We start from the raw sequence: 69,125 nt of genomic DNA on the forward strand, positions 1-69,125 counted from the left end.
CATTTAGATATAACCAATCGCCGGCCCATGTGCCTACTCGCACCCCCTTCCCTGGCCATTTGTTTGCGGGGCGCATTTATTTGTGCATTACACAGCGTAAGCGTACTTAAGTTGCTTTTAAGCCCTGGCGCCGCTCCAATTGCGAAAAGGAAACGGGCCACAGCAACACACACTCGAACTCACACACACACGCGCAAAGCCAACAGCCAAATGGCGCCATATCTTGATGACTTGATGATTGTCCATTTTCCATTCTCAAATATATTCTGTGGAAATGTGTCGACTGCACAGGTAAAGCTGATCGCGAAGAAAATATTTATTGGCATTGCAAACTAGCCAATGGCACTAGTGGCGCCATCTATTGAACGTTTCTTTCGCGCACACATTCGTAGATCTTAGCATGTGGTTTATGTCTTAGCTAAGCCCATTTGTGCACCGTAAGGAAACTGTACCAAGCGGCAGAGATATTTGGTACATTCCCTTGCAACAATTATTAGATTACATATCCAAAAAGATGAAACAACAATAAACCATGATCATTTTGGAAAAAAACATTCATTAACCGAATATTATCAATCAATTTGGTTAATATTTAGTCTCCGTAGTTCCCATTTCCTGTACCGCTGCTTAAGAGCTTAGATAAAGTAAAAACATTTAATATTTTTTCAAATCAATATATGTTTTTCTTTTTATTAAAAATAAATGTACATATTACACATAGGGGTTCACTGAGTTTTATGTTTATACAACGTTTATACGATTACATATTCCACAGAGGTCAAAGAGTTATTTGCTAATTTAGCATATCCTTACTTAAGCTTCAACTTAAACTTAATATTTACAAGTTAAATACTTTGGATCAGTCACAGTTCTGCTCAATGGCGTGGCGTGATCTTTACTCTAAGCCCATCCTTGGGACGCAGAATCAGTTCGCCCAGCAACGTCAGATCTTCGCGGCGATCAACAGCCTCGATCTTGTATTTGCGCAACACTGTTGAGATGACCGCCTTCTCCTCCAAAATGGCAAACTTCTGCCCAATGCAGTTACGTGGCCCGGCACTGAAGGGTATATAGGCAAAGGGATGACGTCCAGCGCAATTCTCGGGCAAGAAGTTATCCGGATTAAACTGCTCGGGCTTCGGAAAGACGCGCGGATTGCGATGCAGCGCATAGGTCATGATTATTGCCTGAGTGCCGGCGGGCACCAGCTTGCCACCTAAGCGAATTATAACGTTAGCAGACATTGAACATCTTTAGTTTTATGGAGTACTTACCGATAGTCACATCCTCGCCCACCATACGTGCCATCATGGGCACGCTGGGAAACAATCTGAGAGCATCCTTGATGCAGCACTCCAAATAACGCATATCCAGCAGATTTTTCATTGTGGCGGGCGTCTCGGTGTCATCGCCAAATATGGACTCCAGTTCCTCCACAACACGCTCCTGATACTCCGGATTGGCACCCAGCAGGAACAATGTCCATGAAATGGCGGCAGAAGTTGTGTCATGGCCCTCAAACATAAATGTATCTACCTCCTCACGGATATCCTCCTGCAAATCAAATCAAAGCATTTTTAATGTTTTCGTTCATATATCAAAGTTTTCCTCTATTTAATCCGTACATTGGACAGGACGGTGCCCTCTTTGGAGGCATCGATCAGCAGGTCGAGGAATGCCAAGCGCTTCTTCTTGCCCAGATCATCGTAAGCATCTGGCGTTTCGTTGTTGTTGTTGTTGTTATTATTGTTGTTGTTAGCCAGCTCACTCTTGCGCTCTCGTATCACCATATTGGAGAAGCCATGGAGCGTATTAATGTACCTCTGATGCGTCTTGTAATCCTCGGTGAGGCGGAAAAGCAAATCGCTCTGCAGCCAGATCTTTGCCTGACGACTCTGAACAATGGAGCCAATGCTGTTAGCATGAGGGTGTCAAAAACATGGAGGGAGTGGAAAAGTGTTGCATTAAATTGAAAATTAGTCAAGTGTTTGCTGTCGGTTTGACTGTCTGCCAGTCGGTCTGTCTGTCTGTTGAAGCATCTGTGTGCTTTATGAGGCATGTTATCAGCAGCAGCAGCAGCAGCAGCAGGAGCAGCAGCAGCAGCATTGCCATTGACATCTTAATCTCGCATATTTTGCGCTTGAGTAGAGAGCACCCCAAACACGTACACACACATATACTCACACGCACACACACGCAGTCATAATGCGATTTGGGCGTGTGTGAGAAAGTGTTTTGCCCGCTGACATTTGCACTGACAGCTCTCAATATTACACAGCTGCCCACTACCCCATATCAAATGCTCACTACTCTATTCTAGTTCTTGTTCTTGAAATTGTATTTGATTATTTTGCAGTATTTTTTTAGTATTTTCTTCACTTACCCGTAGACCGCCTTCACGTACTCCGACTCGCTGTTGCTCTGTGCATAGATTTTTCGACCCATGGCAGTTTCTGTGACGCAATTACCAACCAGTTATTTGATATGATATATATACATATATAAATATATGCCATAAGTATATAGCATTGACACTCACCGCACACAATGTCCAAGGTGCAGAGTGTGACGTAGGGGAAGATGTTGAACGCCTCGGTGCCCAGCTCCACGGCCAGTTTGCGGGCCAAGACGGCGCTTTGCTCGTTGAAAACATCAATAAAATCATCCAATATTTTAAAATGAAAGGCGGGTGTCAAAATCTGCAAAAGCCAATTAGATATATATAGTACGAATAGTGACTATAATTCGTTCAATTGAGCTCCTGGCTTACCTTTCTGCGGGAATGCCACTTACGATCCGTGCTGGTGAGCAGGCCTGTGCCCAGCCAGGGATGCAGATAGTCATAGTCATGGCTCTTGTTCACAAACTTCTGACTGTTCAGTATGGGCTGCAATTAGTTGGGTAAAGTGTTAAGAAACACTCTCTCAGTAAAAGTTGCTGCACTTACCTCCACAGTTTCCGGCTCGAAGAGCAGCACGCGCGGGGATGTGCCCTGCCAGACGCGATTGATGCCGATCCGTGTGCCCCAAAGTTTTTGCATGCCTATAACACGATTAAAAAGCTCTGCAAAAAGAAAAATGAAACACATAAACGTTTAAGAATACACAAATAGAAAAAAAACCAGTTACTAATTTGTCTAAGGCTGACTGACGGACACTTAGCAAGCGTTTAAGTGCAGATAAATAATAAATAAATGACACAAAATAAATTTTGTTGTGACATTTGCGGTCATTGTTTAGACTACCAGATGTCTCTACCAGTCTAATTTCTATACCCTGTACCCCGCAAATGGGTCAAAGCAGGGCTATGCATATGGCAGCAGGTTTCCAAGACTGACTGTGTGGCTGTCCATGTACCTGTGTAAGCTCGTCAAACTCTGGAACTTTAAGAGCACAAGACTTTTAAAGTGATATATAGATGCTCGTTAAGCATACGTAACTTGAATTTACTTAACATTTGTAATTACTCTCACATGCTGCTATATATTGGATAATTACGAATAATTTGCCATCAAATTTGTCTACTAGAAAGACAGAAATATGAAACCGGACACGGATCATCTACTAGTCTAGCACTCTCTGCTAGAGCATTTCTGCTCACTATATATACCCTGAACCCATTAAAAATGGGCAATAGTGATAAAGGAGGTGTGTGCAAATGTGACAGAGAGATGAAAGCATTTCCGACCCCATAAAGAATATATTTTCTTGGGCAACATCAAGAGCCGAGTCGATCTTGCCATGCCCGTATGTCTGTCGTTTCTCAGAGCGTATAAGAGCTAGAGACTTAGAAATATAAACGAAAGTCCAGTACGAGTCTATTTCTGATCATCGACAGCTTGCCCCGTTTCCAAGCAATCGATAAAAATCTATATTGATATCTTGTTTTCGTCTCGAATTTGATAGTAGAATAGAATATACAGATCAAGTATCTTTTATTTTATAACAAGCGTGAGCTGCAGTCGGCTCAGGGTATCCCCTATTCGGGCACTCCCTACTAGTGCATTCCGATTTGTTTGCAGTTGCATTTTCAAATGTTGGGGCGGCAATTCGATTCGGGTTGCCAGTTCACGTGTGAAAATTGTTTGCGACACCAATTAAAGAAAAAACTTACAAATCTTTGTGTGTGTGTGCTCACATGTGAGAAACAATCAAGGCCGTGTAATCATGTAAAAACGTTGTGTTAATTTTAATATGTTACACTTGTTCATCACGTAGGTAAACATATATAGTGACATATCCATAGTCGCACCCACCCTTTAACATAACTTAGCACATAAGCATAAGCACAATTATAAACATTTCTAATATTGTAAACAAAGAGCCTGGTGATAACATCGACATTGGTCAAGATCAAACTGTCCCCCTTTTGGTAGACATAAACAATTCACCCTAAATATCACGCCACTGTCAATGTTCCCATCAGAGTACTATCCCACGCATAATTGCTGACGCAGCTCAAACTTCACTCAATTTTGACTCAAACTCTCTCAAAGCGAAGTTTGCTAAGCGACCGCAACAGTTAGATAAATCAGTTCTTATTCGGGAAGCAAATCTGAATGTACTCAACAAAAGTAGCCGTTAAGTGAAAATAATAAATTGAAATATATTTTTTTATAGTAACCTAACGTGTAAAACTTAATTGGCGCAGCCGGTAGGATACGTCGGGAAAAATTAAAGATCGCTAAAGGATAATTAATTCCCAGATCTAACGCACAATCGCGACCGAAAGTGTTGTCGGAGTGTAATAAAAATTTTCTCGAATACGTATCCGCACAAGAACCTTCGGGTCATTAGTAGCTTAATAATATTGACCCTTTGGGCAATAAAGCTACTACAGTTAATAACGACTGGCTTTGCATATCGTTTGATCCCTGCAATACGTTATTACTGAGTCTTTTTAAGACACACACACAAAAAAAAAAAAAACATTTGCACAATAATCCATCACAAACTTTAACTTAAAATAAAAGTGCAAAATCAAAGAACAATAAAGTTCAAACCTACAAACTCAAAACTATTCAAAAAAAAGTGTATTACACCAAGATGACAATGGAATTATCAGAACAACACCTCAACCAGGCCCTTTCACAACTTAGACAGGTGCCAAGCTTTGACGGATCAACGGATCAACTAAACGCCTTCATTAAAAGGATAGATTACATCCTACACCTGTATCCAACCCGAGATGTTAGACAACATAGCATCTTATACGGAGCCATCGAATTGCAAGTCACAGGAGATGCTCAGAGAATATCACAAAGGACAGCAGCCAACACTTGGCAGGAGCTGAGAAACGCATTGATTGAAGAATACAAAGTGCAGACACCATTTGAAGAACTCCTTCGACGCTTATACAACACGAATTACCAAGGAAACGTCCGTAAGTTCATCGAGGAGCTCGAGAATAAATCTTTTGTTATTTTAAATAAGTTAGCACTAGAAAATATACCTAGCAATACAACCCTTTATACAAATGCTATGAATAACACAATCAAAGATGTTATTACAAAAAAATTACCAGATAGGCTTTTCATGATGTTAGCCAGACACGACATTACGTCGACACAAAAACTAAAGCAAGTAGCTCAAAGAGAGGGATTATATGAAAATAGCGTTACTGAAAAACCTAAAAATAATAATGTTCAGGGAAATCCAAATAACAATCGTAGGAACATGGGAAATTATCAGCAAAATGCTAACCCAACCACCATTTCAAGTGGCTATTCCAACACGAATCAGAGTTATCACGCACAAAATAAACAGCATAATAAGTCCGAAGACAATCAGAAAGCTCACCACGAGTTCCAACAGAAATTAAGTCAAGGTAGATACCAAAATCCCTTAAACTACCAAAATCAGTCCCATTCACGCTTGAATGCACCAAACCCTCCGACTAAACGTCAAAGAGATAGTAACAGTGGGCAGATGAAAATGGATACATCCGAAAATTTTCATCAGCAAGCCTCGGAACAAACAGAAGAAATCCATTCATAAAATTGATTATGAATGACGAAGTTCTAAAATGTGTCATCGACACAGGTTCAACCATAAATCTAATGAAAACAAACCGCTTAAATTTTCCAGTTTACAACGAAACATTAAAGGTTCACACCATAAATGGTGTTATTGAATTAAAACAAAGTATACGATTAGGAGCAAGCAAAATTTGTCCGAGCAAACAAAAATTCTATATTCACGACTTCTCAGAGCATTATGATGTTCTGATTGGGAGAGAATACCTTGAGGCATGTCAAGCAAAAATAGACTATGCACAAGGATCCGTAACCTTAGGAGAATTTAACTTTTGTTTTAGATATAACGACGAAGAGGTCGAAGAGGACATGACCGCACAAGAGTGCCTTGATCCACCCTCAACAGAGGACAGACCATTTAACTTCGCTATTAATAATGAATTAATAGAAAACAATGAGTTTAGGCTAGAGCACCTAAACTCAGAAGAAAAAGAAAAAATAAAAAAAGTTTTACATGAATTTCGTGATATCCAGTACCATGAAGGTGACAATTTGACTTTCACTAGTACAATTAAACACAAAATTCTAACAAAACATGAGGACCCAATTTACAAGCGTCCATACAAATATCCTCAAATATACGATGAGGAAGTAAATAAACAAATAAGCGATATGATAAAACAAAATATCATACGTAAATCCAAATCCCCTTACTGCTCACCAGTAATAATCGTTCCAAAGAAAAACGATGCATCTGGAAAGCAAAAGTTCCGGTTAGTCATAGATTACCGCAATCTCAATGAACTAACTATTAATGATAAATACCCTATCCCGATCATGGATGAAATATTAGACAAACTTGGAAAATGTCAATATTTCACAACCATTGATCTAGCCAAAGGCTTCCACCAAATCCAAATGGATCCTGGTTCAATACCCAAGACCGCATTTTCGACTAAACATGGCCATTACGAGTACACTCGCATGCCATTTGGTCTTAAGAATGCACCTGCAACGTTCCAACGTTGTATGAACAATCTCTTAGAAGATTTAATTTTTAAAGATTGTCTGGTCTACTTAGACGACATTATTATTTTTTCCACTTCATTGGAGGAACACATTTTGTCGCTACAAAAGGTATTTAAGAAGCTTAGAGAAGCTAACTTAAAACTACAGTTGGATAAATGCGAGTTTATGAGAAAAGAAACTGAATTTCTCGGTCACATCATCACAACTGAGGGTATAAAACCAAATCCCAACAAGATACAAGCAATTGTCAAATTCCCAATTCCAAAAACCCCAAAAGAAATTAAATCATTTCTAGGATTATGTGGTTTCTATAGGAAATTTATACCAAATTTCGCTAATATAGTAAAACCATTAACACTTAAATTAAAAAAGGGAGCAAAAATCAATATAAAAGACAGAGACTACGAACTAGCGTTTGAAAAGCTAAAAGTACTCATAACATCCGACCCAATTTTAATATACCCTAACTTCGAAAAACCATTTTCATTAACTACAGACGCAAGTAATATGGCAATAGGGGCCGTCCTTTCGCAAGAGCATAAGCCTATATGCTATGCAAGTAGAACTCTCAACGAGCATGAGTTAAATTATTCAACGATTGAAAAAGAATTATTAGCAATCGTTTGGGCCACTAAATACTTTAGGTCCTATCTTTTTGGTCGACAATTTCAAATCCTTAGTGATCACAGACCACTCGTCTGGTTAAATAATATGAAAGAACCTAACATGAAATTACAAAGGTGGAAGATCAAGCTAAATGAGTTTGATTTCCAAATTAAATACGTCCCAGGAAAAGAAAATTATGTGGCAGATGCTCTGTCCAGAATTCAATTAAACGAAAACTTCTTAGGCGAAGATACAATTAGCACAAGAGCAACAATACATAGTGCTCAAGAAGACAACAGTAACCATTTACAAATCACAGAAAGACCACTTAATTATTATAATCGACAAATAGAATTTGAAAAAGGAACCGAGAACGAAACAAAAGTTACGAATTACTTTCACAAAACCAACATAAAAATTACGTACAAAGACATGACTAATACGCATGCCAAAGAATTAATAAAAGAATACTTATGCACAAAGAAAAGTGTGCTATACTTCCACAACGAAGCAGATTTTCCAATTTTTCAAGAAGCCTACTTAGAAATAATAAGTCCGAATAATTCAACAAAGGCAATGAAAACTAGTACAAAATTAATAGACCTTCAAACATACGCAGAATTCAAAGAATTAATATTAAAAAAGCACAAAGAATTATTACACCCAGGAATTGAAAAAACTATCAATTGGTTCAAAGAAACCCACTATTTCCCAGATTATCAAAATTTAATTCAAAATCTAATAAATGAATGTGAGATTTGCAACATCGCAAAAACAGAACACAGAGATACAAAATTAACTTTCGAAATAACTCCGGAAATCGCTAATATCCGAGAAAAATATGTAATGGATTTTTACATAGTAGGAGATAAACAATTTTTATCTTGCATTGATATCTATTCAAAATTTGCATCATTAATAGAAATAAAAAGTAGAGACTGGCTAGAAACCAAACGAGCTATATTACAAGTGTTCAACCAAATGGGTAAACCCATCGAAATAAAGGCAGACAAAGACTCAGCTTTTATGTGTACAGCTTTACAATTATGGCTAAAATCAGAAGCAGTAAATATTAATATAACCACTAGTAAAAATGGTATATCCGACGTAGAACGATTTCATAAGACAGTTAACGAAAAACTAAGAATCATTAACAGCGACTCAGACGTCGAAAATAAACTTACAAAATTTGAAACTATACTCTACACGTACAATCATAAAACAAAGCACAAAACGACTAACAGAACACCAGCGGACATATTCATATATGCAGGTACACCAGAGTATGACACTCAAGCTAATAAAGAAAAACTAATAAATAACCTCAACAAAAAACGAACAAATTATGAAATTGACACTAGATACAAACACTCACCGTTAGTTAAATCAAAGACGACAACCCCGTTCAAGAAAACAGAACTAAGACAAATCGACGACAAACATTTTGAGGAAACTAACAGAGGCAGGAAAATAACACATTACAAAACCAAATTCAAAAAGAAAAAGAAGACTAATCAAAGCAAATATAACAATTACAGGTCAACAACAGACAGCGATCAAAACATACAAGCACCAGCTTAAATTAATTATTATAATATTACTATCAATAACTGTAAACCATATAAATGCACAGAGTATTGAAATTAATCCTATCAAAGCCCATAACGGATATCTCATATTTAAAACAGGAACCATAGACATTCCGACAGATTACGAATTCCACTGTTTAACGGTTAATATAACAAAAACCGAAGAAACTTTTAACAATTTAATTGAACAAAGTAAAGAATAATCAATAACCTTATACAAATCGAATACCTAGTAGAGAAATTAAACAGAGAAATAAACGGCTTAAAAATAGCCAAACGTAGCAAAAGAGGTTTAGTTAACATAGTAGGAACAGCATATAAATACTTATTTGGAACATTAAATCAAGAAGACAAAGCAGAAATTGAACAAAAAATAAGCAACTTAGCAGAAAACAGCGTTCAGGTTAACGAATTAAATTACATAATAGAAGCTATAAACAAAGGAATAGAAATCATGAACGAACTAGATCAAGAGAAACAAAAAGGAAAGAAATTAGATATCCTTATATTTAACTTACAACACTTTACAGAATATATAGAAGACATTGAGATGGGAATGCAGCTCACAAGATTAGGAATTTTTAACCCAAAATTACTAAAACATGACTATTTGTTGCATGTTAATTCTGAGAAATTGTTGAATACAAAAACTTCCACTTGGTTTAAATCAGATACAAACGAAATACTGATAATATCCCATATTCCTCGAGAAATAATAAAAAGCCCGGTATTCGAAATAATTCCATACCCGGATGAAAATAATAATATTTTGACAGAAATAGCTCATGAAAAATATTTTACCCAAGATAAAAAAGTTTATAGCAGAGAAACAAAAAAATTAATTAATAATGAATGTTTAACAGGAATTTTAAACCAAATAACATCAGAATGTAGTTATACTAAAATTTTGCAAAATTTTCAAATCAACTACATAGAACCAAATATAATTTTAACTTGGAATTTACCAAAAACTATATTAAACCATAATTGTATAAATAACGAAATAACAATAGAAGGAAACAATATAATAAAAATCTTTAATTGTTCATTGCAAATTAATGAAATTTCAATTTCAAACAATATGTTAGATTATACTCAAAGCATTTACGTAAGCAATGATGTTATAAAATTAGAACCACTTTCGTTTGTACAAACGAAACAAATTATAAATGCACATACAAAATTTAACAATGTATTCCAGATAATTACAATAACCATATTTGTAATCATATTAATAAGTTTAACACTGTATTTGACATATAAGTTCAAAAGCATACCTAAGAAATTAATTATAAAATATAAAAAACCCAAAGTAGAAGAAACACCTACAATAATAGGAGATATACCAATTGTAAAAGAAGAAAATGTTACACTATATCCAAACTTAAACACCTGAGGACAGGCACTTTTCTAATGGTTGGGGGAGTGACATATCCATAGTCGCACCCACCCTTTAACATAACTTAGCACATAAGCATAAGCACAATTATAAACATTTCTAATATTGTAAACAAAGAGCCTGGTGATAACATCGACATTGGTCAAGATCAAACTGTCCCCCTTTTGGTAGACATAAACAATTCACCCTAAATATCACGCCACTGTCAATGTTCCCATCAGAGTACTATCCCACGCATAATTGCTGACGCAGCTCAAACTTCACTCAATTTTGACTCAAACTCTCTCAAAGCGAAGTTTGCTAAGCGACCGCAACAGTTAGATAAATCAGTTCTTATTCGGGAAGCAAATCTGAATGTACTCAACAAAAGTAGCCGTTAAGTGAAAATAATAAATTGAAATATATTTTTTTATAGTAACCTAACGTGTAAAACTTAATTATATATATGTAAGCTGCTCTGTCTAGGCTTCTTGGGTTTTTTTAGTTTGTTTGTTTTTGTTTTATTTTTTTTTTATTGCTGTCAGAAACCTGCGCCGGCTCACGTTGCTCATGCAGCCCGCTTTACTGGTCATTTGTTGCATTAATTAAAAAGATGACACACAGACACAGACAAACACACACGCACACACACCGTCACTTTCAGAGATGTCTAATAATGATTTTATGTAACCCAAAACTCAACCGTCAACACGAATTGTTATAAAAAAATAAACGCAACACCCAAAAGACAAGCGGCTATTGCGGCCCTCTCTTTGGTCCACCGGGTGCCGGCATGTGGTGCTCGGCATGCTGCTGCCCCTTTTGGGCTGCTGTTGGCCATCTCGTTCGTCGGAAGTTTGCATGTTAAACGCTGACAATCAAATTTCCTACGTGCAAAAAATAATATAAAAAACGCCAAATGCGAAGCAAAACAAAATGAAACGAAACAAAACAAAACGCATTTCAAATCTTTTTACAGGCTCTCAGAGTATTCATTATGATTTTCGCTTTGAAATTGGCTTGTGGGTTGCTGTTGTTGTTGCTGTTGCTGCTGACCAGCTTGTTGACAAACTTGACATAAAACAGCAACTCTTTTTTTTTTTTTGGTTGCTTTAAATTGCGTTTACAATTTGAAATAATTTATGTGCCGCTTTATAACTTGCAACAATTTGTCATTGGGCCAAATTGTGGCACATTAACTAGATGAGAAGTAAAGTCGCTTTTCAAGTTGCCGACGATCTAATACTCTGCCAGCAGTTGCAAAGAGCTTTCCTTACCAAAGCAGATCGCGCTGCAAAGTAGTACGATTTTAATAAACAGTATTATTTTATATATCGACTTTATGACGGCTCCATCAATGCGTTACGCTTTATATCCTCTATAAAGGGTGTTATAAAAATCATTAACGCATTGCCGCAACAGTTGTTGTTAATGTGGCTGTTAATGTTGATGTCAAGCTAGCTTTCAATGCCAGACCGCAAGCACCCACGACCACAGAGAGACTCGGTCTCAGTCTCAGTCTCAGTCCCAGCGTCAGAATCGGAGTCAGAGTCAGAATCGGAGCCGGGCTGCGGATAGCCGAGACCCAGACAAGTTGGCACTGACTGCCAAATAATGTTCTTAACATAAGAGCTCGAATTCCAAGCACCCGTCGCCGGCCTTGGTATCTAAACACTTCAAATGCTGCTAGTCTTAAGCAGCTTTTGGATAATTATGAATTAAAATCTCTGGCACTTGGGGCACCAAGGTGACCTTGGGCCGTTCATTTGTTGCAACATCATTTGTGGATGCTACTGTTTGGTCGCTTGATAACTTCTTGAGTCATACTTGAATTATATAGAAAAACGCTTGAGTTAATTCAAGTTGTTGTTGTTGCTGTTGCCGTTGTTGTTGCTGTTGCAGGGGCAGGGGCAGCCCCAATCGACACATAGAATCCATAAGCTGCAGCAACAGGTTGCTAGATTGCCTTGAACTGAACTGCAGATACATCTGCGACCGGCAAAAAGCGAAAGCCATAATTAATTTTTTTCATCAACGTTTTTTTTTATTTGTTTGCATATATGCAAATTTGTTAGCTAAGAATTTGAAATTTACTTAAATTGCAGAAAGACACTTGTTAATGGCCCAATTGAAATACATTTTATGATGACCGGCTTTGGGCTTGGCTTTTAATAACTTAGCACAATATCATAGTACTCTATTAGCTCCATCAAGAGTCAAGCCAAACTGTTATAATGATGGCTTGGTTCACGATTCAAGCCAAGGCCTTGCCTTAACATTGGGTTCATTAAGCTAGTTTCCCCATCTCTCAGGCTTGGATTCAAAATTTGTTGCGTCAAACTTATTTAATTTTTCAAAAGAACTTTTCAAGTTGGCATAACTTAAATTAATTACATCAAATACATCTTCATTTCTCTTGAAATAGCTATTTATTCCTAAGTTTTCTACAAGTAACAAAATAACTTTTTGAACCATCCGATTAAGATTTAGGTTCGGTCTATCTTTATGCAACTCATTTAGCTATAGGTATCTTTCATGGCAATTCAAAATGGTTCGGTAAACAAATCACCTCATTTCAGGTCTATTAATTGGCATCAATCTCTACCTTAACATTAAGACTTATTAGCGCGAATGAAAGCGCAATTTAAATGCAAACGCCAGAATAGGGAGGGGTTTAAACCGGCTGCCAAAAACTGACAGTGGAGCCCGCTAGCAGCCGACTTCCGACAATTCCAACTGCTCGAGAACATTGAAGTGAGGCCAAAAGCTGAGCTACCAAAAAACTCATCTAGCCAGAAAAACCACTTCACTCCACTTCGCAACAGTCGCTACTAACTTTGTAGACAAAGAACAAAGAACCAGACGGATAAGAAACGCACCTCGAGACCAGACAAAAGCATAATAACACAACATAAGCATCAAATGGAAATTTTTCAAATATTTTCAATACCCTCAAAAATATTTCCTACACGATTAGCATCTCGAATTGAACTTGGCCGACTGAAGAAGCTGCAGCCCAAATAGCATGTGCTTGAATTTAGATACACGCATGTATCTTTCTGTGTTGCTTGCTGCGTTTCCGCATTTAGAGATACTTTTATGTGTGCGTGTGTGTATGTTAATTGATCTGTGTTTTGATTTTTTTGTTGCGTTCGAACTTGCTGCGGAACTATTAGATTAGCTTGTGAATTAATCATTCCAAAATTTATTGAACGCTCAAGTTTGGTGCTTTTCCAAACGACTCTCCATTTATTAGCTGCAAAAGCTGCATAGATTGTCTGCGGCTGACTTTGAATGTCAAGTCCAAGATCAAGATCAAGATCAAGTTCAATTTAAGCGCACGTCCGCCTCAGACCCAGGGCTTATATTAAGCCTTTCTTGAGAAGTTTACGATCGTTTTTTGTTTTTACAACTTCTCAAGTGTTTTGTTTGGCTTGTTATTTAACCATTTATGAGGCAGCTACTGTTTTTCTTTGTGCTTCAGTTCTTGACACGCATGCACAATATTGTTTTTTTTTTTTTTATTATGTTAATTGCATTTCATTCATCAAATGTCGCATTTCCGCAATTTGCCAAAAAAAAGAGCCCTTTTATTATGAGTGTTATGATTTGTTTGTGTTGAAGGTGAAAGTTGTTGCCGCTTGCCTCACATCAAGTTCAAATTTGGCACTAGCGCGAAAAAGAAGAAAATTAAAATAATTATGTGATTCACACTAACTATGGGTATTTATGTTTATTCAATTTTGCGGCTGAGTTGAAGGTCTCGTTACAGCTTTATATATATTACGATATAATTAAGTGAGATTTGTTTATTTTTGTTTATTTGAAAATAAATCGAAATGCATGGTGATTAAATATTTGATTGAAAAACTACGCATTTTGATCAAATATAAACATAAATAAAAGCAAATTTAAGTAAGCTGAGAACAAATTCAAAAGACAAAATTATTGTTTAATTTTTTAAATTGTTATTAAAAACTCTAACACAAATTTGAGTACTCGTATTATATTAGTTTAAGCAGTTAACAATTAAAAGTGTATTTATGCAATTGGCTTCTCAAAGTACTATGCAGCATTTATTATTATTTAAAATTTATAATTATATTTTCATAATTTCAGTTCACCTTTGGCGGCTGCCTTTTTATTGTTAGCAAAAGCTAATACAGTTTATTTTGCTAATAAAATAAATTGTTTAACACAAACACACAAGTTTAATAAAAATTAAAACAATTTAGAGGCAGATATAAATTAATATATTTTACTCAAATAATGCTAAACATTTGCTCTGTTCTATTAGATCATCAAAGTGTCAATTAGCACATTTTCGAATTATATTCTTTTCGCTCTCGACATTTATTTGATCACGTATTACTGTTTCTATAAAGATCTTTTTCTGTGAAATTGAAAGCAAGGAAAGCGAAACTGAAAGTGATATAAAAAAGTTCATTAACATTTGGGGAAAACTAATGCCAAATGCGGAGAGCACTGTGTAATCACAAATAAATCGCGAGCATCATTGGCTGGCTGTTTGATCGTTAATTTATCCGTTAATTAGCACCTAATGCCGAGTGTGCTTTATTTCTATGCTTTATTTAGTACAAGTTCTATTGGCTTATTCAATCAGATCAATCTCTTACGTGCAGTCAGTCGAGTTCGACTAGTTCGATTCAGGGTCAAGATAGTGCACAATTATGGGCGTGGCCAGGAACTCACCATCGTGATCCACATTCATTTCGATGGCATTGCCCAGAAAGGGCAGTGCGGCAGGTCCGGGTATCTTTTCGATATATTTAACCCAACGGGCGCGCCTCTTGTTGTAGACCACCAGGAAAATGCTGATTGTGGCCAGCAGAAATATAGTTATGGGCGAATAGCCCGATATTATCTGTGCGGCTTTCGAGAGCAATATGCTCTCGGCCATCAATGAACTAAATACTTTTGAGGACATTTCGCAAACAGTTTTACACTTGGCCAATCGCCTTTGGCATATCCTTCAAACACACAAGCACACGCGCACAGAAGTCGAGTTTATGTTTTTGTTTGTGATCAATTTTAATCCGGACCCGGTTCGATCACAATTTGAATTCTCTGCTCGACACTAACGCTGCGAACTCCGACACACAACTAACAAAAAGTTTGAGTTTGCATAAAAATTTAAAAAGAAGTGCTAAATTTTCGGCTTGGTGTTTCGGGTTTTCGGTCTCGTCGCTCAGCTCGGCCGGCGTGTGTGTGGCTGAGTGTGTGTGTGAGCCGGAGATGAAGCCGATCGCACAGACGCTGTAAAAAGGCAGCAGAAAATCTACTGCTACTCGGTCCACACACTCATGTGTGTGCGATAGTAGTAGTAGTAACCGAATGGTATTGTCATATTTTATATTCAACATGAGTTGGCGTTTTGCGGCTGCTGTTGCTGCTGCTTGTGGCAATACGGCATACGGCATAATATGGCCACAATTTGTGCATTTGTGATGGTGTTTTATACTCTACTCATCAAGCAAAACGAGTATATTAGCCTTTTGGTGGAATGTCCATCTTCTAGCCCTTCCTGTTGAATCTAAGGACCTACAACTTGGCGAATATACTATTCAATTTGTCGAACCGCGCCCACCAGAAGGCGTACAAGCCACAAATTCTTAAATATTTACACTTTAGTCTATGTCTCCCAAAGAAGTCAGGTGGACAAGAACTCCTTGTGGCCCCGCACACGCCCCGCAAACTGTAAGAACTGTTATACGAACGCACAGTTTAAGCATCACTGCCAGGTGCTTACAGTTTTAGAGTCACCAAGCTCATAAGTAGCCAGACTTCTTCTCTACACATTGAATCACTGAAGAGAGTATTGCGCAGTCGGTTGCCGCCGTACCCACTCGTTTGTTTGGCTTTGATGTCTGCCCTTGTATTTGTATCTTAAAACTCATATGCAGTTAATTGTGCCGACAATTGCTTGACAGTTCTGTTGGGCCAACTCGGCTGTCGGTTGGGTTTGCTCCCGTTTAATGGCGCTCATTTGTTGCCGGGCGTTGTTGAGCGCAATTAGCAAGAGTTTTGTGTCTTGTGTTTTGGGATGAAATCGCTCGATTCTATTAAAACTGTCCGTCAGGCAGACAGGTATTCAGATAGACAGGTAGTCAAGTGTAGGTACACATTTCATTATATGAGTGCAATTAAAACAACTTTACTGTGTCATGTCCGCCACTGAAAGTGGAGCGTTTAATTTGAGTGGTCAGAATTTCATAACTCGCATCTAGGCGACGGTTACTCTTCGCTGCCTTCTGCTCCGAACATATTTTCCACCAGATCGGACCGATTCTCGGCCAATTCGTAATTTGCATTTAGAATAGAGTTTGGGGAATTAGCGTGTTAAACAAATATTCTTTGTTTGTTGTCCCAAGGTCGTTAGCAACTCTTCAACTTCCCAACATTTTGCCAGCTGATCTATATAAAGGGAATAATTTTCATGGTCAGGGCTGCCAGCATTAAAATCATTATATAACTGGTTCCGCATGGTATTCTCTAATAATAAAATCAATTTCATATCAACGCAACATCGCGCTTACCTGCGCAGCAAATCAAGTTATGTTGATGACTTACTCGTATTCTTAGCCTAAGAATTAAGTATTATTCAATGGGACTTAAGTTTGTGGTTTCGTTATCATACCCTGCAAATGTTAGGTGTCAGACGAATAGCATAACCTTCTGCTTCAACCCAAGTTTAATCTATATAATTATTTTTTAGGTAAGCCCATTTGGGGTCTTTTATATCCTGTAGATTAATTGGAAAACATAACCTTAATATTACAAAATATTATCTTGCGATAAAGTTGCTATCCAAATAATCAAATTTATGTTTATAATTCCGAATCGTTATAGAACTGGGCAAGAGTTATTTTCTAGTCGACTCGCTCGTGTTTCTTGTATATGTCATTCAATAAAACCTGTTCAGCCCAGCGCAAATTGATGATAGAACCTTTAAAAAAAAACCTTTCTTTTATATTTTTGTCGATTGTTGAAACGAATCAACGAAATATTCCGAAATAATATTGCCTATTAATTATGCAACTTGGGTTCAACAGAACCTGTGGCATTATCGCAAAGAAACTGGTAATAAATAATACATGGACAACTTTGAATAAACAAATTAAACAAGTTTCTTGTATAAATTGTAAATAACTTTCTAGTTGGATTTGATGAGAGACAAAGATACGAAGCAATATCAGACAAGAATACGACAATAGTATACGCATCTTTCGTCTCTAGCTTCATATGTTAGGAAATCATGGCTCAGATACATTTTGATATGCCCTTGCAGATCATCTCAACTCGTACCAGCGCATATCTAGATATTTATTAATATCGTCTCAGTCTATAAACTGTTTTATGCGCACTTCCTAAACACGTAATTATTCTATCACGTCGCAGCCACAAAGTCTTTGTCTACGTTTGTCTAGGAAGTAACAACTGGCCAGTGAATCGTTCTTTAATTAGACACAAATTAACAGCTTCTCTAATAAAAAGCAGCTCTTCGAAATAAGTGCAAGTCACTGTGCGTTCAACAGTTCCACTTAAGACAGTAATCCTTTACCATATTTTTATACAATTCTGCGTTTTCGTCTTCATGAACACATTTATGATTCTCGTCAAATGAATAAGCCGATTGCCTTCGTCGTATTATTATGATGGGTATGCTCAAAATAGAAGCCGGAATGATTCGGGGCTTTCCCGGATTGAAAAGTATCTTCTAGATGCAAAAAAATAAACCAGCAATTCTTTATACTAACGTTCGAGACGTGAAGGTTTGTAAGACAAACTGGTTTAGGGTCCCATCTTAGTTTGTTTGTCTTATTCAAACGAAATTGAGATAGTCACGTACCCCCTTTTATCTAAACTTTATATGTATTTATAAATTCGGGACGGCGCGAACGCTCTTCCCGGCTACCAAAAATTACACGCACGAGTTATTCACATTAGGAATAATCGCAGAGGTCAACTCAGCCGAATGTGCAATGACCAAGCCTCGCTCCGGAGGAACCGCCTTCGTGATCACGGTTAACCTCTACGCCAGGTAAGTATGCTTTTCTCTGCTCTGGAACAGGCACTCCAATCCAGGCGCGTCAGAACTGTTTGAGAATTCTAAAGGGAACATTTCAATTCAGGCGAGGGTAGCAAAGTCAACTAGATTGTATAATATGCAGGAGCAGTTATTTCCTTGGGGTTGCAATGTATAATATGGGCTGATGATAGTTGTATACCCTTTGATGCTGCAAGCAATGGTTGTTTTATTAGCTGAGTTTATCAGTTAAATTTATCATTTCCATACTCACTAAAATATATAGATCGTATAAAGTGTCTATAATTAAATTAGTGCTTATCTATAATTAATTTGGCAAATATAAGCATTTAAATGGGCCTTCAAGTCGGGTGTTCAGAGTTCTCTGATAGTACAGAAATAAAAAGTGTTTTGTATATAACATTTATAGCTGATTGTTAGAATTATCTAAGGAATAAGTTGAATTCATCTGAGAACAAATTACAAAAATAAATTATAATTGCTGATAAATAATCAAACTACATACAGAAAATATAACAAAAAAAATTGTTGCTTATCAAAAGTCCAACGGTCAAGTGATAATAAAATTAGCACTCTCCAAATAATAGAATCTTACAATTTTACATAATTTTTATGTTTAAAATGCGTAGATTATATATTATAAATGTTCATATTCACAGAAACATTCACATATTATTGTTCCCCCAAATGATTCGCTGCTTCAGCGGTCTGCACACCCGTCATCCCTGCTTTCGGTGCAGAGAAATATTTGCCTGCTGTTGGCAGCACGTACAAGTACCTAGCTGTTGGCATAGCATACTTTGCCAGTTGTGCCTGCTGTAGGAAATTTTACATGTGCGCGTCTTATAATTCTCAAACGGTTCTGACTCGGCTGGCATGGTCTGCCTGTTCCAGAGCGGATGAAAGCATACTTACCTGGCGTAGAGGTTAACCGTGATCATGAAGGCGGTTCCTCCGGAGCGAGGCTTGGTCATTGCACATTCGGCTGAGTTGACCTCTGCGATTATTCCTAATGTGAATAACTCGTGCGTGTAATTTTTGGTAGCCGGGAATGGCGTTCGCGCCGTCCCGAAATTATTAATAAATACAAAGTTGTAGGTTGCCTCTAAATGCCGTCACTGGGTCAAAGTGGTTGGCTAGTTGTTATAGCGGTCATTGTGTTGGGCTCCAATGCGATTCTAGTTTAGCTTCTATGAAATAAAAACAAGCTATCTTGAACTTGATCTTCTTGCATAGCGTTGCGGAAGAAGCCTTCGTCTGCGTATTTATGATAAAAGAGCGTCTGTTGAAACTGTTATGTGCTTGGGTTCCTCCTTCTGGCCTTTGTTATTGGTGGCGCGGTGGTTCCGTTGGTTTATCATTAGCAGCGAATTTGACTCACAAATATCGACAAATCCGAGGCGTTGTTGTTGCTGCTCTGCTGTATTTTTTAACTCGAGTTTTGTTTTACGGCATTCGCACAACCGCTAAAGCAACAGCAGTCAGTCGGCAGCAACAGTTGCTGTGGGGCTGGCAGCGATAAGGTCAAGTTCATTTCCGCATGACTCCGATCTTGGTCTCAGGGCAGCAGTCAAAGAATGATTGGTAATGACTGCCATTTGCGCCAACTTGGACCTTAACCGTCTATAAGTTGCAGAGCCCCTCCCCCTTGCGCTTTGCGGGTCTTATGGCGTCAAGGAAATTGCACAAGTTTTACAACCTGACACAGACGAGTGGCAATAAAACAATTTACCATTAGATGAAGTGTATGTGACGCACTTTGAGGTTTCTCCGGCTCGCAGCGCGTTGCCCCCTTTGCCCTTTGGTTGCAGCCACTCGTAATTACGCACGTAATTAGGGTTACAAGCGCACAATCTCTCGCTGTTCGTCTCCAACTAAGTATGTCACGCAACGAACCATCTAAAACTGAAACCGAATCCCCCCCAAACCCCAACTGTGCGAGTACTCTTTGGCAATGGTCTCTTTACCGTGTGAACAACGAGCCCCCTCGTGCAGGTAACTATGCGTTTTTAATTTGTGCCTAGTGAAAATAATAATTCGTTAGAAAAATGAACTTGAATTGTCGCTGAACTTGGGGGACGCCCAAAAAAGTAAGATTCTTAAAACCTGCCCAGTTTAGTGGACATATAATTCATTGTCAATGGTCAAGTGTATTTATAATTTGGCAGCACTGCAATTAAATCTGGTAAAGAACCAAATACCACGGCTCACAGCTGGCCACCTTGGCCACGCCAAGTCGAGTTTCAAGTTTCCTTCGGCGGCTTGACACAGTTTGCCGCAATATTGGTTGGATTGGCGTCGACGGCTGCATTTGGCATTTCGCTTGCCCAGTCAATCACCAGCAGCCACTAGCTGACCTCGACTTTCGGCTGAGGCTCAATAGCAGCAGCAGCAGCTGCAGGTGAGAATGCCCCAAACGTTCTCGACTGGCTCGAGCTCCCACACAAAATGTGTATTCAGAATTATTAGAAAAAAACTGCAATTTGATAGACAACATCATAGCAAAGATTTGTTTATATTCATTGTGTGAACAATTCAGCTAATTAAAATGCATTTTCCCAAGATATAACCTTACAAGAACAAACAGCGTTGCTGCACGGGCGCCCCAGTGACTGGGCCCCACAGATCTAGCTGAGATCATTTTGCACGCTGAGTAACATCAATCAATTATTAGAATTCTGTTTGGCTATAATTACAATTGAATTTCTATGCATGCTTGAGCGCAGCTGGATTATAACTGAGTGTTTGGTTAAACACTTACGAGAGCTAAACACTTGAGCAACAGTTCAAGAACATTTGCCGATGGTTATTGCCACAGTTTAGTCAGTCATTTAATAACAATAAAAAAAGAATTCACACGTTAAACAATTAAACGAACGGCATAAGTGACAACAATATTTACATCAAAGGCTGAATTCAATAGGCAAACTAAAGTAATAAATCGTAAGTAAATCTAGATTCGGCTAATTTGTAGTATTTCTTCAGTATTTAGCACATAATTTATGAAAATGTTTGAAAAAAAAGCAATGTAAATAAAGGAACGTTTTATTTAAAATATTTTTATTTTCTTGGTCATGTCGAGATTCGAACTCGGGTCTTCATGCGTGCTTTGCAAAGTAATGTGTTACCTTATTTATACGTGTGGCAACGCCAACGCCAATTTCGGTTGCTAAATGGCAACCTTGTGTATAAAGACTTGTGCTGTTTAATATAAAGTTAAATTTCTTGATCTTAACTAATATTACATTCACTCTTCAGTTTACATATAAAAATTATACAAAATAAATAGTTACACCTATTATACCTGTTCAAATTGCAATTTTATACCGAAAATATATCGAATTTAAAATATACTGTGCGGTTTCAATTGGAGATGAGCGAGCTCGTGAGTTTGCATAAAAATGACATCTGCGATAATACCATTAGAATTTATTGTTTGTGATATTATGTAGAATAAATAAATAATAACAGACCAAAACATAAATATATTGGCACTGCAACAGAGTGAAAAACTTATCGGTAGTTTGGCAATTGGCATGTCGATAGAAATCATTTCTAGTCAGAGACTCTGGTCACACTGTAAAATAACAAAACCAAAGCAAACGCAATTCGTTTTCGCATTAATCATCAAATATTCATTCAGTGCAGTTGCTGTTGCAGCTGGAGTGTAAAAAGAGCAAGAAAAAGTAAAACTTGGCTAATTATATATAAAAGTGAAGTCTAGCTAAGAGCACACACCCATAACAACAAAATGCGTAACGCGGGCCTTTTGGCCATTTTGGCTGTGTTTGTTTGCGGTAAGTTGTGACGTCGGAAGTGAATATTGCGTATTGGTTTTGCACTAATTAAATAGATTTAAAATATATATATATGCATATATTTGTATTAAAATTGCCATTGTGTATTTTGTTGTTTTAGGCGTTTGTGTTTCATCAACGCCCATCGCTGAGCAGCCGCTGCTTGGTGCCAGTAAATGCACCTGGGGCCCCTCCTACTGGTGCGATAATCTCAGGTGAGTCTAGAACAAATTGGAAAAGCGCTTTGTCATCGGCAAAAAAATCAAAATCAAAGTCGGTGCAACGCCCCCGCCACTGCGCGCGCTTGTACAAAATAATGTATGTATATAAAACAATGGCCACTACGCAGTTATTTACCCGTTGCGCGTTTACCGTTTCTTTCTTGAACTGTTTTCATTGTTCGTCGGCAGAAGAACTGTTTGATAAGGCAATCAGCAGAGTCGGACGTCCAAGGCGGAGCCGCCATTCTGTTTGGCTCATCGATAACCTTTGTTAGGCGTTTACAGTTGCTCTATTTTATTTGAGCGTTATTTTGCTCTACTTTTTATTCCCGTTTGCACACTTGTTAGCTGTACGTGCTAGCTTTGGCTATACTTTGCACTCTCTCTCTCTCTCCGTCTCTCCCTCTCACTTGTCGTCTATCAGTCTCTTTTTATGCAACACAACGTATTTTGTTTTGCCGTTTCAATTCCGCTTTAAATTCAATTAACAAATGACATCCCGTCAAGCCAACTCATTATTACATATGTATATATTTATATGTATATTTTTACTTATGTGTGTATATGCAAACTGTATAATCAGCCGCAAATTCCGATGACTAATCAGTTTGAGCAAAGCCTGGGCTCGTCTTAGGGCTACTCTTTGTCCGCTTTCGCTTAAAGTTGATATTTCAAACGCTTTGACTCAAATAACTGAGTATTCGTCATAAAAGAGACGTTATGGAGAATATTCAGCAGCTGGCAGTTTCTTATCAATAAAACGCCATCGATCTCTGAGTAATCCAAATAATAGCAATCTATATTTGCCCTCGGCTTATATATATATAACTGACAGTAAACATGTCAAATGAATAATTGCAATCAAATAGTTGCATTTACTAGCAACTGGTTATATAAGCAGCTCTCTGCCAGCTCCAGTTACAATTTTTATACAATTTGAACAATATTTTTGCAATAGCATCAAATTACTAAGTGATTTTCCATAAACATTTCATTCTTTGTTTGTTTATTAACTTATTTACGAGCACGAAATCGCTCAAGTCTTTGTTTGCCAAGATTGTGGACATAAAAGAACGTCGCAAATTTTGTGCAAAGAGAAGTCGTAGATATACACATATATACTATATATTTATATGCCATGTCCGTGCTTATCTGTAGTATATATAGATTTGTTTGTTTTGTACAAATTACCGCTTTGCTGTGCCCCCCGCGCACAGAAATAACATTAATTTTTCCAAAAATTAAATTCGAAATGTTGTATTCACAACAATATCCGATTAATATCTTAAATCGTAGGGGAGTTAAACATAGTACCCCCACTGTCCATTAAAAGATGATATATGTATGTGTATGATTGCGTATATTTATTTACCGCGGGTGCATTCAACTAGCGCATGTTGCGAGGGTTCGTTCAATGCTTTGGACTCTGGTCTTTGCTGACTTGGTGTAACACGATTATGAATGCGGGTCATTTGAGGCGTTTTTATTGTGCAAAACTGCGGATGCTGCAGTTTTTTTATTTTGCTTACTTATTAATTGATAAATTTTGGGTGGCTTATTAAACGATGTCTTCTGTTTCGGTCCGGCAGCAATGCAAAGGACTGCAGAGCGACACGCCACTGCATTCAGACCGTGTGGGAAAAGCGAGTGGTGCCTGTGGACACTGATTCCATTTGTCAGATATGCAAGGATATGGTAACACAGGCGCGCGATCAGCTGCGCAGCAATGAGACCGAGGAGGAGCTTAAGGAGGTGTTCGAGGGCTCCTGCAAGCTAATACCCGTCAAGCTAGTGCAAAAGGAGTGTATCACGTTGGCCGACAACTTTATACCCGAGCTGGTGGAGGCGTTGTCCTCCCAAATGAATCCCGACGTGAGTAGCTTTTAAAAAAAAATCACATTCTCTTTACATTCATCTACAAATTACAATTGCAGCAAGTTTGCTCCGTGGCTGGTTTGTGCAACAGCGCTAGGATTGATGAGCTTATGAAGCAAGCCTATCAGGGAGCGTTGGATGGCACACTCAAAGAAGACGAAGTGGTTATTAAGAAAGAATCCGAGCAGTTGGAGAAGAAGGAGACTGGCCCGACACAGCTGTCCTGTGGCAACTGCAACCTACTCTCGCGCAAGATGCAGAGCAAGTTCGAGTCGACGAATCGCGACAACATGGTTGAACAGCTGCTGCATTGGTGTGGCACCATGTCCAGCTTCTCTGATGCCTGCGCCAACTTGGTGCTTACCTATTTCAATGATATGTATGAGCATGTGCAGCAGCATTTGCAAATGGATGGCCTGTGTCATTTGTCTGGCGTGTGTGCGGCCCGTTACCATCAGCACGAGGATGATGTTAAGGAACCGGAAGCACTTACAACTTTGGAGGGCGTCGGCGATGACATTCCCTGTGCGCTGTGCGAGCAGCTAGTGAAACATTTGCGTGATGTTCTGGTGGCCAACACAACAGAAACGGAATTCAAGCAAGTGCTTGAGGGCTTCTGCAAGCAGTCGCGTGGCTTCAAAGACGAGTGCATCAGCATCGTGGATCAGTACTATCATGTCATATACAGCACGCTAGTCAATAATCTGGATGCCAATGGCACTTGTTTCCTCATTGGCGTTTGCCCCAAGGGCTTGGATCTTGGTTACGATGCGCCCATTATGCCGTTGCTGCCCGCCATTGCGCCCGCCGAAGTGCATGTTACTATTAAAAAGCTGGGTGCCAACGAACCTAAATTTAGCCAGAAACAAATTATGGAAATGCAGCTGCCTATCGATCATTTGATGGGCGCCGCCAATCCCGGCCAGTTGGTGAAGGGCGGTGAACTGTGCACCATTTGCGAGTACCTACTACATTTCATACAGGAAACGCTGGCCACGCCCGCTACCGATGATGAGATTAAGCGTACCGTTGAGGGCATTTGCACCAAATTGCCACAAGGCGTAGCTACTCAATGCCGCAATTTTGTGGAAATGTACGGCGATGCGGTCATTGCGCTGCTCATTCAGGGCCTGAATCCGCGCAGCGTTTGTCCCATGATGCAAATGTGTCCGCGTAACATTGAGAAGCAAGAGGACATCGAGGTGTTCCACCCAGAAACGGTGTCTAGCGATCAACAGGATAAGCCCACATGTCCGCTCTGTTTGTTTGCCGTGGAACAGGCTCAGATCAAAATACGCGACAACAAGTCTAAGGAGAATATCAAGAAGGTTCTCGACGGTCTCTGCTCGCATCTGCCCAGTAAGCTGCGTTCCGAGTGCGTAGACTTTGTGGAGACATACTCCAATGAGTTAATTGACATGCTCATCACAGACTTTAAGCCGGAAGAGATTTGCGTGCAGCTCAAGCTGTGCCCTAAGTCCAAGGATTATCTGGATGAAATGGGAATCAGCCTCTTAGATAGCGCGGAGAACGATAAGTCAGACAGCAGCAGCGAGGACTTTGCGGCCAATGAAATTAACTCCAGCGATGAGCTGCCTATTCAGATCACCTTTGACAAGGACTTTAGCTTGGGACCCAATTGCTTGATCTGCGAAGAGGTGGTCAAAACCGTAGAAAAGAAGATCGGTAAGCACGCGACAAAGTCAGACATCAAGAACGCCCTTGAGCACTCCTGCGACAAGTTAAAAAAACCGTTGGCCAATAAGTGCCACGTATTCATTGACAAACACGGAGATCAGATTGCCGATCTGCTGCTGAAGGAGATGGATCCCAAACTCATATGCCTGGAACTTGGCATATGCCTGGGCGGCGAGCAAGAGGATCGTAAGTGCAAGGTATACCCTTAAAATTGTAATATATTAGAAGTTTGATCTCAATTGACAGTTGACATCGATGAGGCCCTGAAGTACGATGTAATTGTTTTGCCCAAGCGCCAAGACGAGAAACTGGCACGCCTAGAGTCAACAAAAGTCGACGAGCCACCTACCTGTGTGCTGTGCGAGTTTATCATGACCAAACTGGAGACGGAACTGCAGAACAAGACCGAGCAGGATGAGATCAAGAGAGCCATACGCGTTGTCTGCGATCGCCTCCCATCGACCATACGCAAGCAATGCGACAGCTTTGTCGACGGTTACGCCACGGCCATTATTAGTCTTTTAAGCAAAGTGCCGCCCAAGGAGGTGTGCCAGAAGCTGCAGCTATGCTTTAGCCAGGCTGTCAACGATGAGGTCATTGAGTGTGGCGTTTGTCATGGCGTGTCGCAGTCCTTGCTGCCCTTTTTCCGCTCACAAAAGGATTACGACAAGTTGGGCGTACAGGACATGATCTCAGAGGCCTGTGAGAACTTGCCAGCCAAGTACTATAATATTGTAAGCCAAGAACAAGACATCTCAATTTCATTTTGTATCTTACTAATTTGAAATGGGTTTGATTTAAGTGCTCCGAGATGATCTCCATTTATGGCTTCAGCATTATGCATCTGTCTGAGCGTCCCTATATTGACCAGTCGCACGTCTGCTCCGAGATTGGCAAATGCTTCGATAGTGAGAAGTCCGCGCTGGCCTTTGCCAGAATTTCAGGTGTGTGACAGATTCTACTAAACTCATATGTAAAGTGTTTCAATTTATTTTAACCTTTAATTACAGCTTAAGATGTTGCGTGTTGCGAACTAAACGCAATCGCCAAATGATGTGTCGCAAAGGGGCGTCACGATATATATATATATAAATTATATCTTTACTTTTGTTTACATTCTGTACTTGATTGGGACTGTAAATGATCGAAAATTGACTTATTGTTTTGCACGTTTTATATGTTTATTTCCTTTTCTTACTTACTTTATATTGCGCTTAATTTGAGAAAGAAATTGTGGGTGATAGTTAAAATACGGATGCAACTGAAACTGATTGATTTTTGTAAGCGTATGCGAAAAGGGCTTAAATTAAACATAAATTGTAATAGTAGACACGCTCATTCCGGTCATGTACTTTTTAAAAACCACTTAAAACTTGAAACCACTTTAAACTGGTTTTAAAACCCGGAACAGGCTGAGAGAAATCAACCAAATTCCCCGAACTAAATAATAAACAAAGTGTGTGTGTAGCATAAGACGCCAAGTGTAAAACATGAGAACGAGAATCAAATCTGATAAATAAATCTTTTAAAAGTAAACAGCGCGCATATAACAAATTTTTGGAAACAGTTTTTGAGTGTACACTATAATATATTTTTTCTATTAAGGATGTTTGAGGATACTCTGCTTATTATCAAGCCGGACTATATGCATAAGCGGCGCCCGGTGCTGTTGAAGCTATTATCCTGTGGATTTCAGATACAGGGCAATCGCAAGTTGAACTTTTCGCCGGAGCTGGCTGCCGAGTTTTATGCAGACTTTGCAGACGAGAAGGGCTTTATGCTGGAGGTTATCCTGTTGTCTAAGGGCATCTCTGAGGCCTTCATACTAACCAAAGAGAACGGAGTACAGGAGCTACTAAATATTATGATATGTTACTTGTAAGTGGCAGCTGACAGAAAATATTTTTATGCTAATAGCTGACCCACAGCGGGTCAGCCTCGGAGCTGGAGCGTAACATCCATGTGACCAAGCATTACTCTAGCGTGGCCCGCGAGATAACCTTTATATTTCCCAATTGTAAGTCTGGCGGCCTTTATTTGAAAGTTTTAAATAATCATTTTTGTAATGTGTCCAGATATACACGAACCTATTGAGCTCTTTGATAAAAATCGGTTTTGTAATCGTCCCATGCTGAAGCCGCTGATTGCGGAAGTTTACGCTATTATGCAGAACGTTGACTGTAGCCAGGATGATTGGAAGACGCGTGTGTCCGACTACTTGATACGCAGTAATCCAGTCGTGCCACAGATCACCAATCAGTGCCAGCTAGTACCCGATCTGGGTATGCAAGAGAGATCGCAACAGACGACCATCACTTACAAATCACCAGACAAGGGCGCCAAGCCCAAAGAGAAGACTTCGAGCACCACCTCAGTGCTTTCCAGCAGCTCACCGCACTCCTCCATGCTGTTAACCACATCTTCCTGTGTGACTTGTGGTGGTTTCGATCACACCGAGCCATGCGTGTCTGAGATAGATCTGAACAAGCGAGTGGAGCCGCAAAGCGATGAGCCCGTGTGCGTCGATGAGGAGATTGTTTGGAAGGAGATCATTGTATATGAAGAGGTTGTGCCAGAGGAAGAAGCGGAGCCGAAGGAATTCGATGATATGTTTGGCGAGGAGGAACATCTGGAGGTAGAAAAGGGCAGTTCGCTGTCCGAGTGTATAGACCCACCCCCGCTGATTGAAGAAAATGACCTGGATCAAAACGATGCAGCCAATCGAGCTCCATTATTAGAAGTTTCTCCAGCAGACGATGCAGGTCAGGCTCCGCCAGCCGAAGAAGCGCCCCCAGCACCTGAAGAGGCGCCACCAGCACCTGAAGAGGCGCCACCAGCACCTGAAGAGGCACCACCAGCTGCTGAAGAGGCACCACCAGCTGCTGAAGAGGCACCACCTGCTGCTGAAGAGGCGCCGCCTGCTGCTGAAGAGCCACCAGCGGAAGCAGCGGATTAATTAACACCTGTTGCCCACGCTGTTTATATGATTTGCCAAACACTTTGTTCTCATTGCTTCTCTAAAAAGAAAACAAAATCGGTGGTGTACAGAAAAAAGGACAAACAACCCAAGCTACACGAATAACCCAACCATATGCAATGCCCCACATTCGCCCAATTTGGCTGGACGCCACCCACAGGTACTGCACTGCGCACTCGCCGTGGCCAGGCTGCAGGCAACACGGCCTGCACTTTTCACTCACCAACGTTTTACTCACACTCGCAAGGGCAACGGCAGCTGTGGCAGTGGCAAAGTGGCAGTGCAACAGGAAGAGCAGCAACGGCAGCAGCAGCAGTAGCAACACTTCGTTCGCGCCATCATTTTTTCCGTAAGTTTTTTTCTCGTCCTGCCCACATTTAAAGTGTTCAATAAAAGACAAATACAAAAACAAAATGCATATGTTTTTATATGTTCCGCATGTGCCGTTATGTGTGTGTGTGTAAGTGTGCATTTGTGTGTCTGTGCATTTTGAATGTGTGTCAATTATAAGGGATTATATTTTTGCTTATTTGGTAAATCGAAAATCGAAACGTTAATTGGCAACAACATTGATTGACAGCAATTGTTGCTGTTATGAAAATTAAACAGCAATTGCATCGATTTTTCCCACATCAAATCGTTAGGGGGGCTTGGTCAGATAGGTATACAAATTATGAGTACTTGTGTATGTGTATGCAACTAGGCAGAACTAGAACTACAACAACAACAACAACTCATTGCAGCAACATGTAGATACAGCAGCAACTGAACAGCAGCAGCAGTAGCATAAACCAGCAACAATTTGACGGGTATCAAATCGCAAAAAGCGCGCGAAATACGTTATGTTGAGCATCAGCAATCGACAGTCGCACATACAACACACAGCAGCAACACAGCAGCAACAGCAGCAGCAGCAGCAACAACATCAGCAACACATGCTGGAGAATGCAGGCGCAACACATGGCAGCCACATCTACGAGGTGGAAGAGGAGGAGGAAGAGGACGAGGCGCAGCAGCATGATGTGGATCTAAATTTTAGCAACTTTGCTGAGCTGTGCCGGCTGTGTGGCATACACCAGGGACCCAGCAAGCTGCACATCTTTGACCCGCAGGCGGAGCAGCGCCAACTGCTCTACAAGCTGCGCACGCTGCTGCAGGCGAATGTGAGTAGGTGTGCGTAAGTGCACGGGTGTGCTGTGTTTATTGGCCTGTCCAATTACTTGACAGATAACCAAGGACGACTATCTGCCCAAGCACATATGCGAGCTGTGCCTCGAGCGTCTGGAGCACTTGTACGATTGGCGGCAGCTTTGCATGCGCAACGAGCATATGCTGCGTAACTATGCCGCGTCCATGCATACGGTCCGAGCAACCATAGACTTTCAGGTGAGTGAACTGAGCAATTGCAGATAAGCGGCCGCGGTGACTGCCATTGTCAAAGTTACGCTGTCCCGTTGCCAAGTTGTTCCTCGCGGCAACCACCACCGACCTGACTGAGAGTGAGAGAGAAAGCTCTCCGCCAGTGCGCCGAGTGGTATGCAATACTTTTTTTTAGCCACACTTCCGCCTTCTGTGCTCAAGTTCAGTCGCTTTGGTATCTGTCTGCCTCTGGCTCTGTCTCTGAATCCGTGAGTTAACATCGTCGTGGTCGTTGTCGTCATCGTCGCATGCTCCGTTCCTGTTTCTCGTTCAAGAATAACAAATAATTACTCAAATTGTGCTCGTTGTTGCCACGACTGCGACGGCGACGGCGACTGCGACCGCGACTGCGACGACGACTGCGACGGCGACTGAGCGAGTCGACTCCAAATCAGATTCGCAATACATACACAAACAAAAGGCGCTGGGCACTGGCTCGAGGAAGTAAACGGCGACGGCAGCAGCAGCTAAAAATACAGCTCGTATAGCACCAGCGCATAACATTCAAAAAAATCTTCCAAACTGTGAGCTGCAACAGAAAAAGATTAGAAAAGCCCATAGAAATTCGCGTACAACATTTAACGCTCAGCGCGGCGGCCGTTTTTTATTGATTTTCAATTGTGGTAAGCAAGATTGCAAAAAAAGAAAAAAAGGATGAACAAAAAAATAATATCAAATAGAAAAGCAGGCAATGAAAGGCTACAAAACAGAGCCAGTGAAAATGTCAATACTGTGCGCGGTGTGGGGCGGGAAGAGCGCGTATCTTATGCTGCGGCGTTAACCAAATGCGAAAAGCGTGCAATAAACATTTAAGCCCAAGTGTGTGAACAGCCCAAAATTTGGACATGCAAAATTTTAGCTTGACTTTCAGTGGCGCGCTTTAAATACATTTTTGACAGACACGGAAAAGCCTCAAACCAAGAAAGGCCGCCAAAGCAGGGAGCACGGCCGGCATACACACACGCACGGCTTCAGGCTGTCGTTGGCTGGCAACGGGGGGAGACGGCACCACCACCAGAAGTCCAGAGCCCAGCACCAGCAGCAGCAGCAGCATTGAAAATTCAGCGCGAGCAAAAGCTCAAGTCGCAAATTTTTGCGCAAGGGCAGGCAGTTTTGAGCACATTCAATTGGGGGTGGCGGCTGGTGAAATTTCGCAACACTTGCGCGCCATTTAGGGGTGGCAGTGCGGTACGGCACGGCTCGGAACGAAACGGAATGTGAGCGAAACACTCGACTCAATGTTTCATAGCCATTTGGTTCATTCACAGGACGGCACCGTTAACATGGACAAGATGACGGTGGCCCAGAAAAACGCATACCTGGAGGCGCATATGGCCGTGCAGCAGCAGATGGCACAGGCGGCCATACAATTCAAGCAACAGCAGCAGAGCTCCGTGCAGCAGAGCTCCCCAACAGCCAATAACAACAATAACAACCAGAACAATGGCAACATGCAGCAGCAGCAACAGCAGCAGCAGCAGCAACAACAGCAACAGCAGCAACAACAACAGCAACAGCAGCAACAGCAGCAGCAGCAACATTATGCGGCCACCATCAAGGTCCCACAGATTAGTTCCTCCAGTTCGGCGGGCGGCGCTGCCGGCGCAGCGGGCGACAGCACCTTTACAGTGCCCGACGACGGCATGGGATTTGAGGGCGGCGTGCGTGTGCTGCAGAGCCTGGGAACCTGGTCAGCGGCGGAACAGCTCACCTACAATATACCAAAGCCGAATCTGATACCCTTCACCGAACCATATGTGGAGGGTGGATCAATGCATCCGGCCAGTCGTCTGAAGGCGCTGCAACAAGTGCAGCAGGCCTCCTCTGGAGTGCGCAAAACAAATCCCTCAAAGAGTGAGTAACTTGATCGAACTGCAAGTGGCCAACTAGCCATTCACTCCAACTGCTGCTTACAGCCACCAATAAGGCATTCGAGTGCACCGTCTGCGGCAAGGGGCTGGCGCGCAAGGATAAGCTGACCATACACATGCGCATCCATACCGGCGAGAAGCCCTATATTTGTGAAGTATAAGCAGCCCTTGAATCGGCGGCTCAATGCCCCAGCGCTTGCTGACAGCCACTAATCTGTTGCAATCTCCATCCATTTCAGGTGTGTAACAAGGCATTCGCACGCCGGGACAAGCTCGTCATCCACATGAACAAGTTCAAGCACGTGACGCCCACAAATATTGCGCCGCTCGGCAAGCGGCTAAACAATATGGTCAAGAAGAAGGAGCAACCAGATCCGCCGCCAGAGGACAATAAGCAGAGCCTGGAACTGCAGCTACAGCAGCAGGCCGTACAGGTGGCCGCCCAAAACATTATAGTGCAGTCGGCGCAGGGGGCGCCGACGGCAATTCCGGGAATCATCATACCACATCACCAGCAGCAATTGTCCTGGACGTGTGAGCTGTGTGGGCGCATGTTCTCGAGCCGGGACGAGTGGTCCATTCATGCCAAGAGTCATCTGGAGGTGAGCAAATGTCGGTTGAGCCTACCGGCCAGCGGGGCCTAAGGCGGTATACGCACTAGTATCGGGGCGGCTCTAAACTGGCCTTCTCTGATCCTTGCAGTATTGACAACAGGAACGGTTAGTCGTAGAGTCCACAAAAACAGCAGCCGCCATCGCTAAGAGCAACAGCAACAACAGCAGCACTAGCGGCAGTGGCAACAACAATAGCAGCAGCAACAACCATAATCGCGGCTATCAAATTGATGCAAACCGAAACCAAATACTCAACAACAGCCCGCAATTGGAGGCACATGCACGCACCCAGAAGATAATCATACAAAATCAGATGATCCTCAATGCCAGCCATCAGCAGCAGCAGCAGCAGCAGCAGCAGCAGCAGTCGCAGCAGCATCAACATGTTGCTGGCGGCAAGAAAGCGGCCAGAAAGCACCACCAACAACATCAGCAGCAGCAACAGCAGCAGCAACAACAAGCACAGACCAGCGCGCCTATGTACAATAATAACACCAACAGCAATAACAACAACAGTAACAACAACAGCAATAACAACAGCAATAACAACATCAGCAATACCAGCAACAACACCAGCAACAACGGCAATAATCAGGGACATGAAGTAACTAACTATTATCAACAACAACAACAACAACAACAACAACAAACAACAATAACTATAACAACAGTTATCTAAACACCATTTAACAACAAAAACACGCAACATAACACGCCATCAGCATGAAATTTTCTGTCACTTTCACTCAATTTGTATCTATGTATCTTTGTATCTGTATCCCTTCATCCCTCTTCCCGACCAGGTGTCAGTGCCCGTCTCGCACATAATTGCCAACTCACCAACAGCAGCCACTTACATGCAGGCCCAGCTGACTGGCCTGCACACCGGCAACACCATCGGCGTCGGCGTTGGCGTTGGCGATGCTGGCGGCAACATGAACATGCCCATCGTCACCTACAATGGGAATCAGTATTGCGTTATAACCCGTGCACCAGAGTCGGATGCGATTGCCATGCAGAAGCAGTCGCTGCCCCTGGACTATGGCCAGGCCACCACAGCCAATATTATTGTAATGTCGCCAATGCTGCCCCCGCAACAACAACAACAACAACAGCAGCAGCAACAACAACAGCAGCAGCAGCAGCAGCAGCAATAAACGAAGCTCGTCATGATTTGCAAATTAAGTACTGAGAAAATGAGGCGGAAAATTTAAGCTGGCATCGGTGCATGACCCGAGGCGTTGGTGGCGTTGCCTCATTAGCCAAGCCCCTGAATTTTGATATTGGATATCGAATATCGGCAGTAAATGGCGGGACAGTAAATGGCATTTGACGATGGGGAGAAAGGCAGCCGCATTGCTCGCCAAGTAAACGGATAAGAAAGTGCGCAGCCTCAGGATCCGTCTTCAAGTTTGCAATTAGCCTCAGCTCGCAAGCAGCTATAAATACAAACTGTAAATAAAGTTTTTAAAAAACAACAACAAAATTAAATTAAAAGAAAAAAAAACTATGAAACCAAAAAATGATTTTAAGAACACCTAAGTATATGTTTAATTCTAAGAGGTAACCCATACAATATGCCGGCCGAGAGATGTTTTCAAATACTTTTCGCATGAAATGCTTCTTAAATTCAAACACAAAATCGTTTTTCAAATGGTTCGTTTTAAAAGCCCATAACTAAGCAAATACAAATATGAATAATGTTTATGTGAATTGAAAACAAAAAGGAAAAACAAATGTAAACAACATTAACTATGTAGTATAAGTCATTTTACATATCCATTGAAAATCTCAAAAAAAAACCAGCATACAAATCATACCCATACAGCCATAAAACTGAGATATTATTTGCTTATTTTTGAACATTCCAAGTTTTTGTTAAACACATCTTCAGTTCAGCATTTAAAGTATCTATGAAAATGGGCTACCAAATCGATGTGCATCAATGTATTTGTATAATAGTTCGCGTTTAAATCAATTGTTTATAATTATGCTAACGGCAATACAATATCTATGTCTTAAAAAGGAAAAACAAAAAATACCTATGTAATAATGTAAGTAGTTCAGTAGTGTCCGTCAATGATACTCACATTCAGAATTACTACAGCAACAGTGTGGAAAACGATGGTAAATATATTAAATACAATAAAATCTAACAAATTTTGATTAGATTTGTGTACTTTAAGCTTTTAAGCAAGAGCTAAGAAGCGTAACTCAATTTAGTTCTTCATATAAAATATTAATTCTAATTCTCATAAAGCATCAAATACTAGATATCAACTGAGAGAAGTGCTGAGAAAGTGTTGAAAAACAGTGTTCTGTTTTCATTTCCCCCCTCAAATTCTCGCATATATATTTAAGCCGCTTATAATTTAGACAAATCTTAACAATTTGATACTATTTTGGCTATGGCTTAAATATATATATGATATATTTTTTAATATTTTGTCATGTACCTTTCCTGAGTTGTAAGAATGTGTGATACCAAAGTTTTTAATCGATTTATAGTGTTCTATTATAAATAGCTTTCTGCAAAACAGATTCTGAGATGGTTCAGCCCAGTATTACTTAATATTTCCCAAATGTATCTTCTCGTTGCCTAACATTTGAGAGTTGTGCTTAAGCCCGGAACATTAAGTGATGTTTTTATATATGGTTTCATCTCATTTTAAAGAACTCATTTGAAACGTACAATACACATGCACAATTACAATGTGTAGTCGTTTAGCAAGCTTGATATCTGACAATTTATGTTGTGTATACGACGAGTTGTCCACATTTAACTGCTGCTGACACACAAACATTTATTGTCAGACGCACGCAATGCCATATTCAAACCTTACACCCATTCTGAGCTGACAATAATTGGCAGCTGTTCTCGGCCAGAATTGCGCAGACTTGAGCCACTTATTCGCTGATTTTTCTGTTTTTGCTGCTCAATCGAAGTTTGGCTTGGCTTAATTGCCAAGACAAGTTGGCGGCACACTGTGAGAAGCTCAAATTCGAGACTCCAATTTTTATTTGGTCAACGCGGCGCACGAAAAACAACTTTTCGTTGGCTTGAAAAATGCGGCAAGTTGACCTTAAACGGAAACTCGTCGTTGCAGTCGACGTTGGCGTCGCGTCAGCCGCGCAGTCGCTAATAAATTGAATACTTCATATGTTGTTTTTTCAGTTGTTGTATTTTTAATGTTGTTTTTCGCAAGAATTGCAAATTAGTTAAACTGACAGCGACACGAACGCCGCGTCGCAGCAAACTTGAACACCTACACGAAGATGAAGGCGACGTCGACGTCGACGACAGCAGCGGCAGCAGCAGCAGCAGCTGCTGCCAAGTGTCGTTTGACTGTTTTTGTTCTTAGCATCAGTTTTAGTTGGAATTCGCTGTTGAACGGACACGGCTGCCAAATGCTGAACGGCAAATTCTATACAGGTCTGCCGCCCAAAATGGAGGGGCGGCAATGCGGCGTTGGACGCAATCGCCAGGAATCGCATTTCTTCTGGCCCGATGATACGCGCGTGGATAGCGCTGTGGAGACGCGCGTCAAGCGACGCAATAGCCTGCAGCTGGACTCTGGCGCAGAACGGCCGCGTTTGACAGCAGGCAGGCGGCTGAGCTCTGTGCAGGACGAGGCAACGCCAGATGTGGACACACGCCAAATGTTTCACAAGGAGTTCGCGAAGTCATCCATACAGTTCTACGACAATCTGCAGCCCAGCAATAGCAATAACAACAACAATAACAACAGATCCCGTTTGCTGAGCCGAACACGTCGCGAGGTGACGCCCAAGCTGACGGATGTCGAGCCGCTGCCAGCAGTGGACGCTGCGCCTGAGATAGACCCGAGCGCAGCCAGACGCCAGCAAGCCTACAGCTCCAAGATACAGTTCTACGATTACGTCAACGCCAACGATGCGGACGCCATGCAGAACAATGTACGTCGGCCCAAAATGGACATGAATAACAAGCGAGATATGGAGCTCAACTCTAAGAACAGCCCCAAGCTGCAGGTGAAGCACAATGTGCGTCACCTCAGCGTAGAGCGTGACCAGCTGACAGCACCACCAACATTGCGAATGGTCACCAAAAAACCACTCAACGATGGCCAGCCCTGGCAGCAGGAGCAATATGAAACAGTGCGCCAACCGCCCATGCTGCTGCCCAAAAAAATACTCAAGCAGCAGCAGGAGCAGCAGCCTTGGATTGAGGAATTTGACGAGTCCATGGTGAACTATGTGGACAATGGTGTGCGCCAGCTGCGGCTGCTCAGTCCCGCGCCCGCAAAGAAGCATGTCACCTACAACGAGGAGGCAGCGGAATATGCCTACTATGATGACAGGTTGGACCCAGCTGTGGGTCGCCAGCTTAGGCAGTCGCAGCCAAATATGCGCACAGGAAGTGGCCAACAGCAACAGCAACAGCAAAAACAACAACAACTCCAGCCAAGTCCATATGTGGAAGCTGGTCGCGATACAAAATCATTAAATAACTATAGCAAAAAAAGTCATAATAATTATAACGAATACAGCAGCAACAACAACAGCGGCGGCGGCTTACGCTCACGGAAAATCTTGCCCAAATTGCCAGAGCTGACAACAACAACAACATCAACAGCAACAACAACAATGCAAAGCCGACGCTTTGATGACACACGAGCAACATCAGCGAACACAGCAGCAACAGTTGCTGCTGCTGCTGCGGAGGCGACGTCTCCCTCTGACCCACGCAAACACCTGCGCAGCAGCCTCTGCTTCAACGGCGACGCTTTGGTCGTGGACGTGGGTGCTGCGCCGCAGTCGACGTCAGCTGTTGCGCTTGCGCGCCGCAGCTCAGCCGGGCAGCGCGTCAGCGTCGGTCTGCCAGACTGAGGCAGCCAGCATATATATACACACTTTATACATATATATATATATATATATATATAGATACACTCAATATATTTGATGTGTTTATTGAATGCAACTCAACGTTGGCGTCGTGTCATGTTAATTGAATGCAACAACGTGGCCGCCGCGACTGCGACGCTGGCAGCGACAATTTTATGGCTTGATTTTTTGTTGTTGTCTGTCGTTGACTTCACCCACAACGCACCAAATTAAACACCCCGCCAGCAACTTTGAATATAAATCATACATAGTGCTAATGATCTTGCCTAAAAAGCGAACAACAAATCTCTTATAATTGCTTTATATATTATATACTATTGTTGTTGTTAGTTGCCGTTGGGCAGTCAAAATGTATTAATTTAGTTTCTTAAGCGAGCAAAACACAAAAGAATAATAAAAATGCTAATCAAACTCGGTGGTAACATTATTAGAACGCTTTAATTTGATTTAATACAATCGATGGTTGAGTAGATGTTTAAATAAATGTTTAAATCGAAGAACTTATTAACATGAAGTAGGCAAGGAAAGGAATCTGTTTTTATTTTTATAACCGACTATATCTTATAATCAATTCAAGTCAAGCAAACTTAGATCAATTCCGGTTTTCAAAAAAATTTGAGCGTAAGTTTCATTCTAGCATTCCGCTAAGGAATTAAATGCAATGTGTAAGAGATTAACTTATGCAGAAATATAGCTGTATATTATAGTATTAAAATTATTAAAATCGATTAGATCATGGGAGTTCTATTGAGATTGTATTAAAGTACTTCTGATTCGGTTTAACCTAGAAAAAATGTATATGTGGGCAATGTGATTACTAAAAACAAAAACAAATCAGTTTTAGTGCTGATTTTATTATTAAACTTTCGTAATAAATGCAATATACATGTCTAGATCTACTCCAGTTTTGACATTTACGATATCAAAACCTCCAAAAATTAAAGCGAAAGTTACTTTCCAGAATTCCGTTTAGTGAGCTGGAAAATTGATAGTATAAATATGAAAATAGGCAAGATCGAGTTAGTTCTACTAAGATGCTATTAAGGTAGATAATTAAAGAGTCGATAATGACATAAAATAGGTTTTAGCGTGCATTAATATAATTTTAGATTTGAAAAATTGCGCTATAATGTCGTTGCTACCCAAGGCGGTCAGCGATTGCCAATGCCTGCTCTGGCAGCTGAAGCACCTTTCACAAAATGTTCATTTCACCAAAAAAAAAAAAATAATAACGTTAGCCGAACTTGTATTGTTAACGGAATTTAAAACCAGCTCAGGCTCAGCTGTGCCACATGTTTTTCACAAGGAAAACGGAAATTATGACAGTCGCTGGCTGCGCCTTTCTTTGTAACTATCATGCGTCTTGAACTTGAGCTTGACCTTGCTGGAAAATGGGGGAAAATGCTGTATTAAGCCAACGTTAATTGGATAATTATGCATGCAATAGCAAATACATCAATCAAAGTGGCATTAAGCAACTATTTCATTAGGGGAATGCATTTAATTGTTTCAAAATAGTTGAATAAATAAAACAACAACGAAACAGGATAAGCGTAACGGAAAAGATTGGCCGACGGTTGTGCAAATGGCGCGTGATGAAATGTTATGCAATTGTACGCTGGCCAATTCGATTTCCACTTCCAACTACCAAACAGTCAAGACATGGCCAAAGCAACAGCCACGATTGAAAAATAGAAAAAAAAATACAAAAAAAATGCAATAGCAACAGCTTCCGCATTGTGCCTATGCCGTATCCTGTCTGCCTAGAAAGTAGTCCAAGCATGCGCGCCAAAAGGCCAAGACATGTATGTGCCGGCATTTCCTGCCCCAGCTGAACCTGAACTTCAGGCCAAAAACTAACTGCCAAAAAAGTGCAACTGGCACCGACTTTTATTGGATAACACTTACCACAGCGACAACTAGGCACATCTTCCAAACCTGTTAGCAAAAAAGAAAAAAAAAAACAGATCTAAGAGTCGGATAGAGCCCAGCTGCATGTGGCCGGCTAGACCGGAGCCTCCCTCTATTTCGTTTGCCAGCTAATAAGAGACGGTCAAAACAATACCCCCCTTCCTCGCTCATTACCGCACATAACAAGTAACAAATGGTTATCGTTATTTGCAATTACGCTCATAAAAAACATTTTATTTATGCCGCGTGCTCTCATTTCCTACTGGATATGCAAATGATGCTGCCCCAGCTCGAGTCGCTGTGCTTGGGGCCGCAGCTTCCTCCCAGTGTCTACGCGTGAAACGTGAGCGGTTCACCATGCACAGATTTCAATCTCTTGGCGCGCTCTTCGCTGTCGTCTTCGGGCAGGTTGCAAAACATGTTGCGCCAGCGCGTTTGCCCCGTTGAAGTAGTAGGAAGGAAGTTGGCATAAAACCGTTGTGTCCAATGCCAAGACTTTCAGTTTCGTTTAAGCCACGCGGCCGCTCAAGACGTGCAGCAGACTTGAAAGTAAATTTTGTAAATTTGTTATCTTGACTGCGAGTCCGCGCTTGAGGTCTAGTGAATCGCTTCGAGTGAAGTTCAAGTGTTAGCTCCCAAACCCCACACAAAATGCGACTTTGCTGGAATGTAAGCGAAGGCATCTGTGAGTGGAAAAGTGGTCCTCTAATCAGTTATTTATTCACCTTCAGCTGCTGTCAGCTGCGCTGCTGCTGGGATCGCTTGCGTCTGGCCTGAAACCGCCCAGATCCTTCTATCGACGCAGCTACTACAGTGCGGTGGGACCGCCGGGACCCGTGCATCTGTTATCTGGCTCCAATGGTCCTCCTGGCTATCGCGCTGATCTGCAGACCAACGAGAGCAAGCGTCGCGATGTGGCCAAGAAGTATCCGAAGAAGACACAGTACAGGCCCTACGCTTCGGTCAGTCGCAAACGCAGGATAAGGCCCCTTCAACCCCATCTAATTTATTATTACCGTTTCAGGAAGAGGATGACTATTCCAGCGAGCGATATTCGGGCGAGTATTCGGGTGAGGCGCTGCAGGACAGTCGCGAGTATACTATAGGCACACAAATACGAGTTCAACATCCCATTACGGTGCCCAAAAAGATCAGCCCAACATCACCGTATTCCAAGCAACACAAATATGTTTCTGCGCCGCCCTACAAGAGCAGCGGGCGACAAGTTTATGCGGCGGATGTCAATTCTGGCGAGGAACACGCAGTGGAGCCGCCGTCGAAGCGCACAAAGTGGACGCCGGCGCATTATGAAACGGAACCAGATCCATTCCATTTGGTGCCACCGCCCAAGGCAACGTCTGCCTCCAGTCATTCCTATAGAGTTTTCGAATCGGATCACGATGACTATGATGTCCCCACGCGACCGAAGAACCACGATCGCTATAAGAGCCCTGCGTCCAAAAAACAGATTGATGCTTTTCTAGAAGATCAGCAGAAGCTGCTTGACGAGGCCATCAAGCTGCAGCTGCTCAACAATCCTAAGCTGCAAAAGTTCTTAAAATCCCATTCACATGAGCCACGACCCGAATTGGAACTCGAGGACTTTGAAACCTTTCCGCCAAACTTCTCTGGTCCCGGTCCGCTGCACAACAACAACTTCAGCGGTGAGCTTCCGCAACTGTCCCCTCCCAAGGGCAGCCGACCACACAGGCGCCCGCCCGTCGTCGAGCTGAAGCCCTCACCGAAATTGAAGCACATTATCAAGCCAAAAAGAAAGTACAGATCGGCGCTGGTTATCAATGTGTGATGCGGGATTCGAGGCGAGGCTTAGTCTTTAAGACGTACTTATTTAAATATATATTTTAATATGTTTATTTTAAAATGTATAGACTTGTTTTATGTAAATTATGTAAATATAGCAAACCATTTACTTTAGATTTCGCCGCAACAATCAACGGGCATTCAACTTCTCTTTCAAAGGCAGTTTCTAGAACTATTAAGTATATCAACTGGAAAACTGTGGAAATATGAAACTATCAGCGCCATTCCTATTTTTTATTCAAAATGAATGAAATGGGTCCTTCAAGAATGAACATTTTTCATCTGAATAGAATTTGCATTGGGTACTATTAGATCTTCGTTGTTAATATATATATATATAGTTATGTTATTTAAACGCTTCGATCTCTCGCGTGTAAGTCCACTCAAACACTTAAGCTGCGCGGGCATTTGGTATTTCGATTTAGTTTTATGAAATTGTTAAAATATAAAACTATTGTGGTTGCTGTCTCTGCTATTGCAGAACAACACTAGGTTTACAGCGCCATCTGCTGGTTTGCCCGTTTTCTCTCAAATGCCTTTTGGCTACCGTACACTAGATGGCGCCAGTTAGTAAGCTGTCTGATTCAAATTCATATTTTTGTGTCTTGAAGCGATCCTGGTGTTAAGGGAGTTCGAAATGTCAGCTGATTTCCGGCGATTTACTTATTATAAGCTTTATTATACAGGCCATTTGGCTTATAAATCTTACAGCCGAAATGATATAACTACTATATATAGCCTGGTTCGGGTAAACAAAAAAACAAAAAAAAAACAATATACCTGTTTGAATACGGGATACTCAATCACAGCTTATCCCAAAAGTGGCCACAGCGAATTCTTGGCTTTTACCTCTTTCGCAAATGTGATCGAAAATCCGCAATTGAGTAAGCCACACGATTGCCACAGTTATAACATAAACAACAAACACAAAAGTGGATGCAAAAAAAAAAAAATAAATAACATTACAAAAACAAAATCCAAAATGATTTTCTTAATTGACTGAACAATTTCAACAGCCCCATAATCGTAGTACCGGAGTCCGAGGCGGAGCCACAACAAAACTGACCTTGAAAGCAAATCCGAGTGCGCGAGCCACGAGGTGGTGCTAAGAATGCGCGCAACAGAAGTGAAAAGTTAACTTGGCTACAGTGAACACCTGTTGAGGTGAACCGAGCGGGGGGCCGATCAATGGGGCATATAATTGAGCAAACAGCTCTAATATTAGCTCATAGTTAATGAATTACAATAAAGCAACTGAAGCGTTACCAACCGAATGGCATATAATGTTGATGACAGGGTATTACAATATCTTAAATTACAACTGGCTAACTAAAAAATTATGAACAGGCACTTTAAGGAGCATTGATTTAAATTGCTGATATTAATACACTACACTATGCTAGAATAACTATGGCAAGAATTAAGAAAATAATATACATACACGATATATAAGTAAGGTATATACATTGCTTCAAATTTGTAATAATACATCATCATAAACAAAATATTTTAAGTTTAACCATAGACAACTTTAGTAATGGTATTGTAGTAAATTTCACAATCATTCATATATTTAGATTTTGGCCAAATCATGCATAGATTAGAATTCTCAAGGTATTTACTAATAGCAGACATTTTTCAATTATGGTAGAGTATCACAGCTATATATAGCTCTCCGGCTCAGGCTCAGGTACCAGTTGTTACACTGTCGGTTCTTTGGACTCTTTGCTCTTGGACGCGGGTGTGGGAGGTACTTGTTTTCATTTTCATTGGAATTCAACAGGTCTCTAATTTATTTATTTATTTGTATTTTTATTTATTTTTTTGCCACAATTTTGCCACGATTTTAGCCAACAAGTAACCAGTTTCGTGTCTTTCCTTGTTTGTTGCATAGAATCAAACTGAGCCGCAGCACCAAAACTTGTTTACCAGTGTATAAAGGTGTGTGTGCTTGTATTATGTATAAAAAGTGTTGGTTGTGCAATGTGCAATGTGCATGGGGGAGTTTACCGGGCAAGGTGTTTAGATAAATCTGTTAAAAATTAAATTACTCGTAAACGCCACACGCCCAAAATATAAAGAAAACTTGTTTTGAGTAGAAAAGACAATCAATTGCTGGCGGTACGTATTAAATATCGTGTATTGCTTAAAACTCTATACAAATTTTGTTTATGATACAATATGCATATATTGCTTATACGTCCCATGGCCCGTGCTGGGTATTACGATCTAGCATTGAAAGATTTTTGGAATTCATTTGATCAACGTCTTCATCGACCGCAAACACACTTACAAATTTATTGGTTTCGCTTTACATTAGGAGAGTAGAATTGGATTTAACAGCATTGAGGAGTATTTATAAATTACAAACAAAAAACTGCTAGACATACTACATACAAGATCGTAGATAGGAGATACGACATATATAGATATATATATGTATATGTATATATATAAAGGTTTAAATGGTGCAGAATTTTTGCAGCACTTTCACTTTCATTCTCAAACATATCACAAAAGAGTTTTGATGAAGGTAAGAACTGGAACAGCAGTAAGTGGTTGAGAGTTGGGAAAAGAAAACGGAAGAATGAAACAGAATTTGATAGAGACATGGAGAAAGAGAGGGTTAGAGATAGACATGGGAGTGTTTCGTGTTGGGTGAGAATAAATGATAGATTACGTAACATTACGATAGAAACAAGGTCAATCTATGTGGTTCTCTCTCCGTCGCTTAGACCTTGTTGAAGGAGTAGGTGAAACCGTCGGGCGTGCGGTTCAGCGACAGCTTGCCGGGCGGTGAGAAGCGGTGAGGATTGGGCGTGGTCGTCGGGTAGTAGGCAGCCTGCTGCTGTGGCTGATGGTACTGTGGCTGCGGGGCGGGCTGCTGATAGGCGGGTTGTGGAGCCGGATTGTAAGCTGGCTGCACTGGCGCCGGAGCGGGACGATACTGCGGCTGAGGCGCGGGCTGCTGGTAAGACTGCTGCTGCTGGCCAAAAGAGGGATCATTGTAGCGAGGATCATAGGAGCCATCATCATAGTCATTGCTGCGGAAGGAGGGCTGTTGTGCTGGTGCCTGGTACTGCTGCGGCTGGTACTGTGACTGTGGCTGGTAGCCGGCGGTGGGCACGGGCTGTGGTGGTGCGGGTGGTGCCACTGGCAAATGATCACCAGACGCTTGGAAGCTGTCAAAATAAGCGGAAATTATAGCAATCGATTAGCTGTTCCGCTGCTCGGGCTAATTACCCATTCTTGCCCGCGGTGTAGGAGATGGTGCGACGCTGTCCAGAAGGATCCACATAGCTGTAGCTGCCATGACGTGTGCCATCGGCGTCTGTCTCCTCTTTAAAGTTGATGCCGTCTTCCTGTGTGTAGGCGGCACCGAATTTACCATCGCCGGACAAATAACGCTGCTCACTGATGATGGCCGCCGTCTTGGGATCCTGGTGATAGTTCTGGCCCATTGCCAGGGTCACGAGTGTGGTCAATGCGAGCTGCAGCGGCGAAAGATCAAAAGTAAACATATAACAATTAGCCAAGCACACACACACACACACACACACACACAAGCACAACAACTCACAAAGCGAAACATTTTTGTTTGGGTTATCCTTGAAAAGCTACTACGTAAACTGCGCGCTCTGAGAATCGGTATCGATATCACACGCGATTTGGCGCCTATACGTTATATAGTCCGTTAACAAGGAGCTTCAAATATATCCAGAGCGACGCCAGTTGAGTGCCAGACCGACGGCAATGGATTTTGTAAGTGAACTGCCTTCCGCAATGGTGCCGCCCAAGCTTTTATAGCGCCAGCGAGCTGGGAAAACCTTGGAATGGCGGCAACGGCTACGGCTACGGCTTGGGCTTGGGCTAAACTCATGGCTCGCCCAGGCGGTAGCTGATCGACATGTTGTTGTTGTTGTTGTCATCGTTGTTGTTGTTGTAACTGGGGCTGCTTGTGCTGGTATTATTAACAGTAACAATAACAAGAATTGAGCTAAGTGCTCCAATAAGTCAACTCTCGTTGTTGTTGCTGCGGCGGCTGCTGCTGCTGCTGCGGCAAGCTGTTTTACCAGTTTTGCGCTCTTTCGCTTTCAGCGTCTACTTTTGCTTTCTATGCTGGAGCGAAACTATTTTTTAATTATTTTTACATTTAAGTTAAAGTGGCATTAAAAAAAATAACCAAACTGAGCTGTGCCAATTGATATCCCTGTGCGATGTTCTGCCCACTGCATGATGCAATTTTGTGGCAATCATTTCATTTGGCCAATAAAATTGGCTCCCCAAACCAATTGGATTGCACATGACCAACCCAAAAAACAATACTGCAAGCAATCAAACAAATCTGAGAAAATTTATATCTTTGAATATGTTGAAGTGTGAATGCACTCTCAACCAATTATTATTCACATTTTATTAGAGATTATATTTTTTTATATTTTTGATAGAACTTAGCTTATGTACATAATGATAAAAGTCGAAGCAGTTTCTTGGCGCGTCAGTGTTCTTTAAGCAAAACCATAATTTAGGGATCTTTTCCAAAATCTGGGACAGGCTGAAATAAGGTAAGTTGAGGTCAAACTAAAAAATGATTATTTACTTGGCGACCATTTTGACATCAACTTTTATCATAAAAAAAACATTTCTATACAAATGCGATTAATTAAAATTACCAATAGTTTTCAGTGAATTTCTGTTGATTTCTATGTGACCCACATAAAGACAGATATTTTATATTTTCATAGGCATATTAAAACTATTATTTATATTTACAACAAACTTGATGAAAAATTCACATTGATTTATAGGGTATTAAAAGTGCAGAGCAGAACCGTTTGAATATTTGACGAACGCTGCCGCCGCCATAAGTCGGATTAAGATTAAGAAATTTGCGATTACATGCAATAAGCGCGGGTGTTGCTCAGTGCTTGTTGTTGTTGATGTTGTTGTTGCTGTTGTTGTCAATGTTGTATGTTGTAGTTGTTTTTGTTGGTAAGTATTATAAATAGGTATTAACAATCGCAAATGCTGATTTATATCATGAGCTAAGCTTTTGTACAAGTTTTGTTTCTGTGGTGTGGTCAGCGGTTGGCAACAGTTCTGAGCAGTCCATAAAATATTTATAGTTGTAGTTGTTGTTGAAGTTGGCGCAATGTCTTTGACTTGTTTGACTTTGCGCTTGGCTTCAATAATTTATTGTTGTTTGAAAAGCCGTCAGTAAAAGGCATTGTTTGAGCTGCTTTATGGCCAACAGCTGGTTGCAGTTGTGGTTGTGGTTGTTGCTCTTGTTGTTGCTGTTGCTGTTGCTGTTGTGTGTTGCATTTGGAGCGCCCACCCACGCCAGCTTTTGTATAATTTATGGCCAATGGCTTGGTATTGAGCTCCTCGCCGGCGACACGTGCAAATGTGTTAGTACTCAGCGATAATTACACGATCTGAAAGCGTTTTACATATTTTAATGAGTCGCTTTTGCATACGCACAGGCCTAAAACCTGAACCATTTGTCCGGCACTAAGCAGCCGCATGTGGTCCGCAATAGTTTGAAGTAGAAAACATTTCAATTGAGAGCCTTTGCCCTTTTGCAAGTCGCCATCGTTGTTATTGTCATTAGTGTGACCAGAAACACACACCAGAAACATGGCACGCCCTCTCCCAGCGGGCGGGCCGACGCACTCTGAAAGTGGCAGCGGCGGCAGTTCAGGAAATTAAATCAGTTGACAAACAACAACAGCAAATGGCGTTGATGAAGGCCAGGAGCTGGGCCAGGAGAAACGCTTCGGCAATTCTGTTCATTTGGATTAGCTTGAGGGTGCAACAATTCGTATGCTCGGGAGGGTTGTTTACCCTGCCCGGCCCCTCCATCCCTTGCCATTCAGTGCGACCAAAAAAAACTATTGCAAGTTCCTTGAGCTGCGTTTGGCTGCCTTTTTGATTTCGAGGCGTTCGCCTAATGCTGATGCTGATGTGACGATACTGCCACCCAGGGCAACGGCTGTTTTCCCTGCCGATTTTGGAATTGGGAATTTAGAATTTTGGGCGCGTTGTTGTTTTTATTGTGCCGCGTAACGCTTTTATTTTGATGCTTTCACTTCTGGCGAGTTAATCACAATGATAATGAGGGTTGAGGTTGAGGTTGAGGGGTTGCTGTTTCGTACAAATTGCATGCAAAATATATCTATCAACAGTACATATCATCTCTCTTAATTTTGCGTTGTCTCTCAATTATTTCAGCTGCTGCTGCCACCACCCGAGCTCGAGCTCGAGTCCGAACCCAAACCGAATGCCGCTCCCCAGCCAAAGGCACAGACAATTGCGATTATTTGTAATTTAAGATGCAGTCGAGCGTTTGAATAAAAATCGAGCGAGTCAACGTTGATGTCGACTCTTTCGCATTGTGCACACACACGCACACTCAGGCACACATCCCCAACCCCACATATTAGAAGGTTAACAATCTGTTCTTTTGTTCGCCAACATACTCAGCTCTTAGTTCTCAATTTGCTCGGGCAAAAATTGAATGCTAAACGCTTATCAGCGCCGAGTGATCGCCCAGAAGTCAAACTGAAACTCGCTAAACTTGTTGAGAGCGCTAAAAGAAATACGATATGCTCATATATATATGTATGTAAAAAGAGAGATGGGATAAGCCCTAGCGATTCACAGGATTCGTATAGCACATAGCCAGTAGATGGTGATTTGATAGCCAAGTGACTGACTCATGAATGACCCGGCAGCGATTTCCTCAAAAGTCAGCCAGTTTTTCGATAATTTGTAATTTGAGAGACAGACACAGAAGGATGAAGGATGAATAATTACGCGTTTATAGACCAAATGAAGAAGATCTGTGTAAGTGCGCGCTAATTGCGCATCTGTCAGATACTTTAGACAGGTTTCCATTTCCCTACGCTTCTAATGCCATTATGTTGCTTTTGACTCTCATTTGGCTCACGGCTTAGCCTCTTACACACATAGACACACACACTTGTGCACGTTTCAATTACTTTAAGTGTCACTGGACCAGTTTCCCAGCCCCACATTGCAATGCAGCCACGTTATAGACGAAATCAAGGTCAATAACGTGACGCCGCCCCGTTGGCCAACGCTGGAGCTGCGTTCGAGCCAAGTGCGTGTCTGGGCCGGGCCAGAAACGAGTTTGTGGCGCATGCGTAGCGGTTTTCGCATTTCAGACTTCCGCATGTCGCTGACGTTGATAGGAAAAACTGGAAGTGAGCTGCCGGGCTAGGGCGGGCTACAAAGTGGTGCCAGGTCGCCGTTAAATCTGTCACATCTCCGGCCAAATGATCTTCCTGGCCTTGACTGCAGCACACGATTTGCCCAGTGTCCAGTTGCATTTCGAAAGTTGTTCCAACAGCGCCAAATCGTCAACCTTGAGAGGCTGGGCACGTGCATTGAACCCAACAATGGAGGCATTCTTGTACCGATCCAGCAGATAGCACACAGCAATTTACTAGCACAGCTCAAGTAGTTGCAATGAGCTGGAAACTTTGAGCATAAGCGGCTTAAACAATTACCAGATAATATGGGCCAAAAACAGACACGAATAAAACTGCATTTTATTTCCATTTGCAGCTATCAAAATAATTGAATGACATGTGGTTTTTTTTTAGGTAAAAATCAAACGATCATCGCTTAAACCTCAACGTGAATTGGAAGAAGGTCAACATAATTGTATTTTTAAAAGTGTCACATTGAAGCCATTGGCCAAGTGAGTCATGAATCGAAAGCAGTTTAAACCTAACAAGCTAACAATATTTGTAAGAGTAGACACGGCTGTGAGTGATCGGCTCGTAGATACTCTGTACTCATGCTTAAAGTACTCATATATTCTAACTGACACAGATACATATATACTCTTATACTCAAACAGGGTTATCAATTGTTTATTAAGCATTCTGAATGTTCGCATACTTTAGTACACTTTTTTGTAAGCATTGAGAAACTTATTTTTAAAACTAGAACATGGGGATAGTGTACAAACATGCAATTGTTTTACACAAACTTTTCAATCAATAAAACGCATATACATATATGTTTGTATGTATATTGAAAAGAAAGTTCATCTTCTTAGTTCTGTAAGTAATTTGCAGGACGTGCTATAATACAAAAAAAAGTATGCATATTTCTATATATTTCTAAGCCTATAGTAACATTTGAAGCCCAATTTATTATTAAAGGGTATTACAAATTGTTGTTTTCATGTCTTGTTGAATTTAATCACATTTTCAATGTCAGCGGATACGATCCGTATGTGACAGGCCAACAAGTGAACTATTAATTGCAACAGCAGCAAAAGCGAAGTGAACAGCGAACGCGGCGACAAATGGCCAATAAATGCGGGTAATTGTACACCATTGTGGTGTGGACTGTGTGTGCGAGTGTGTGTGCATGTGCCGGACCTGCTGTGGCAAGTCAAAGTGCAAGAATTTGACAGGCAATAACAATGATAAGCGAAAGCGAAAGACAAACAGTCGAAGTCAGAGCTAGTTCCAGTTCCAGCGCCAGCGCCAGTTCCAGTTCCGCTCCACTCAAGATTGTCAGCGCATGACGTGACAATAAATCAACATTATCAACCAATTGTTCAGTTGTAATCGATTTGATATTTTAGACCTTAACTCGACTCAAGTGTTTATTTCGGTATTTCGAGTGAGATCTCGCTGCCAACCTGTGTTTATTTGTTGTTGTCTTCAACCTTTTTCACAGGTGATTAGAGGCCGACGGCGACTTCAACTGCTACCGCGGCTGCTTAATTAGCCAAATATTTGTTGCTTGACGGTCTATTTGCGGTAATGATATGCCAATCATAATTAGCATGCCCAGCGTGGCTGCTCATTGATTTCATTTAAAATGGCATTAGAAGAAAAAAAAAACCAAAACTAGATTTTGAAATCAAAATCGTAGCATATCTAATTGAATTGTATTCAAAATCGGCAAATTGTAGCTAATAATGGTATTGGAATTTGGAGCAAAGGTGGAACGCTCGCAAGGTCTTTAAAAGAACTCTGCATGCAGTTGAGGAGATTTCTTGTCTAATTTGCTTAGCCTAATGCCAATGCCAACTGCGGAGCTAATCACATCCTGATTACATGAGAAATGTCGCAATCTTGAGTCAAAAGGCTGTTAATTTGTTTACTGAGCCGCGTCCTTAGCCTGGCTGCCTGACTGACAACAAAACGGGGCCAATTAACTGCAACCGACATAAAATCAAAAAGTAAATAAATCAACAAACAATTGAAAATACAAAATACCCTATATAATGGCCAACCGTTGCCGTCCGCCTGTCCAAAGTGCTGTTAATATTTCCTGCGCCTGCGCAATATTGGCCAACAGTAACCCGAAGAGACCAGTGCCAGAACCAGTTCCCGGCTCAGTCAACACTAGCAACAGCAGCAGCAGCAGCAGCAGCTCAATCGACATCAGTTTTGACAGGCCATCGACAACAGTTGGCAACAGTTTTCCTTTCTACTTGCAAAACAAAAGCCTGCGGTTGATTTTTTGTCTTTATGCCTCGCTTTTCTTAACATTTGCTTCGCTTTTCTTTTGCCATTCTTCATGCCAGTTTTTCTAGCCGCCTGCAATTATTTGGCAATTTCTTATGTTTTTCAACTGAAACTGCATTCGATTTTTTTCCGTTTATCAGCTGGATTATTTTGGTCATTGCCATGTTCTCACATGTTGCCTGTTTCCATTTTCCATTTTCTATTTTACTTTTCGCTTGGCTTTGTGCGCATTGTGCTCCTGGTTTTTGCTGGCTATGAAAATATTTACACATGCTCCGCCGGGCATTGAAAACACACAATTAAAAGGTTTTTCGAAACTAATTGGTTTCAATTATTTCGGGTTTCCGAGCAGACAGCAAAGAGATGCGTCAGATACTTGTTAGGATGATATGGTAGCCGATTTCTACCCATGAAGGTTGCACTGATGCGGCTTTTGCATTGCGCGATTTTACAGCTCATTGAATTGGAGTTAATTGGCTGAGGCTGCTAAACAACTTCAAGACGTTTTGGATGCTTGATATGTCTGAGAAAAAGACTATAAATTGATTTCCAAGAAGCTGCCTAATACACGCTAATAAAACAAAACAAGTAAGAGGTTCTAGTCGGGAGCTCCCGACTAAGGGATACCCTGAACCCTCTTCTTCCAACATCAAATGCATATATATATATATTCTATTTTAGAAGCTATATGTCAAGTTTGGGGACTCTAGCTCTTATTATTTACCAAAATTGCCGACTCGGCTATTGATTCTGATCAAGAATATATATACTTTATGGGGTCGGAGATGCTTCCTTCTGCCTGTTACATACATTTGAATTTTGCACAAATACAATATACCCGTATACCCATTTTTAATGGATTCAGGGTATAAATAGTACTCTTATAAATAATTTCTTGACAATTTCAGTGAAATGCACTTTTATTTCTGAAACCCAACAAATCCTTTTTTTTTTGATTCCATTAAGAGTTCTTTGAATTTCAATATATTCCATCAAATGAATTATTTAATATGTTATTTGAGTATTTGTAACCGTTTTTTCGCTCAATGTTGTTTCAACGTTAATCCCACGCCCAATAAATGGGCAAGCTGTTGCAATTAACCACAACAAAGCACAAATTATGTCATAAGTATTTTCGTGTTAATGATTTTCCCATTTTCATCAGCCTGAGAATTATGACAATAATGTGACAATTTACATAGCGCAGCTACAAATCGCGGGGCTGCACACGGGGGTACCGAGAAGCCACCCCTAAATATACAGACAGACAATTGCAACTAGTCTAAAAACTGAAACAGTTGCCCAGGATCGTCCCAGCGGCTCATCAGACAGCCAGGTCCGGCAGCCAGTCAGACAGCCACTCATTAAAATTAAACGAGCCAACGCACAAAGCATTTTTGTGCCGGCTCTAGTCAGCAGTTCGGTGCCCTACAAAATCAGTCCGAACCAGAAACTACCCAACTATCAACTGGGTGTAGCGCATCTCAGCTGCCTTCGTTATGCTGTTAGCAGCGACAATTTTGTCAACGGCTTCTCAAGTGTGATCCGTATGGTAAACAGTGACGGGTCATGGTTAGTTTTTTAAGCAGCTCAGTCGCAGCACGCGTAGGCCCAAGCCAAAGCCTCAGCCGGCGCGCATCATTGTCCTTGTTTACATTTGATTGCCACCCCAAAGGCTATGTCATCAGCAGCAGCCCACATGAAGCTGACAAGCCACGTCAAGTCAGTGCCACCTAACGCGATCCGTTAGATACGAGTATTCAGTTTGAGTTTGAGTTATAATACTCTAACCGTGGGTATAATGCTTAAGACATGAATATGCAACGTATGGAAGAGGACTAGATCTGAAGGTGGTCATGTCCGGTTTTTTGGTTCTGTATTCGAGCAAAAACTTGGACTGGGCATGGCCTTTAAATGCCAAATAGTAATTTTATACTTATAAGTCTTGATGAAACTCATAATATATTTATTCCATTAAAAATTGTGTGTACGAATTTAGTTTTGTGTATCTACAAAATCAGAAATTTCCAATCCAAGTACCGTAGCGAATAATCAGTTGGGTGCAGCATTTTTGTGGAAGAGCATTTGATCTTCGGCACCCGCAACCGTTCTAGCGCTCATCTTTTTTTTCGTGACTGTCGCCATATTTGCTGTACGGCTAATCCCCGCAGCGGGCTGTCGCGCGCTTGCCGCAAACTGATGCAAATATTTTATGAAGTGTTTGAGAGCACTTCAGAAATTAGTTCCCATGTAAGCGCTTAAATTGCGCTCAGCTTTAGGGCAAACGCAATGTCTCCCTCTCTCTCTTTCTCTCTCGCGTTCAGTCTCTAATCTCTGTGCCAGCGCAAATTGGAAGCGTTTGGTTTTTTTACTGTCGTTGTCAAAAGCAGTCAGTTAACCAGCTGTTGTTTCGGCTCTTGTCAATTGTGATGTCAGAAATCAGGCGCCCCGCCTTTTGAGAGTATCTTTTAGTGTTTGTCACCAGCCGCCGCGGCCGCAGACTCCCTGACAGTTTTGCGTCCCATTTGTCCCATTTGCGGATTATGCCGCAAATCCCTTTTATTTGACAAAATGGCTTCGATAAAAAATGAAATAAAATAAAATAGAGTATATCCGTGTCTGCATGTGTGTGTGTGTGTGTCTATGTGTGTGTAGTACATAATCATAAAATTAAAGTTGATTTTGTTGTTGCCGCACGCTGACAGCTGGTGATATTTGGCTCTAAATCGAAACGTGTTCGAATTCTCAACTCTGCTGCACTTCAGAGGCCGAGCCCGAGCTCCCTCGCTCTTTCTGGAGCGATCATTGTCGCCAGTTGCATTACGCGTTGCCACTCGAGAGTTGGAAACAAAGTTGCCTCTATGCAAAAAATTAATTTCTCGTATAGCAGCTCGCCAAGTGGCTCGCTTGCTGGCTCTACAAAATAATTCTCGAGCATTGTTGATCCTTTGTGGCCTACTCGCGACGTTCAGCGAAACAAAGGCCCTCCAAAATTGGTTTGCCAATATCCGCCACATACCTTTAACTAACCACCCCTTTTGTTTTAGCACTCTCTCTTTCCCTCTCTCTTCGTCCCTCTCTTGGCTATATCCTGGGAGCGCGAATGCAAAACTAATACAGCGCGGCGGTCTCGAGTTGCTGTTGTATAGTGTAAAAGTGGCCACTTGGGTGGCTCAAGTGTGGCAACCCTGCCCAAGTAACGGTAACGACAGCTTTCCCATACGCCGTGTGTGCTGCTGCTGTTGTTGCTGTTGCTAAGCCAGAAGCTTTGTCAAAGTCGATTTGTTACATTCTCAAGTGCTCGGAGTCCGTTAGCCGCCGTACCCCTCCGTTGGCCCCTTCCAATATTTGCAATGCACTTGGTGCGCGCTTGCCTCTGTTTTGGAATGCAGCACAGGGTTGCACAGGGCAGCCCAAATTACCGTTACGCCCTGGGGTGGTGGCTCGGGCCCAGGCCTCGTTATTTTGACATATGGCCCTATTGATGTTGTCGATGACGCTCCCGGCCAAAGGTGGTGCAGGCTGCAGCCGCAGCCGCCACCGCCGCCGCCGTCGCTGGGCTCCGAGTTGCATGGATGACGCGACTGCTTTTCACTTTTAGCCTTGTCAACTTGGTCGACTTGGGCCATGTTCCCAGGACTTTTATGGGACTTGCGTGATACGATAATAGCTTCATTCATGGATGCGCCGTGCACCTGATGACCACCACCTGCTTTATTGACCGGAAGTTGAAAAGTTTCAAACTTTTCCCGACCAACAAGGGCTGCTCACTACGTTTTGGGGTTGGGGCTGCGCAGCGGCTGGGGGCTTCGTGTGACAACTTAATTAAACGAACTGTGCCGCCGACTTGAATAATAGTTTAGAGTCCTATAAGTGAGTACTCAGCTATAATAAGCACTTCCAGGCAACTGCGTCGCCATTTTCACATAGAAGGATGTTACCTTTTTTTTTTTACAGACAGATTGTGAGTTACCCTAATGAACTATCTGCGCACTCGATGAGCGCCTCAGGGCAGTGAACGGTCGGCGGCTTTGTTATGCTAACAAAAAAGCAAATCTAAAGACAACATCAAATGAAAAGGCAACAAATTCAATTAGGCTGCGACGTCATCAGCTGCCCCAGAGGCAGCCGCAGAGGAACAGCTTCCTGCAGCCACGATTTCCTATATGCAGCAAATGCAAGCAGTTGTGTGGCAATCTTGACAGCGCAAAGTTTCCCATACTTGGCCCCTATGCCCGCGAGGGTTAAAGTGGAACGGAACACACACAACGCTCTGTCGTCCTGGTGGTCCGCTGCAGCTTTTGATTGGGCATCAATAAGTAATAATCCCCGACAAGCCCGTGTAAAACTGTCGTCGCTGATCGCATAACACTTGTTACCCTGTCAATATTCAAAGCAAAATTCAAGCGAATCCTTCACAAAGGATCTTCAAAATGCGGGCAATTGCAACTTTCTTGAGGTTAAACGCAAGTTGCTCTTGAGCTCTTAAGTGCCAGCCGAAGCCCGGGAGCCATTGTTCGTCTGGATCGTCGCAATTTGCCCTCAATATTTTTCTCACCTCCAGGAGGTCCACTCATCAGCTGCCCTCGGGGCCCATTGTGCCCTACGCAGATTGTAACAATAAAAAACTATGGATTTACGCAGACTTAGACTCCGAGCATCAAGTACTTATGAGCATAAAAGATGCTAGGATGTGCCAATGTGCCAAGTACTTTGAATTAGCAGACGCTTCACCGATTTTAATTATCAGGTCACCTCTGGGAAACTGATCCAATGATCTGCTGAACCTTGTACGGAGCAGCTGCTTTGATTGAACTAGTTCAGATAATAAACATCAAATCAAGTCAAATCAACTAGCTAAGCGCTAAAAACATTGCCCTTGCTTTGGGACCCAAGCACCTCTGAGAAACTAGTCCAACTATCTGATGAATCCCCTCCGGAGCATCTGCTTTGATTGAACTAGTTCAGCTAATGAACATCATTAGATACAGCCAAACGTCAAATTAACTAGCTAAGCGCTAAAAACAATACCATTGCTCTGGGACCTATGCAAAAATACAAATCGAATTTTCTACAGAAAAACTGCCATTTGCCCACTAAAGTAAGTTAAGCTGTAGAACGGGCAGGGGCGAGGCTTAGTCGCCCTTCCGTAAGCCACACAACAATTAGAATACTTAGAGAATAGCACGAGAATTATCTGCCTCCCGCTCACTCGCTTATCTGTGCGGCAGATATAGAAAATTGATCTGGCGATAAATCGAGCTACTCAATTTACAATAACAACGCCGCCCTGGTACCGCTTTGACTTTTACTGGCTGCAGTTGGGTTGGGCGTCCAGAGCGACTCGTCCTGGGACTGACTTCAGGTACAACAATGAGGCAAACGGAAGCCGGATTTGCAGCTTGCGGCTTGCTGGCCAGGATCAAACGGATGTTTAATATTTTGGCTTAGAGACATTCTCATTATATTTGAAAACAATGGGCTATGGTGCGGCCTGGTCGACCGCCCGGCCAAGATTTGAGCGTTTAGCAAAAGGGTAATCCAGTCCATTAAAATCTATTTGCATACTCATATTTTTGTTTCGCTAGGTAATTGCGCATAGGATAACCGCTAACCAATGCAATGATCCACACGGTAGACGACTCAGACACGGACGCGGACGGAGACACAGACTCGGTTCGAACTCGAACACGAGCTCGCACAGTTCGAGACCTGTCGTCGGGGTTAAGCTACGAGCTACCACGACCCAAAACCTGCCACAGCACGAATACGTATATTTCCACACCTGCCCCGTTAAGCAGGTCCTCGCTTACGCGAATTGCGTTAATCATGCGCGTCGCCTTCATTGAGGACGCGGATTACTTAATCAACGAAAATCTATGAATTAAAAGTGTTACCGAAAATCCGCCAGCTTCGGGCCAGATTCCGACGAAGTTCAGGCCAACCCACTTGAGCTAAAGAATTGCAGCAGCGTCTTTGAGCTGGCTCCGGCTTAGTCCACACACCCACCCACCGCTGGGTGGAAGCTCAATCCTGCGCTAATTTAAAGCAGTTCAAGTGGCTTGAACTGATCCAAAGCTCGTGCCTCAAGTTAGTCCCTGTCTGGTCGCTGGCTCAGTCAAGGGGTGCAGTCAAAGGCAATGGCTTAATTAGGGCTTGCTCCACATTTTGCACAAGGAAATCAAAAAGTGAGAAATTTCTTTTTTTATTGCGAATGCGAAAATGGGAAAACTACAAATTAAGACCCAAACAATACAAAGCCAACAATGTGCAGAAAAACGTCACTGATGACAGAATGATGAGGATTAAACCAATACAAGCGCACAGCTAGGACTGGGACTATAACAGCAACAACCACAATTGCATAGAGACACACACACACACACTCACACACACGCTGCATCGGTGTCGCCTCTGAGTCTATTAAAAGTCTAAAGGCAGATAATAAAGGGCCATTAGGACTTAAAAGGGCTCAACAACCCAGCGGCAGCAGTCGAAACGCTTTGTGCCCTCAGAGACAACAAAATTTGTGCCGGGTTCAACAGCAGCAGCAGCATCATTACAACAACAGCATCCTAGCCGAGTTGAGCATGGACCTTGGCAAAGTCGAAATGGCAGCGGCAACGAAGCATATTTAATTCCAAATCCCCGCAAGCATTGAGCTCTGGGTGCTACGGGTTAGGGTAGGTTTTTGCACCGTGCTCCTGGTCATGAATGTGTGTCAGTGGCATATAGACATGCACACTCACACACATATATATATATATATATATGTATATATATATGTATGTGTTTATCTATATAGGACTGATGCATTCAACGTTTCTATTTACTTTGGCCAACGCAATTTCATTTTTGCCGCAGCCTGCAAAACGATTGGCAACTGTTTTCCGCGCCTTGTTTATTCAGCCTTTCGGCAAGGGATACTATATTTTGGCATGCCCTGTTCCATGTGCTATTGTCAAAGGATTCAATTGTTATTGTCTGCCATGGACGGAACAACAACCTTCAGCGATCCAACGCCGCTCGACAAAGTCATCTAAAGTGAATTTTCGCTTTTTAACTTTTTGAATTCTGTTTTGTGCCCATCGAGACATCTCTCGACCGAGGGATACTGAGGCTGAGTTGTCGCCGGGTACAGGCAGTTGGAGCGGCCATTTTAAAGCCAACTGCCATTCCCAAATTAATCCCGACTTTGGTTAGCTGATGTGGAAAAACTATGCTAATTTGTTTGATTTCAATGCCAAATGCATCAGATCTTTTGTCTAAGGATTTGCATAATGCATTCCCGATTACCTGGACGAGCACTGCGGTTGGTCCATAGATGTTTGTGTGCCTTCCAAAGAGGTCCTTGCATAGGTTAAATAGTTTTTAGTTTAACATTATTTATTTATTATAATAATTAAAATGCAAGTTATTGAAGTCAAATTTCCTCTCATGTATACGTTATATGATATCAGGGAAGTTGGTTCAGTTCACGTCTTCATGTTCGCTTCGTGTTCCATTCAGGTTGTGGATCAAACCTTGGCTTGTCATATATTTTCAAGAAATTGAAACAGTTTAATTTGATTTTATTATTTTCCGTTGTATTGAAAATTGAATCTTTATCGAAAATTAGCATCTGCCAAATATATGGATAAGCGTAATGGTTGAGGCAACAGTTATTTTATTAGTTTTGAAAAAAAATGGGATGTGCTTCGGATTTCGTTTCGACTGCTTAATAGGCAGCTAGCTACAAACTAATTACCAACTCTCAGCACGAACTAGTTATGCTCAAAATTGGTTTGCAGTCTTGATTTTTATAAAACAATTGAAACCCCAGACATATCAAAGGCTTTACAAAGCTTTAACATATTGATTCGATTAAAAAGCTCAAGTCCGATTGAAAGTCAAATATACCTACAAAGGGGATACAAATTAAGGTGTGAAAATAGTATTGATAAACAACTCAATTCATATAATGCACGATGTGTGATGATAGGGCTCTAATAGAATGATACTCGTGAAAATAGGTTCTGCCTCTTGAAACCGCCATAGAATCAAACAGTATTGATTCTAGTTTTGCTTTTAAAATTTAAAAGGAAGCTTTTTAAAATCTGTATCACATAAAATCCTAGGTAAAATCTGTTTTATATATTAGAGAATTAATGACTGGTAATATTAGCCCAAATCCATATTATAAAACCCAAAAAAATATTTCAAAAACTCTCTCTCTCTCTCATGAAACCGATCAAAGGAACATTCCTTGTAATTCCATGAGAAATACAATGCACATACATGAAAATAATTATATACGTAATATATATTTCCCATGTATATATATTTAACAAATATCAATCTTTTCATAAATATTCCCCAAAAGTGTTGAGGCATAAGTATTTCTCGATATAGATCATTAGCTGACAAAACCCTTTGCCCAATGAATGGTAATTCCAGTTATTGTTGTTGTTTCCAAAAGCTTTAGCTATATGTATATTTGGATATGTGTTTTTTTTTTTTTGTATGTTTTCTATGCTAATTTCATTAAACATATGATATGCTCTTAAAAACTAATGCAACTTAAGGCTAAACAACAAAAAGTTTCAACTTTTCGGAATGCAATTTGAATCACGTTCTGAATTGATTTACGTATAACGAATACATTTTAAGGCTCAGCTCCGAGAGATTTGTAAGCTATCTGCAGCAGTTCACTGTTGAATATTGTCCAATGGTCACTGTCATTGTCACTGTCACTGTCACATTCACCGTCTCAGCCACTGTCTCAGTCAGTGTTACCCCCAACTCCAACTCCAAACTTCAGATATCACAGTTTCCAGCACTACGAAGGCACTTCAAGTGCGCGGGCGCGTTCTTGCCGACGGCAATTCGAGTCGGCCCGACTTGGACTCAGATCTTTCGCTGACTGTACATGTCCGAAATGAGGCGCACAATGGTTATATCGCCGATGGTCTTGCGGAAGAACAGCTCCTCGATGGTGAAGCTAGATACCTTGTGCATCAGCGTGACGACGCCGAGGAGCGTCTGGAAGCGCAGCGGCTGGTTGGGATGCGTGCGCGAGATGTAGTTGTGCAGCGCGTTGCGGGCATCGTTGTGCATGGCCGCCACCTTGCTGGACTCCAGCAGGCCACGAGACTCAGCCGAGGCACTGGAGTTGGGGCTGCCGCTGCCGGTCAAAATGGAGCTATTGGCCAGATCTTCGGTGGAGCTAGCCGCGGGTGGCGACTTGCGGAACAGGGAAATGGCGCGCAAACACTCGTATTCTGTGCTGTCGATATTTAGATGGCACAGCTGGTTGAGCACGTCCTGGAAGGCGTGCACCTCGCGGGCAACAATGGTCACGATCTCGCGATTGGCATTCTCCGACTCATAGACGAACAGCAGCTGGGCAAAGTTCATGGGCATCAGATATTGGGCCATGGCCAGAATGAAGAACTCTTTCCAGGACTCCTCCAGCAGCAGCAGCTGGTCGGGCATGGGCAGCTCAGTGAAGGCGCGCACACTCTTGATCCAGTTCACATTCTTGAACAGATGCTCTGCAGCAGTCTCCTTGATATGCTCGGCGGCCATCAGCGGCGGCGTCGGTGGCAGCGCCCGAGTAGCCAGCGCATTCATGTAGGCGGCGGTGGGTGAGAAGAAGCCATGGTGGCCCTGGTGCACAGGATGGTGCGGCACACGCGGAACGGACAGATCGAGCACGGCGGCGGATGGTGGTGGCTGGAAGGCGGCGCTCAGTGCGGCATGATGATGACTACGTTGCACGCCCGGCATGGGCATGGGCAGGCCGGGAAATCCCGTTAAGGCGGCCGTATTCATGAGTATCTCTGGCGGTATCTGCGGCATCTCAGCGGCGCCCATCATGGCATCCTTGTACATGGCCATGTGACGTCGCAGCGTCGAGTTGCGTGGTCCGCGCTCATGCTGCACTGCATCCTTGTTCATGCCCACCTCGAAGCACTTGCGCAAACGGCAGGCGCGGCACTGATTGCGATGCGTCTTGTCCACGACGCAGAGCCCCTGCTTCTGTGACTTGCACACGTACTGGCGGGAGCGACGGATGCTGCGCTTGAAGAAGCCTGCGCAGCCATCGCAGGCATAGATGCCGTAATGTTTGCCCGAGCTGTGGTCCCGACAGACCTTGCACGGCACATGGTACAGAATGCGACCTGAAAGCGGCAGAGCAGAAAAAAATTTGGTTAGTTTGTTTCGTCCTAGCTGCTGTTGGGGCTACATTCTGAGGAGTTCTGCTATGGGCAAATACTTACTCGATGCAGCTGGCGACAGCCGTACACTGTTGTACTTTTGATCCATCATATCTGGCGAACCCTCCGACGATTGCATACCGATGTGGGGCGTAATTTTGGCGATTTAATAGACACGACTTTGAGCAGGATAATAATAACACGCACACACACTTTTTGCACTTGCGCAATTTTTTTCAAAATTTGCTTTTTATTTCAGTTTGGTTTTGAGTTCGAGTTCGGTTTTGAGTTTTACGTCTGTTCTGGCGCCCAACAACACGACGGACGAGACGTGGACGAGCGAAGTGGACTCGTTGAGATCACGGATGATTGTGTTGTCTGCTCACCACCCAGCTCCTGTTTTAATAGTCCTGCGTCCTCTCACAAACCCAGCCACCGTGTGCCATTCAGCGAGCAGTCGATCACCCCTAGGTAGCGACCGGGCGCGTTTATTGGTCGTTGCGCTGCCTCGGAGTGCCAGACAGGGTTGGCCAGCTATAGCGTGCTCGCTTCCACCCATTGGCTCTAACGAGGCTGGCTGGCAGCGATTTTTGATCCTGCTGGCAGCGGCTGCCATTGCGAAAATTCATTGAGCAGCCGTCGCTCAGGCTCATTCTCAACTTTTCGCCTCTGGGGTTTTATGGTCTTTTTCCGTTGAGGTTCGCTCTGAGTGTCTACCTGCCACGCGCTCTCTCTTGCTCTCCCTCTCTCTCTCTCCCAGTCTGGCTATGTCTCTCTTTGATTTGGAGAGCCAGCCTGTTGTGCGACAGTTGTTATTACGAGCAGGCACATCCTCGTAAGGACTCATGGCTGGTCGTTTATGGCGCTGGCCATTGTTGCCGCTTTGTGATTTGTGTAAAGTACCTGTGGGTACATGTCGCGCTTGTCTCTGCCTCAAGGGTTGTTCGGCGCGGGGTGATTTTATTGTAATTGTTTTCATTCATCTATTGAACTAAGTGAACTTTTATGATGCAATTGCAGCTGATGGGGCATACATATCAAAAGCCACTCTGAGGCAGCCACTCAAAATCTGCAGCTTTAACCACTCGTGCCCAGCTCAAGCACCGCCACCCGCCACTCTCTTAACCTTACCTAAGCCAGCTTAGAGTATGCCTTTTGCAGAGGCAGCTCAAATTAAATTCAAGTGGCATCGTTTTAATCGCCCCACGCTTAACTAAGACCAACAGCCAGTCTGAGGTTTCTGCAGAGGCAGTGGCCTAATCGTGTGCCGCTTAAGCAGATTAGAGAGCACGACATGGACCAGCACCAGGACCAGAACCAAGATCAAGATCAGCCAAGGGCAAATAATTTAAAGCAAGCTTTTCGCAGAGGCAAAAACGCAACAAAAGGATCAATGCCAGAAGCAAATGCCCAGCATTATAGAATTCACGCGAAAAACATATTGTACTTAATAAATGTTAAGCAAGATCCCGTAAGTCTGGTGCGATTAAAACTCGAACGCCTAGCGCGGCCCGATCCCTGGCCGAGGGGTTGTCAATCCCTCGCCGGCGCTGCTGTGGGAACCTGAGCGTTGAATGCAAATGCGCACGCATTGATATATGACAAGACACTTAAAAAGAGCAATTATATATTTCGATTCATATTACGGATGCGTAACTTGATCAATAAAATGCTTGCGATGATAGCAGCAACAGCAACAAAATAAAAGGGCAAAGGGTCTAATTAGAATAGCAACCCCTCGAGTGGCCACTGGCTGCTGATGCTGAGGGTAGTTCCTCTTGGTGTCTAGATTGGGTGCGATGAGCATGTGTCCTGGACACCCACCCACCACCGAGCACCAGCGTCAGTCAGTCAGTCAACTTAGGTTTCTCAGGTGTGCAGCATGGGAATGCGTTTGCGTGTGATGTTATGATGCCTACATAACGATGCAGCTCGCAGATCATTAGCCCGTTGAGTGGGTCAGAGAGGGATCTCACTCTCTCTTTCTGTTGATTATGATGCTCTAGTAAACCAGATGACGATGACATATCAATTTTTAGTAAGTACTATACTCTGACCATCGGTCAATTTGTGACTGGTTTAGGGTTTGTCGTGGGAACTCATGAATATGTATGATCTTCGCTTCAGTTGATGCTGTCCATAGCATAACTGACAGCTGTACTCGTTATCAAACTTTCCCACATAATTCATAATTACAAAAATTCCTCAGCTCCAATTTCAATTGAACTTACCAGGGAAATTTGCAGGAAAACGCCGAGCAGTACATTCATTCAAGTTAAGTACAGCTCCATTACTTAATGAAGTATCGCAACCCCGGCGAGTTGCTAATTCCGCTAATCCCAGTGGATTAGCGATAAATCCACCACAAGTCCTTAAACAGCAGTCGCACTCAGGCAGCCGAGCTGCAGGTAAGGACGTAGGTAGCCTACTTGAAGGCCAAAAAATGAATAAACCAATTCCGGGGAAAAGCGTTCAACATATGACTTTTTAGCAAAATTCCTTCAAAACAATAAAAAATGAAATGCAGGTTGAGCGGCCGACTTGCGCCTTGCGAAAGCGAAAGGGTTTGCTCGGGTGTTACGACTGCGCCAGGTATAGACTAGGCACGGCAGCCGACCCATAGTCGCCTGGCCAGAGGTCGGCTGCGGCTAATGATGATGTTTAAAAACTGTAGTTAGCACCTTTTTGTCTTCGAAGAATGCCGAGAATGGCTACCAGGTAGTGTTTCGAGCTACCAATCTTTATGGCACTTTCGCTGCATTTTTATGAATCGCCGCTGATAGTGAGCGAAAGGGTTAAGACTCATAAACGTGCACCAAAATCGGTGTAACTACAGTTATGCCATTGTATGACATTGTTGTTAGGCGTCTGACGACGCCACAGTCCTAATTACGCTTCGGCCGAAACGAAAGGGTTAAGGCATTTGGGAAATTTTGTTCATTTGCTTTGGCGCAGAGCGGAAAATTTCGTATTTTAATGTTTATGGCCGAAAAGTTGATACCGTTCATTGAGCAGCGCGAACCATCGCCGGCTGTTCCATCAGCCGCACCCGCAGCCGCACCCGCACCCGCACCCTTGCCATTGCCTATCATTATGAATCGCGCCAGACTTTTGATGGGAAACTCCCGAAATGTCATTAGGTGAACGTTTTGTATTTTGTTTATGGCTTGGTCGTCAGCATTTTACGTGTACTTACGTGTTGCACCTTATGTAGATCATATTTTCTTTAAGAATCATTTGTGCTATTGTTTTGAGGCGCTTTTCAGATTTCAAGCCTACCTGGTCAAAAAAGTTTAATATATTGTCTGAAATTAAATATCGTAAAAGTTTTGAAAAAACATTTAACGTAACACATTTCATGAGGAAATTATAATATACAATGCAAAGGTATACAAAAATCATTTAAAATTTACAAAGGTTTCCAGAACTTTTTTGTTAATTTATTAAATTTTTAAAACGGCCCTTGGATGAATGCAACGGTAAGAATAAAAGCTTAAAGCTTATCTATAAATTAATTATTGTCCGTTTAACTGCTCTTAATAGCATTATTATTAATAATAATTATTAATTACATAATTTAATATCATTAATATTATAAATAATAATAATATATTTATTAAAAATATACTATTATTATAAGTTAAAGTAATAAAATAACAACAACAACAGAAATAACAAAAATATGTGGCAATTACAATACAATTTGGCAGAGTCCTCTAAATACAGTTTAACAAATATGTAAATTTCTGCTTCATTATAAAATATGATCTTTAATTCATGCTCCCAAGCATTTCCTGTTGTGTTTTGGCGCGCACAACTTGAGTTTTTGAAAAGTGTATTATAACAAATCACCATTATATTAATATTTTTGGCGCCCATATTATGTTAATTTATTTTAGAAAAATACGCATCCAATGTGCGGAAATGGGAAACCGTTTCGGGCAACTTCCGTTGAAACGAGAAATCAATGCAGCTCAGCAGTTAAAGTAAAGTTCATAAAAGCAAAAAGCATGTCAACCCGAAAGTACAAACAGACAAGTCTCCAAGAGTCAGACAAAAGGATTGAAGGATTCATAAGGCGAGGCGGCTGCAACATCAACAGGAAGCGACTCAGAAATCACATCCAAATGGCTGAGCAGCCAAGCTTGCGTGCAAGCATGGAGGGAACCCAGGAAGTAAACTATTAGAGTCCCAAAAAGAAATAAAATAATATAGAAATAAAAGGTACAACAACTACAAAAAGCGCAATAATTACACAGTGCACAAATTGAATCAGGGCAGAGCTGGGAACAGGGACATGGTAGCTGACAGATAGGCAATCTGATCTTGAGAAATCATTTGAACAATTCATGAAAACATGAAATTAAAGTGCTCAAATGTCGACCCGAAATTGCGTAAAGTAGGAGCCCGACGCAAATGACGGCAGAAAGTTGAGCAACTTTTGTCGGGTTTGACAAACAGACACAGGCACAGGAGCAGGAGCAGGAGCGCGGTTCCCAGCGCTGCACGTGCAAAAAAAAATATATATGAGGCATCCGCTCAGATAAGTTTCATATGGCTGCCACGGAAGCGCGACCAAACAATGGGACACACCTCCAAGATCATATGCGCGCAACGTCCTCGTCATCTCAGCTCCTTGTGGGATTCGTACCGCTGTTAACCTGATATCTGTGCGTGTCTTCTTTCAGGTATGTTGAATGCTCGCAATTTATGCAACAGGATCAGGAGCAGGAGCGGGAGCAGGAACAAGTGATGAAGTCGCTGCTTCCATTTCAGTTGATTGTTGTGTCCTGGTTCCAAAAAAGGAGGTTTGCATAAGTGCCATGTCCTTTTGTACTGCGTCCTCTCAATAGTTTCGCGTTCTTCTGGCCTCTGCAGTACTCTCTGGTTCCCTTTGTTTTCATTCCATTTGCCAGCCAAAATGACGCACAACATAACTTAAGGACTTTTTGTTTGCCTTTTTTAGAATTGAATTTTTTTGCTCGCCGTTGTTGTTGTTGCTGCTGCTTTAGTCGTAAGTAGGATGTCCTGTTGCTGCTGCCCGTTTCTGGTTGCCGTTTTTGTTTCTTGGCTAAGTCGTTTGCATGCGCTTAGCCCAAGGATTATGTCATGCGCAGATTATTTGATTTGCAGACAGCGATAGATGTTGCCATTGCGTTGCATTTCTCACGCCTGCACCGCATCCTGAAGGAGTGTCCGATTTCATCTAACGATCATCAAATTTTTACACATTTCCTGCAAACATATTAGGCTAAATGTGTTTGTATATTCACTTGCCCAGCGTCGTCCCAGTTTTCCGACTAAATGTGTCGCAAAAAGTAGTTTATCTTTGGTTCTAAGCAGATCCTTAGATCGTCAGATAGTTGCATTAGCAGCGGTAACTGGCTTTGATTAGATTACTATAACAAAGCGTGACTACTTTAGCAGGAAGTCGGCAAACTCTATTGATATTTAGATGCCATAGTGTAACCTGATGTGTTGAAAAAAGACACGACTTCAATTCGAAACCTTGCCTTAAAATCACATAGCTATATTGGTTAGATGCTTGGCATAAATAAAGTATTTTGAATTATGACAATTTATTATTAAGACAACAAACAAAATGTTTCTATACACATGAGCTAATGGATGAATATGTATACTTAGTTAATATATGCATACCTTATAATTTCGGAATATACTGACTTGTAAAAAATATCTGTTTTTTTTTTTTTTTAGCTAGTTGCAAGGATACATCATACACATATTTTTTTTTTAATTGCGTGCGTGTAAAAAAAATGAGTGCTTGTATGCAAAAAGTTATCGGGGTTTCAGCCTAGATCACATTTGGCAAATATTAGTTTTTGTCAGAAAAAATATAATATTGCTGCGAAAGCAAGGATTTGACAGAAGTGAAGTTTTTGAGGAAACAACTTTTACGCTTATCACGATATCTTGAATTGTTTTGAAAAGTTTTATCAATATAGTAATACTTTATAATATAGATGCGAAGGAAATGATAATTCCGAAATTTACCTAATGAATGATTATAATTAAGAAGATATTGCACATGGATAAATAAACATAAATATGTAATAATAATAATAATAATAATAATAATAATAATAATAATGTCAAAAATGTAAGGTACTCTCTTGCTACTTCTAATAATTATTAATTGATTATAATCGCTAGCCGATACAATATTTGTTTTGCATTAAAATTCATCTGCAAATCTGATTTAATTTTAGATCATATGTATATGGTATATTGTGTACTACATCAAATTAATTGTAATGATTGCCCTTCGCCTTGCAGCTTGAGTTCAATGCTCTCTTATTGTAAAAGATCATTAACCTTAACCTTACCCTTAGATATCTTATGATACTTATCATCAGAACAATTAATTTGGCCGTGGGAAGGCCAATACCAATGTAAGCTTCCACTCAAGGATACATGGCTGATTGAAATTGAATACAAAACGAATACAAACCAATTCAAGGCACATAAATCAGGACAATAATGTGACGGCACCTGATGCGCTAACTGCTAACTGCCAGCTCTATATAACAATTGATTCCACACTTGAATAGCCCCCCAAAAAGGGGAACAAATGGGGGCGCTAGACAAGTGATTCAGTCGAACGATGTAATCATGCGGGAGATATTCTAAGATTTCTAACAAAAAGGCGCATAGAATATGTTGAGCACTCAGTTAGGTTTTGTTTAAATAGCAAAAATATGAGAATTAACTTCCACGAAATGTTCTTTTCAGCGTAGTTATGGTAGAATGGAATAGAGGTACAGACTGGCAAAATAAAAAAATCAAAGAAAGGGTTTTCTATGGGCATCTATTTGAATCGAACAAGTGAATGGAGTTGCGATCAATCTCGAATGGTTTTGAAATTCGAGTGTGTATGCGCAATATGTTTTTTGTTTCAATTATCAAAATGAACCCTCATCAAGAGCGCTAACTGCCTGATCGATGAAATGTATGAATGGGAGAAGTTCTTGGGCATGGCTTATCGGCATTCGGGCATCATGCGTGGGCACAATGGGCAAGCGTGTTCCCGACTACCAGAGAAGCGATGTTAAACTTGTCAACAGCATTATCTAGATTTGGGCTTAGATCTTATTTATCCAATACAAATTGAGCGCTTTATGAATTAATATTTTATTTGTCTTGGTTCATGATTTAATTAATGCATTGTCATGTCTGACTGACGGCATTTTGATTTCAAATTCAGTTTTCAGTTCGTATCGTATGTCAACGACGTGGGAAGCACGCACGACCCGGCTCCATCTACCGTCAAGATGAAAGATATGCGAGATCAACATGGAATCTTTGGCATTAATACGAAAAAAACGCTTAACGAAATGACAACAAGAACAACGACGAGAAGACAAAGGTAAAGGCGCAGCAATGAGCGCATGTTGCATGCCCGATCGAATGTCCTTTGATATCAAACGTCTTATGGTACTTATATTTCATTATGCGAAAAGGTAGCACACAATGGGATAGCCAAAGAAATACACATTGTTGAGCCAGTGCCCGTGGAAAGACGGAGACCTGTTGTCATCGCACCAACCAGGACCTTATATGTATATACCCTGTCGCTGCTCCTCTCCCCTGTCTGAGTCAACCCCTTGCAGTTCAAGCGAATTCTGATTCCAGCCATGTGCTCTATGCTGGTG

General features: G+C 41.8%; 8 protein-coding genes and 2 non-coding genes across 10 annotated transcripts; 6 read left to right on the plus strand and 4 right to left on the minus strand.

Moving 5' to 3' along the window:
• Positions 1 to 710: 710 nt before the first annotated feature.
• Cyp4c3 (Cytochrome P450 4c3) lies at positions 711 to 15,686 on the minus strand. The gene is made up of 8 exons (XM_002054067.3): positions 15,290 to 15,686; positions 2,948 to 3,063; positions 2,771 to 2,887; positions 2,540 to 2,699; positions 2,384 to 2,453; positions 1,626 to 1,914; positions 1,275 to 1,554; positions 711 to 1,216 (listed from the first exon to the last, which is right to left on the minus strand). The coding sequence occupies exons 1-8, from the start codon at positions 15,522 to 15,524 to the stop codon at positions 876 to 878; spliced, it is 1,608 nt and encodes a 535-aa protein (XP_002054103.1). The 5' UTR covers positions 15,525 to 15,686; the 3' UTR covers positions 711 to 875.
• A 2,794-nt stretch (positions 15,687 to 18,480) lies between these two features.
• On the minus strand, positions 18,481 to 18,646 carry LOC6630466 (U1 spliceosomal RNA). Its single transcript, XR_049145.2, has one exon. It is a non-coding gene; the product is annotated as a U1 spliceosomal RNA (small nuclear RNA).
• Positions 18,647 to 19,551: 905 nt separating this feature from the next.
• On the plus strand, positions 19,552 to 19,717 carry LOC6630202 (U1 spliceosomal RNA). The gene has a single exon (XR_049144.2). It is a non-coding gene; the product is annotated as a U1 spliceosomal RNA (small nuclear RNA).
• Positions 19,718 to 22,252: 2,535 nt separating this feature from the next.
• Positions 22,253 to 27,771, plus strand: Sap-r (prosaposin). Its single transcript, XM_002054066.4, has 7 exons — positions 22,253 to 22,441; positions 22,563 to 22,656; positions 24,252 to 24,534; positions 24,597 to 26,421; positions 26,482 to 26,969; positions 27,038 to 27,179; positions 27,246 to 27,771. Exons 1-7 carry the CDS (start codon positions 22,396 to 22,398, stop codon positions 27,248 to 27,250), a joined length of 2,883 nt encoding a protein of 960 aa, XP_002054102.2. The 5' UTR covers positions 22,253 to 22,395; the 3' UTR covers positions 27,251 to 27,771.
• On the plus strand, positions 27,638 to 29,626 carry LOC6630200 (surface protein). Its single transcript, XM_032440331.2, has 4 exons — positions 27,638 to 27,766; positions 27,841 to 28,113; positions 28,164 to 28,252; positions 28,311 to 29,626. The coding sequence occupies exons 2-4, from the start codon at positions 27,842 to 27,844 to the stop codon at positions 29,189 to 29,191; spliced, it is 1,242 nt and encodes a 413-aa protein (XP_032296222.1). The 5' UTR covers positions 27,638 to 27,766; position 27,841; the 3' UTR covers positions 29,192 to 29,626.
• LOC6630198 (probable serine/threonine-protein kinase tsuA) lies at positions 29,479 to 34,273 on the plus strand. Its single transcript, XM_032440330.2, is given in 8 exon segments — positions 29,479 to 29,561; positions 29,956 to 30,375; positions 30,440 to 30,598; positions 31,900 to 32,485; positions 32,548 to 32,657; positions 32,742 to 33,104; positions 33,205 to 33,720; positions 33,920 to 34,273. Coding segments are annotated over 7 exon segments (2,409 nt in total). The 5' UTR covers positions 29,479 to 29,561; positions 29,956 to 30,054.
• A 775-nt stretch (positions 34,274 to 35,048) lies between these two features.
• LOC6630195 (putative uncharacterized protein DDB_G0271606) lies at positions 35,049 to 38,440 on the plus strand. The gene is made up of 2 exons (XM_002054060.4): positions 35,049 to 35,170; positions 36,292 to 38,440. Exon 2 carries the CDS (start codon positions 36,393 to 36,395, stop codon positions 37,983 to 37,985), a length of 1,593 nt encoding a protein of 530 aa, XP_002054096.2. The 5' UTR covers positions 35,049 to 35,170; positions 36,292 to 36,392; the 3' UTR covers positions 37,986 to 38,440.
• Positions 38,441 to 40,412: 1,972 nt separating this feature from the next.
• Positions 40,413 to 41,938, plus strand: LOC6630194 (uncharacterized). Its single transcript, XM_070207466.1, has 3 exons — positions 40,413 to 40,583; positions 40,646 to 40,876; positions 40,939 to 41,938. The coding sequence occupies exons 1-3, from the start codon at positions 40,566 to 40,568 to the stop codon at positions 41,719 to 41,721; spliced, it is 1,032 nt and encodes a 343-aa protein (XP_070063567.1). The 5' UTR covers positions 40,413 to 40,565; the 3' UTR covers positions 41,722 to 41,938.
• A 2,380-nt stretch (positions 41,939 to 44,318) lies between these two features.
• Cpr100A (Cuticular protein 100A) lies at positions 44,319 to 45,495 on the minus strand. Its single transcript, XM_002054058.4, has 3 exons — positions 45,316 to 45,495; positions 44,979 to 45,226; positions 44,319 to 44,917 (listed from the first exon to the last, which is right to left on the minus strand). The coding sequence occupies exons 1-3, from the start codon at positions 45,325 to 45,327 to the stop codon at positions 44,467 to 44,469; spliced, it is 711 nt and encodes a 236-aa protein (XP_002054094.1). The 5' UTR covers positions 45,328 to 45,495; the 3' UTR covers positions 44,319 to 44,466.
• Positions 45,496 to 59,709: 14,214 nt separating this feature from the next.
• Positions 59,710 to 61,843, minus strand: tll (nuclear receptor subfamily 2 group E member tailless). Its single transcript, XM_002054057.4, has 2 exons — positions 61,516 to 61,843; positions 59,710 to 61,416 (listed from the first exon to the last, which is right to left on the minus strand). The coding sequence occupies exons 1-2, from the start codon at positions 61,589 to 61,591 to the stop codon at positions 60,140 to 60,142; spliced, it is 1,353 nt and encodes a 450-aa protein (XP_002054093.1). The 5' UTR covers positions 61,592 to 61,843; the 3' UTR covers positions 59,710 to 60,139.
• Positions 61,844 to 69,125: the final 7,282 nt, after the last annotated feature.

Source organism: Drosophila virilis, chromosome 2, assembly GCF_030788295.1.
Source record: "Drosophila virilis strain 15010-1051.87 chromosome 2, Dvir_AGI_RSII-ME, whole genome shotgun sequence".
Classification (NCBI taxonomy): Eukaryota; Metazoa; Arthropoda; class Insecta; order Diptera; family Drosophilidae; genus Drosophila; species Drosophila virilis.

Coding starts and splice junctions, on each gene's coding strand:
- Cyp4c3 (XM_002054067.3), bottom strand. CDS start 15,524: ATGTCCTCAAAAGTATTTAGTTCATTGATGGCCGAGAGCATATTGCTC. Junction 3,064..15,289: donor AATGAATGTGGATCACGATG/GTGAGTTCCTGG, acceptor TTCTTTTTGCAG/AGCTTTTTAATCGTGTTATA. Junction 2,454..2,539: donor CACCTTGGACATTGTGTGCG/GTGAGTGTCAAT, acceptor ATTGCGTCACAG/AAACTGCCATGGGTCGAAAA.
- Sap-r (XM_002054066.4), top strand. CDS start 22,396: ATGCGTAACGCGGGCCTTTTGGCCATTTTGGCTGTGTTTGTTTGCG. Junction 22,442..22,562: donor TTTGGCTGTGTTTGTTTGCG/GTAAGTTGTGAC, acceptor TTGTTGTTTTAG/GCGTTTGTGTTTCATCAACG. Junction 26,422..26,481: donor GGGCGGCGAGCAAGAGGATC/GTAAGTGCAAGG, acceptor CTCAATTGACAG/TTGACATCGATGAGGCCCTG.
- LOC6630200 (XM_032440331.2), top strand. CDS start 27,842: ATGTTTGAGGATACTCTGCTTATTATCAAGCCGGACTATATGCATAAG. Junction 28,114..28,163: donor AATATTATGATATGTTACTT/GTAAGTGGCAGC, acceptor GCTGACCCACAG/CGGGTCAGCCTCGGAGCTGG. Junction 28,253..28,310: donor AACCTTTATATTTCCCAATT/GTAAGTCTGGCG, acceptor TAATGTGTCCAG/ATATACACGAACCTATTGAG.
- LOC6630195 (XM_002054060.4), top strand. CDS start 36,393: ATGAAGGCGACGTCGACGTCGACGACAGCAGCGGCAGCAGCAGCAGCA.
- LOC6630194 (XM_070207466.1), top strand. Junction 40,877..40,938: donor AGTACAGGCCCTACGCTTCG/GTCAGTCGCAAA, acceptor TTACCGTTTCAG/GAAGAGGATGACTATTCCAG.
- Cpr100A (XM_002054058.4), bottom strand. Junction 44,918..44,978: donor TACACCGCGGGCAAGAATGG/GTAATTAGCCCG, acceptor TTATTTTGACAG/CTTCCAAGCGTCTGGTGATC.
- tll (XM_002054057.4), bottom strand. CDS start 61,591: ATGCAATCGTCGGAGGGTTCGCCAGATATGATGGATCAAAAGTACAAC. Junction 61,417..61,515: donor GCTGTCGCCAGCTGCATCGA/GTAAGTATTTGC, acceptor TGCCGCTTTCAG/GTCGCATTCTGTACCATGTG.